We start from the raw sequence: 72,089 nt of genomic DNA, 5'->3' as shown, positions 1-72,089 counted from the left end.
AGCTGCACTGGCTGCCTGTTGCATACTAAATCCGTTTCAAGGTCCTGGTATTAACCTTCAAAGCCCTATATGGCTTAGGACCTACCTATCTGTGGGACCGCCTTGCCCCACATGTTCCCCAGAGAGCATTGTGATCAATCTCTCAAAATCTTTTGGCTGTCCCTGGGCTAAAAGAGGCTAGACTTAATTCTACCAGAGTAAGAGCCTTCTCGGTTGTGGCCCCAATACTTTGGAACACCCTCCCAGAAGCCATCAGGGCCCTGCAGGACTTATCGCAGTTCCGCAGGGCTTGTAAGACTGAATTGTTTCGGGTGGCATATAACATCTAATGGGAAAGGGCTGCCAACCACATCTGGATCTATGGCGCTTTAGTGCTAACTGCCTAGGTAGGATCTGTACACGCTGAGAAAGGAAAATATTATATGATCTGCCTGAAGTAGCACCATTACAATTTATTTGTTTTATTGTTTTAATATTGCTTATTGTTTATTGCGTATTTTATGCTGTTAGCTGCCTTGAGTCTGCATAGAATGGGTGGGGTATAAATATAAATAAAAAATAAAATAAATCTAGAACAGATTTGGCCAAACTGTGGCTTGGGAGTCACATGTGGCTTTTTCACATATATTGTGTGGCCCTCAAAGCCCCCACAGCCCCATCAGCCAGCTAGGAGAAGGCATTTCTCTATATAAATCACTTCTTCAAGCCAAGCCAACTGAGGGCTTGGAGAATGCATTAAAGCTAAAGTTACTTTCTTTCCACCTGCCCATCTTCTCCATCCATTTGCCTTCCTTCCTCCCTCCCTCCCTCCCTCCCTCCTTCCTTCCTTCCTTCCTTCCTTCCTTCCTTCCTTCCTTCCTTCCTTCCTTCCTTCCTTCCTTCCTTCCTTCCTTCCTTCCTTCCTTCCTCCCTCCCTTCCTTCCTTCCTTCCTGTTGCAGATCTCAAAGATCTGACATTTATGTCTTGTGGCTCTCAAACATCTGATGTTTATTCTATGCTCTTACATTAAGCAAGTTTGATTACCCCTGTTCTAGAAATTGCCTGGGGAAGTATCATATTCTGCCTGGAAGGGGGATTGTGCCTTTATTAGGGGGCATCAGGGCAAAGCATCCTAAGTGACACAGTGCTGTAGAAAGAGTTCTAGTGTCTGTGCTGCAATTTGTTGATGCCTCTGAAAAGAGCACTGGATTTCCCACCCCTTCATTCACCAGTGCTTAGCAGCAGTAGCTGGTTCCCTTTAAGTAAATTGCTGAACAAGCCATCTCTGCTGAATTGCCCTCATTTGAGCTGGTTTGGATCTTACATGAAGCTTCCTGCATAGCCTTTCTGTTGTTAGAATTTTTCCAATTGGTTTTTTGCAAAAAGAAAAAAAAAAAGCTCTCTTCTTTGGTTTGGGAACAGTTTTTACTACTCAGGAAGCCAGCTTTACAGTGGAACTGGCGAAGTTTTACTTCTCTGACAAAGCAATTCATGACATATATATATATTGGACCTACAGCAAAGAAGAATTGGACAAAGACTCAGCAAAGCTAATTGTCTGCATTGAAGCTATTCCTCAATATGGTTTGTTTTTATAACCTCTTGGGTTTCAGTAGACTCCAATCACAGTTGTGACAGCCCAAGGAAATTGAACTTTTCTACACAGTTCTCACTAATATGGCCTGCCACTTAGTCCTATTGTTATTAGAATAATTTGCTCCCAAGTTCTGAAATGAACTCTGTGCCCAAGTAATTAAAGCTCTTAAAGTTTCTAGTCCTTTGTTTAAAGAATTCGTCCTTGTGCTCTCTATGCCCCATCAGCTACCTAATTAGCAGAGCCTTTGCGTGATTAAAAATTCTCACAGAGATTCTGCTGGATATTTGCCTCTCTTAATGAGTGTTTGTGGACAGCTGGGAGCGGGAGCTGGCTCCCTCCTCCCAGGACCTCCAATGAATTCTGCAGACCTCTGTCAGGGCCCAAGAGTGAAAGCTGTCATTTTAGTAATGTGGATGAAAATTGGTCAAAAGCATCGTGGTCCTTGAGGAATGAAAGGCCTTGAAATATAAATGAAGATGAATATTCATATTTGGTTCAATAAGTGCCAACTATTAATATACATGTCTGTCAGTAAGAAAAGTCAAACTTATTCATTGTGCCTGGCATAATTTGGCTTCTAATTCACAATTATTCTCCTGTTCTTCCCGTTGCTTTCCCAGCCTATTCTTTGGCTGTAGCACTTGCACAAACATTCAAAGATCATCACAGCAAAGAAAGTTATTACCGCCAAACAAATAAGTTACCTTTTCGATGCCTGAGTTAATTTACTCTCTGTTTGAACCCACCTGTGGCTTTTCCACTGGGGAATTCTAACTAGATTGCTCTCAGCAACACAGCATTGATTTCCCACACTTTACTCATCACAAAATGCCAGTTTTAAAAATGGTCTATTGTATGCGAATGCACGAATGGAGCATATGTATTTTTTTGGGAAGGGGTTTTCCTTTTTCAATTATCATGGCTCTTCACTTGTTTTGTTTTTCCATTTCATCTTTATTTGCACACAAAATTGAAACTGTGAAAAAATGTGTCCATACATCATTTAAATGAAATAGCAAATAGAAATGTTTAAAGAAAGTGTCCAAGCAAAATCACATTGCTTGCCTTGGAGCACCACATACTTTGGTTCCTGCAGGGCACCATTGGTTATAAGGGTGCAAGGCTGACATTCTTTTCTTGTTAGATAGTCTAATTTATCAAACGATAAAGGAAATATTTATTCAGTATGTTTTCTCAGATGATGCTAAAATCTCTTTTTACATATGTCATCCATCTGATGCAAAAGCATCACTTAGAATGTATGTTTAGTTTCTAAAATGGCTCTTTTCTTTTTCTATTCCATTAAACTATGTTGTTGATATTGAAGAGAAACAGAGCTGCAAAGGCTCAAAACTGTTTTTGGTATAACGTGTAAAAATATGTCTGGATTTCTTTCCCATCCAATTCCAGGGCATGTTATTGCTCCATAGTATCCTGAACACATGAAACTGCTTCATACTGACTTCCGGGGGAGGAAAATGTTGAGCTGAGCTGTCTCTCATAACGGGAGCAGGCTGGAACTTCTGTTCGGGGTAGTGGAAGGCAAATTAATGCCTACTGCCTACTTTTCTCAGTTAGAGAATAGTCCAAGACATGCACGGAAAACTTTGAAAAGAGATTTACTTTGGCTTAAAGGGAGCCCTGAAGGGGGTCTTCTTTGAGGCTTTGAGGGGTCTCAGAAAGTTGCATAGTCATCGTCTGCAGAAGTGCCCAGAGTCATTTATTTGACATAAGCTCATCAGGATCCTAACCTTCTTGGACATTGCTAAACATTTAAAGCTTTGAAAGACCAGTGGAAACTTGGATAATTGGAAGAAAAGGTACAGAAGTTTTTGGGTTTTTTTCATTCTGGAGCTATTTATAGCTTAAAGGGACAAAATTAAAAGGTAGGAAAAGAAAGTATAGAAAGCTTGGAAGAAGAGGGAAGGAAGAGGCGAAATTTGGATTTTATAAATACAAATGACAGTGTTAAAACTGCTAAAAAGTGAAAAGGAATTTATTGTTTTGTCTACCTGCGGTTTGGAAGTAAAAGCAACATCGTCACACTGGAACAGACCTGCAGCACATCTGAGCAAGACAGGAAGTACGTCAAGTATCGTGAGATCTACACGTGAATTGGTGGCAACAATAACAGGAAGCAGTAAGAAAAAAAACCTACTCAAGCAATATATACCATAGAGAAACATCGGCGGCCATTGCTGGGAGGCTAAACTAAAAATACTGTTTTTAAAAGAATTCGGGACATTAAAAATTGTCGGAATCAATTGAAAAGGGGATAAGAAGATAAGTACTATTGGTCATATCTTTGGTTGGCTCCTAGGAAATTTTTAAAAGGAAAGAGAAATTTGAAGAAGTAGTAAAAAGTCGCAGCTGCCATTTTGAAAATTTTAAAGATTTTTAAATTATATATCTGGACTTTGGGGGCTCAGAGGACAGCGAAATTAGGCTTGCCATAAAGGGCAAGTCCTAATCTCTTGAATCTGATTGTTAGATTGAAAATTGGTGAGGTCAAAAATTTCATCATTTTTTGAAGGTTTTAAAATTTTTAAAAATTTATATCTTGGCCTAGGAAGCTCAGAGGAAGTTGAAATAAAGCTTATCATAAAAAGCAAGCCCGAATCTTTTGAACCTGACAGCTAAATTTTAAATTTGTGAGATAAATTTTTTTTGTATTTTTATTTTTTTCCCCTCTCTCTAAATGTCTGAAGCCAAGCAGACCCGACAAAGGGCTCTTTCATTAGAGAAAATGCAGGAACAATTGGATGCCATGGAAGCCAGAATAATGAAAGGAGTTAGAAAGATAATAGATGAATGAAAAGAAGAAATTATTGCAGAGATTAAAAAAGACATGGAAGATCTCAAAAAGGAAACTGGGGAAACAGCTAAATTATATCATGAAGCAGTTTGTTTAGTATGGATGAAAGAATGGATAACACTGTTAAACAAAAAACTTTTAGTGTTGGAAGGCCACGGAAATAAATTTGGCTGGCACGCATATTTGTATTATGGAAAAAAGAAGATGGACGGTCTTTTCTCTCACCATTATATAAGGAGCAATTTATTAAATACATGGATAAAATATAAGAAACATGGAGATGAGAGAAAACCTTTATGGATTGTGCCAGATGAAGTGATAAAGATAACGGATAAGATAGGTGAAGAAAAGTGGCTGTCATATAATCAATTATTAAAAATACAAAGTGGGAAAATAGAACTGAAAACTGCTGAAGAACTGAATCATAAATATGATTGGTTTCAAATGCAACAAATAAAAAGTTTGGTGGAGAATAACATCAAAATTGAAGGAATAAGGAAAGAACAAACAGAAATGGGAAAAGTTCTGCTTGGAGATAATGAGAAATTAATTTCAAAAGTATACAAATTACTCTTACAATGGTCTACAGAGGATGAAGTAGTGAAATCTCAAATGATAAAATGGGCAATTAATGTAAATGAAGAAATAAAGATGGAATCTTGGAAATATTTGTGGAAGAACTCTATGAAACTCGCAACATGTCAAAGTATTAAAGAAAACTGTTTTAAGATGATGCTTAGATGATATTTGACTCCTAAGAAATTAGCAAAGCTGAATAATAAGATGCCAGACAGGTGTTGGAAATGTAAAAAGCATGAAGGTTCTTTCTACCATATGTGGTAAACTTGTGAAAGAGCTAAAATGTTTTGGCAGATGATTCAGCAAGAGATTTCTAATATCTTGGGATATGAGTTTAATAAAGTTGCAGAGACTTTTCTGTTGGGACTACATATGGAAAAATTTCCAAAAGAAGATAGAACTTTAATTTGGCACTTGCTCTCAGCTGCTAGGACATTGTATGCGCAGTTGTGGAAGCAAGAAAAAATACCAGAGAAATGGGACTGGATTATAAAAGTTATGTCATGGAGTGAAATGGACAAATTAACTAGAATATTAAGAGACTATGATTTAGAACTTTTTAAGATAGAGTGGAAGAAGTTCAGAAGATACGTAGAAAAAGAGTGGAAAATAAAGGGACATTGGACAATCTTTGATAATGATTAAGTTTTTACAATAGGAGTATAACTTTTGGTTTTTTTAAGGGTACCTTTAATATTTGGGGGTTTTTTTAAGTAAATAACACTGGCGGGGGTCAAGTAACGGGGGGAGGGGAGGGGGAAAAGTAAGATATGGGGTAGATAAATTTTTCCTTTTTATGTTGTAAGATATAGATATAACTTTGCTACCATATGTTACTAATAAAATTGTTTATAACCAGGGGGGGGAAAAAGAAACTGCTTCATACTGAATCAGTCTGTTGGTCCATCAATATCAGCATTGTCCAGGGTCTCAGGCAGAGGTCTTTCACATCACCTACTATTAGGTCCTTTTATCTGGAGATACTTCTGCATGCCAAGTAAATCCCCCCACCAATAAGACACAGTCCTTTCTCTTTTCAAATGATCAAATATGAGAGGTAAGGTATAGTCCTTTCTCCTTTCAAATGATCAAATATGAGAGGTAAGGTATAGGATAGGGTGCCCCAACCTTTTTGAGACTGTGGGCAACTTTGGAATTTTGAAACCTGCACAGCCACAAAATAGCTGCCACAAAACAGCTGTTGCAGGAGGCAGAATTAGCCATAAAATGATTACTGCAGTTTACCTTCAGTCATACAGTAGAGATCCTTGCACTGTGGTAGCAGCTGCTGCCAAAGCAATCTTCTAAAATATCTACACAACTAATCAAAGCTTCAATGGTCAATCAGAAACCTTGCTGGACAAAAGCCCTCTGGTCCCACCCACTTTCTGAATACACTTGATGGGCATCAAGAAAGGGGACAAAGGGCACCATGGGGACCCCTGCTATACGTAATGAGCTTGACAAAACCTTGCCAACAAAAAGCAAGTACTAGAATATTTCCTAAATGTAGCCCTTCAGAATGCAAGTTCACTATCCAAGCCTTCCATTTCAGAACTTCCTGAAAACTCCTGGACTAGTCATCTTCCTGACATGAGAACTTCCCACAGGAATTTCATTCTTGATGTCAGGAAGCAATCAAACACGTGATCTTCCACCCACATGTTAAAATTGTACAATTCTGAGCAGTACATTTATTTTAGAGATACTTAATTTCTGAGTTTTGTGGGATGCTTAGGGCTGACTGGGTGAGTAGGAAAAGGAAATACCATCTAATGAAATAGGCATCTAATTGTTCAATCTACTGTTTCATGCCAATTACAACTTGTTCCTTTGTATAGCACCAAGGATAGCTAATGTGATGTAGTGGTAAGTATGTAGGACTAAGACTGGACAGATCCAAGTTCAAAGCTCTATAACTCACTTGGGCTAGTCTCTCTTTATCATCGAATCTATCTCAGAGGGTTGTTGTGAATATAAGATGCTGAGGGCAGAACCATGTATACTGCCTTGGAGCAAGCATGGGATTTCCCATTAGTGCACATATCTATAATTTAAACAACATATTATAAAAATAACTAGTGCAAAAAAAAACCCCCAACAACCATTGTATCTTCAGTCCAAGGACTGAGAAGAAGTCAGAATGAACCACTTTCTGTTTCTATTTTTCCAAAACAGCATACATTTCAACCCATTGGAGATGAATACTGTGATATTTCCTTCCTTCCTTCTCCATTTTTGGCTCCATTGAGAGTCAGTTTAGTGTAGTGCTTAAGTGTGCAGGCTCTTATCTGGGAAAACCGGGTTGATTCCCCACTCCTCCACATACTTTGGGTCAGTCATAACTCATTTGGCTCAAATGACCTTGGGTCAAATGACCTTGGGTCAGTCATAACTCTCTCAGAGATGTTCTGCTCAAAGAGCAGTTTCTGGAAGAGCTCTCTCAGCCCCATCTACCTCACAGGGTGTCTATTGTGAGGAGGGGAAGGGAAAGGAGATTGTAAGCCACTCTGCGACTCCTTGGATAGTGAAGGATGGGGTATAAATCTTTCTTTCTTTCTTTCTTTCTTTCTTTCTTTCTTTCTTTCTTTCTTTCTTTCTTTCTTTCTTTCTTTCTTTCTTTCTTCTATTTAAATCCTCATGGTTCAGGTTTTGTGCATGCATTTGAGCATTAGTTGATATTTGAGCAAACAGAAAGGAATGCAGGCAAAGGGGGAGAATCCTTTGTTAAAACTGACCAGAGTTGTTCTGAAACTGACAAGCAGCTGCAAAGTGCCATTTTTCAATTTGCCAAGCTCTAGGAGATTCTCCACTGTGTTATCAGCCACTGTGAAAAATGGGAAAGAGTCACATATCTCATAATATGGGAAACAATGCTGAACATACAGAATGCATGATAGTACCCACTGACACTGGCATTGTAAGTGTGCGTGCATGCTTGTGCACACCTGTGCAAAGTCAGGGCAACTCCACCACACATTGCAGAGGACTGCAATTTTTCTGGAGGAGGAATCCTCTGGCAGAAACTCTGGAAAGCTTTTTTTTTAGTCTTGTGCCACTAAATTGGGAAAAATGGGGGGAGCGGTGCTGATGTTCTAGTGCAGCTGCATAGTAACGCTAATTTCCTGCCTTTCCTTGCAAATTTGCATAGCTTTCTCTTTAGTGATTCTTCATTTTTTTTAAATATCTTAATGTATTTTTATATTTCATGTATATACATGAACATGTAAGCCACCCTGAGCCTGCTCTGGCGGGGAGGACGGGATAGAAATATAAATAAATAAATAAATCTATTAATGCTTATGATTTATTTTCTGAGAAATATAGCTTTATTTCATAGAAGAAACAAGATCAGCTATTGTCAATGGCAGGTTGAAAAATGAAGTGGAAAAACTTGGGACAGGTGTGGGAGCATATTAGAGAGGCAATTAGGTTTGGCAATAATGATTTATCATTTCTAGTAAGGTCACATCTTAGAAATCTGTGCCTACGCTACATTTTGAGCTGTACTAAATCAGTGGTTTCAAACACAGAGAAACTTGGGCAGAACTTTTAGATTGTTCTGGCTCACAAGAATAGCATCATTGAAACTGGCATACTTTTTGTGATAATTATAATATTTACATCTATATAATATTATTAGAAGTACTTCACTTACATTATCTCAGTTGTCTTTCCAAAAGCTTTGTAAGAATCCCAGTATGATTATTTTCAAATTACGCAAAGGAGGGGAGAAGGGTAAGAGAAGGTGCCTAAATCCAACTAGTGCAGCTGTAGCAGATTAGAGCAATAACAGCACAACTAGTTTGAGAAACCAAAAGATTACATAGATTAGTGGCCTTCACTCCATTGGTCTGTAGACTCAGATTTGTCAAGTAGCTCCAACTGCAGGGTCACACTGAGTTCTAGACCTCTCATGTTTTTTCTGTCTTTTGGATGTACCAGCTATTAGTGAGCATGCATAGAGAACAAAGGCACCATGGATACAGCTTATCTTTGCATGCACGCTGACAGGAGCACCTGGATGGAAAGATGAGGTTACTCAGCAGTTGAGAAGATTCCTCTATGGCGCTGATTCTCAGCTTCTCACTACGAGACACCTCTAGGTGTTTGACTTGAATTTCTTGTCTCTGGACCATTTGAACTGCTGTCCAAGGTCCCGGCCTTGATATTGGTGAGGTCATAACTCTGGTTGTCCTTCTTCTAGTCATAGGATATACTTAAAATTCAGTGGGTCCTGGGTCTGGAGTGGTTGAAGACTATCACATAGACCATAATTAAGGGAGCAAATATTTTGCTACAAGGTATATTATACTATATGTTTTAAATATGTACTTTGAGCAATGAAGATAAATAATGTTAGTTGTTTACCCTCTTAAACATATGCTTGCAGAAGTGAGACTGGTAAAATCTGTCTACAACTTTCTTCAAATCAAAAGAGTGACTGTTTCTTTTTGGCAGTAGCCATCAGGGGTGGCTCAAGTTATTTTCTCACATCCAAGTGCCAGGGGAGATCATTTGCATTACTTCTCTGTCCCTCTTTAAAACCAACACATTAAACTACTCTATAAAGCTTCCTATCTCTTACAAGATCCCTTCTCTTCTCATAATAGTTCAGCCACAATTTTGGTTGCCTTGAGAAGCGGTAACATATTCTCAAAGAGTTTGGGAACTAGCTTGTACTCTTAACTGCAGGTAAGGTTGTTATCTCCTCTGGCTCCCATGTGGATTAGTAGATGAACAGACAGTGGGCAGACAGTAGGGTTTCCAGACCCAGTTTGGCAACAAGTGGGAGAACAGAGGGGTGGGGACATGGGGGGTTGACAAGAGAGTAATATTACTTCCAGGTAAACCCAGAAGTGATGTTATGCTTCTCTAAGAATTGGCCAAATCTCTATGGTACAATCATAGTATTTTCATCAATTCCTATTTTTATTCATTTTATTTATTTCATTCGATTTATATTTATTTCATTCTATTTATATCCCACCCTACCCCACCGGAGCAGGCTCAGGGTGGCTCACAACATAAAAATTCTAACAATAAAATTAAGAATTAAAATACATTAATAATTTACACAATAAAATAAACGCAATTCCTAGAGAGGACACATCCTGGAAGTGACATAGTTTGCCTTGGTAAATCAATGAAAACTCTAGGAATCAGTTTTTCCATAGAGTTTTAGTCAATTTCTAGAGAGGTATGACATCTCTATCAGATTTACCCAATAATACTGTCATTCAGTTGAGCAACTGCCATTTTTTGATTTTGTTTTTCTTCTGTCATCACTCAGAGAGGCAATGGGAAATTGCAGCTGAAGCCGCAGGATCCCCATTGGGAGGCTGGAATCTCTAGCAGGCAGGAAAATGAGAAATGGTTAGATGGCACCCGAAAGCTGGTGGTGAGCTGTACAGGAGGTTGCATCCTCCAAAAGCTGTGACCTATGGCAACCATCTCAGGTTATATGGCAGCCATGGCCAAGATCAGTTAAAGTTATTGGCCTATGTTCTTGGATCGATCTTAATCTTCCAGTCTGGACGTCCTGGGCCTCGTCTTTCCTTTGCGTGAAAGGTCAGTGCCAGCTCAAATCTGTTGGGAAGATTACTTGCAAACATATTTCTTTATTGTCTGTAGATGCCAGCTGTCCTGCTCCTGGACAGATGAGGAAACAGTGTATTGTTGCTATAAAGACAAAGAAAGGAGAGAGAAAGGTGTAGAAAATATATGGGGAGACCTGCCTGCTATCCCTTGCAACCATCCCTGGTGGCAGAGGTGAGATGTGACTTTCTAGTCCACAGTGCACAAGAATAGCCACCATGCTACACTAATATACCCTAGTCTGTCACATGGCTCCAAAGTAAAACCATTTCCCCCCATAATATTCAATTTAAAAACCACTTGCAATAAGAATATAGTCTTGTATGCTTGGGACTTCCTCAGTTAGGAAAAGAGATGGCAAAGCAGCCAAAGTTGTGGTGCAAGAGGGAGGGAGCTTTCCTAAGCTTCTCTTTTGATTTTAAGGCAGTTGTAAAAAGATTGGTTTGTAACACTTGATGTGCCAGAAGAAGATTCTCTATTTTAATCCACAGGGATAGCTTTGAAATGTCATTATTAGTAATCTTCACAGAATAAATCTCTTTTAAGGGAATAAGAACTGAACAGACAAGAATGCCATCACCACCCAAAGGAAGAGTTTAACAAGGGCAGGAAGAATATATTGGAGCTGTGTTTCTTTCATAACATGAGACATTGCATGGGAATCAATGAAAAGAAGCATTTTCTTTCTGCATCCTGGAGAAGCATAGAATCGCAGTAAAATTGACCTTAGATTGGTTCCTAAGGAGAGTTTCCATTAACTGAAAGATTTCTGTCCACAGATTGTGACTCTTACCTTCCTGCTGAAGCAGAATGCCTTTCAAAATACAGTTTCTGAGAGGCAGGAGCAACAATTCAGGGGGCATTTTGGGTGCAGCAGGAATGGAGGTATGGAAGTTAGGGTTCTGGAACCCAGAAATTCTGACCACAAAACACTAAGTCAATACACACCTCTTCATATTCCAGTAAATAATTCTGTTTAAAAAAATTCCTCAGAGTTTGAAAATGAGTTATTTTTTCAGTGTGGCATGTTGATTGTCTGATTTGTGGGTGTCGTTTTGTTCTTTTAAAACTTTGTGGGAAAGCATGTGATAAAACATGCTTTTTCTTATCCCCATTTAAGTGATAGCCAAGGGGGCATTTTGAAATTGCAAGAAATTCTATCATTCTTTTTCCATAAATTAACATTGTGTAAATGTATTTGCACAAGTTGAAATGGAGGTGCTGTAATAAATCTCAGGAAGTGATCATGTTTGTTTAGGATTGCCAAGTCCAAATCAAGAAATATCTGGGAACTTTAGGGGTGGAGTCAGAAGACTTTGGGGGTGGAGCCAGGAGACATTGGGGTGGAGCCAAGGTTGTGACAAGCACGACTGAACTCCAAAGGGAGTTCTAGCCATCACATTAAAGTGACTGCACACCTTTTAAATGCCTTCCCTCCATTGGAAATAATGAAGGCTAGGCACACCTTCTCTTGGGGCTCATAGAATTGGGCCCCCTGGTCCAATCCTTTTGAAAATTGGAGGGTATTTTGAGTAGAGGTATTGGATGCTCTGCTGCAAGTTTGGTGCATCTACCTCAAAAAACAGTTCCCCCAAAGCCCCAGATACCCATGGATCTCTTCATTATACCCTATGTGAATTGGTCTCCATAGGGAATAATGGAATGCCCAGCAGACATTTCCCTACTTCATCCCTGCTTTCTGATGATCCTGAAGCAGGGGAAGGGCCTCCAAACTGGGGGATCCCCTGCCCCCACCTGGAGATTGGCAACCCTATGTTTGCTTCTTTGTCAGTAGTAACCTGTGAATGTTCAACCCTGAATAATTTTGTCTTTGTGGTGCCATGGGACTCTGTTCTTTCTCATGATATCTTGAACCTCATGACATGTTAACTGATGGTGAGAATCCCCACTAGTAGTTTCACCAATTCTGAGAGACACTTCTCAAGACCCATCTTAAAATGAAAACACATTTGTACAAGATTGGCAAACTTTATAAGATCTTAATGATACAACCAGTAATTGTCAGTGATACATGCAGAGAAAGGCCTTTAACTGAAGTGGGAAAATTATAATATTGAATACAGCCGGGCTAACAGAACATTCCAAGAAAAAGATGGATTTTTCAATAGCTATCAACTGTTCAGGAAAACCAATTAATTTTAATATCAAGGTATCATTTTCATAGTTTCCTGATTAGTCAGTTACTATCTGTCAGAGGACTAACTTCATAGCCTTCACAAGTTCCTGGTCTAGTTTAATGTTTTTAATTCCCTTGGTTATTGAGTTTCAGGTATTAACAAAAGAACAAGCCTTCTCAGTGCCAAGAATTTTGAGGACATTCCAAGTTATTTTATACCTGGAACTTTTAATGAGATGCATAAATTAGACTAGGGGTCTGCAAATAGTAGCCTGTGGAAACATTATGCACTTTTATCTGGCCTGATACCTCCCTACCAAAATTTAATTAAAATATGCTAGATTTTTATCTGCTGTGGCAGAACAGCCCCACAGATCTGCAGGGCCTGTTCTATATTGCCCTCTGAGCTGTCTGGGCATGAGCAGCCATCCAGGCCTCTGCCTGGCATGTGCCACTCATCCAGCTTTCCCAATGCTGGAGGGGCTTTTCTTTCCCTTCTTTGGTTCATCCAGGCCTTTGAATAGATTACCCACTGAGAGGGCCAGGACTCCCCACTTCACTTCTCTTAGCTTCCATTCTAAGTCCTCGCTTCATGCCTGTGTCTCCTGCTACCAGCATCTCATCGCCACAGGGATAGCTCATTGCACTTGAGCACCAGTGTGGGGCTAACAACTTGTCAACTGACTGCCTACCCTTCTCCTAGTGGCCATTTAAAATGGATGTTTACATGCTACAGAGAACAACCACCAGCACTAAAAATTATAATACATTTATTAGGAAGAAAAATTTCCACACAGAGACTCGCAAAACAACAGACTGAGCAAGGAATCAAAAAGAAAAGTGTAAACATGCAATTCCTCTACTCCTCAATCTGTACATGCACTAACTGATGTTACTCTAAGACAGGCTCCTTAACTTAGAGCAAGGGTGGGGAACCTTTTTTATATCAAGGGTCATATGGATATTTATAACATCATCCGCGGGCCATAAAATTATCAACTTAAAAAACAGTGCTCCACCGAGGTAGAATGATTCAGGCTAGCAAAATTAATGCAAATAATTGTTTTTCTATTTGAAGTCATGTGGGGAGAGCCTAATCTGGCACACACACATTTGCCCTAGGCAAATGCATAGATCCAGGGCATTTTTGTAGAAAAAGCCCAGCAGGAACTCAGTAACATATTAGACCACATCCCCTAATATGAGCATATTAGGTCACACACTCATTAGCATATTAGGCCACACTATCTGGGATAATCAAGTGCAAACTGGACTGTGACAGTAACTTTTCCAGGCCCTGCAGCAATTCTGGCCAGCCAGCCAGGCCCCAGGGAGGCTGCTGCACAGTACATTTGGGCCCTGTGATCCCTGCCTGGCCCTGGGGAGGCTGCTGCACAGTGCGGCTGGGCCCCACAATCCTCGCTGGCCAGCCAGGCCCCAGGGAAGCTGCCACATGACTTGGTTCGGCCCAGCAATCCCCGAGGGCCACACCAAGTATACGGCCCTCAGGACAGAGGTTCCCCACCCCTGACTTAGAGGTTACTACAATGTCCTCCTTTAGCTGTAAATTCACAGATTGGAATATTCACTCAGGGACCAGTTCTCAGGTCCATTCAGCAGAGACAAGCTGGCTCAGAACATCAGATATTTATTTGCAAGGAGACAACTCTAACAACAGAAAACATCAGCAGCGTACAAAACTGGAAACTGAAAACAAGAGCTCCACCCATAAAACTAAGTTATTTGGGGGAAATTGGGGGAGAAGCAGACAGGGGTATTGAACTCATTTGTTATGAGGGCTGGATCTGACATAAATGAGACCTTGTCAGGCCAGGTCACGTGTGTACCTATTTAAGATTAGGTAGCAGAGATATAAAACTTTTTCCCTCCCTCCCCAGGGAACCAGGAGGGGGAGGAGTCTCAACCAAGAAAATCAAGGTTTTGCTCTGTAGCTCCTGTGCAACTGAACAAGCCTTGCAAAGCAAGCTGAGATGCAGAAGGAAGCAAGAGAGGGAGAAGGAAGCAGACAAAAGACAGTTGCCTGGGGGCCTGATAAAAGCCCTCCAGTTGAGGGCTTTAAAGCTATACCATTACATATATAAATATATACAATAATTATACCACATCCCCCTTCTTTACTTTGGTGTGGTCGGTACAATCCAAATACTATAGAAATGTGGTTGCTGGCACTTCACCCACCATTGGGGTTCACCTTTACCACTAACCCATCACATAGCCCTTAATCTAGAAGACAACCTGGCCACCCACCCAATCTTTGTTTGCACACCTTCAGACGGCGGTGGTGGGTGGGGTCATAAGGTGCTAGGAGCATATCTAGAGTGGTATGATCTTCTTCTCTGGAACATCAGCCAAGATCTGTTCTGGGATAGTATGGTCAGGCATAGCTGCAGATTCTGGAGAGACAGAGGAACAATCTTTTCTCAGCTTCCCCCTGTTCCTCCTATGTACATTTCCAATTGTTGTTTCAACAATATAGGAATGAGGTTCAGTCCTCTTTCCTGTAACTGATGCTAGTATCCATCCTGTATGTATCTGCATCTGCACCCTCTCCCCCTCCTGCTCTGGTGGAAGGGACACAGCCTATTTGTAAAGTAGGCCTTTTGTCGTTGCTGAAGGCCCTTCAACTTCTGTGGAAAATCAGTGGGAGGTATTGAGGTTCTGCTGTCGTTGCCCATCCCCACTTCCTCAAAGGAAGCATGAAGGGTGGGATGAGCCTATTTAGGTTCAGCACAGGAGATTTAACCAAGCAGGGTGTGGCTGGCTGGCCAGGTAAGGCAGAAGCCACCATTCCCTGATCAGTCTCTGCCAGCATGAGCTCCCCACCTGCCCACCCTCTTGTTAAAACCATGTGAGATTAGCTAGTTGCCTGTGCTGGGGCTGAGCAGGAATTTTTGGGGTCTCACTCAGATTGGTCGGAGAGTAGCTAGAGAGGGGGCCTTTTTTCACCTGCACCACATGGTCAGAGGGGGTAAGGCATAAATAGGCCTGGTGTCACTGGTTAGGCCCTAACTGGGAAGGCAGGAAAAGCACGAGTTAAAAGGATTTTGAACTGGCAAGCACCCCGAGATAACAGCAATGGGGGAGTCCTCAGCTGGACTACCTAGAGGCTTGGCAGTCTGGGTGGCTTGGTTGGGGGGCTCTTTAGAGTTGGGGGAGCATATGACCAGCCTTAAGGCTTCACAGTCATGGGCCGGGGCATGCACTCCCATCCCTTCTATGCACTGACATGCGGACCGTGATGGGTAGGGTCTGGAAACTTCCAGACCTGGCCCTGAGCTGGGGTGGGCTTGCCCTGTGAGGAAGCTTGCTTTGCAAGCTCAATGCAACCCATGCTTTATGAGGTATGCAATGGTACAGATCAGCTTTTGTTTAAATAAAGTCCCAGCAGGGCTGGTGATGGGAGTTGGCAAACTAGGTGCCAGGAGTTGGCGAACAAGTTTATAAAAAAGAAAAAAAGGAGGGGGCAAGGGAGCAAATTTCGGCCTGGGGCGCTGGAAATCTCAGTGCTGGGTCTGAGTCCCAGTTTAACCCATTGTTAGGCCAAATGCCCTCAAACCGAGGTTGGGGAATTAGTTTAATGAACACTTGGGCTTAATAGGAATCTTTTTATCTATGTATACCAGGCTCAACCATTCAGAGAGTGATGCTCAATAACTGGACTCTAATTTAATAAAATCAATTGTAATTTATTTGAAATAGTAGTTCTTTCATACAAGATAAAAATACAAAACAATCACACATTCACACAGGTCTATAGAAATATAGATAGATCGATAGGGGTACATATAAGGATAAACATACAGGGTGATACTACCTCTCGCAGACTCCAAGGAAGACTCCGATGGCGACGAATGAGGGGAATGGGGGAGGACCCGAAACTGATCAGGAATCGGGGATGTATCTATACAGCGGGATATAGGGGTTGCTGAATAGAGGACACACCTGTGGGTAGCTAGTCCACAGGTTATATAGAGTCACCTCAGTCCTGAGGGGATAGGAGGTGACTGGGAGGGGTAATGGGAGGTTCCGCTGATGACCAAGAAGGTTGGACATCGGCTGGACCAATGGTGAGTCCACGGCGACACCTGATTGGATGTATGCTTCGACCAATGGGCTTCACCTTTATCCTGGGCATCCTGGAAACTTCCAAGTTGCGACAGGGCCTGGGGCGGCTCCAGTGATATCAGTATGGAAATGGTTGGGTGATTGGGATGAGATGGGATTATCTGGGAATGTGACAATAGGGAATCAGATATGGACCTAGATATTCCCGGTGTAGACAAAGGGCTTGGATGTGGCAGGAGAGATCCTTCCTCTTTCTCATCATCTCCTGGGTAAAAACTGCTGTGCAGGATATTACTGAGCAATTAGGATCAACAGTTGAGCTATTAATCCATTCATGAAACAGATGTGTTGCTTGCGGGCTAGGAATGACTCAAGGTGTGTACGTGAGGTTTCCACTAAGAAGGAATGAAGCCCAACCAGGCAGGAAGATGGCTACAAGTGGTGTTAGCGAAACACAGTGGCTTCCATGCTTAGCGCTTCAACACCGGTCGCCTGGACAGCTCCTTGGCAGCGTAACCTCCTCCTCGCCATGGCGGACTCCACGCGGTAGCGGGAAAACATCCGTGTGCGTCTGCAGACACTCTGTGCCTGTCTCAAGCACTTATATACTTAGGCGGTTGGTACACATGAGTCCTCTATAGTTCCTGGATAGCTTTTACTCGCACTCACTGGCCAGGCGGGTGCAAGCTCACTTCTCCAGGCGCCCTGGCAACCATGTTTGTGACTATGATATTGGGGAAGGAGGGGTCATTTCCTCACACCATAATGTGTGTAGTGTTTCATTTGAGGGGTGGGTGGGCAACTGCAGGTGGCAGTCTGGGTGTTAAAGCTGCTGATGTAGCTGGTAGAATGCTGTGCAAAAGCATTCCCGTAAGGAACTGTGCAGTGGGGAGGAGGAGTACTCTAGACTTGAAACAGATGTGTTCCTCAAGTTGAGTAAGGCCAAATAAAGATCTGAATCATCTAGCAAAGCGTTTCTAAACATGTTGGATTAGGGGTAGCCAGCACTGGAGTGAGTGATGGCTGGGACATGGTCACAAAGAAGCTCTTTAGGAATACCATGGTGAGTGAACTTTTAGCTGTCGAAAAACGATGTACCGTGGCAATGTGGACTGAGCAGCAGGAAGCCTTAAACAGTCTCAAACAAGCCATCATGCAGTCAGACTTGAATCATTTGGTATATATTGAGCCAGGTATTGTATAGTACCTGAATGCTCTGAATGCCTTCATTTTCCCACAGGTGGGGGCATTGACCTTGTCTACGAGGAATGATATCTCATCCTTGTTGAAGATTATACCCTTTTGTCATGGTCTCTGAACAACATGCTTTAAAATGGTGTCATGTTCCTCTGTCTGCTACTGTGATGGTCATGTCATCTGCAGTAATACGGACACCTGTGATGTCACCAAAGCATTAGTAATTTTTCAACAGGGTTTGTGGAGGTGCAGTCAGACTTGACTCATTTGGTATATATTGAGCCAGGTATTGTATAGTACCTAAGAGTCTCTGAATGCCTTCATTTTCCCACAGGTGGGGGCATTTCATTAATAGCTTCTACTTTGTCATCATTTGGTCTGATGCCATCTTTGGAAAACATGTGGCCCATCTACTTGGCCTTTTCTACCATGAAGACACAAGACACAAGACTCAGAGAGCCTGTAATTCATGGTCCATCCTTGTGTGGTCTTGCAACTGTTTGTGCCTCTAGTTGTTCTCCAGGATCAAAGTACTGGAGTACTGGAGCAGTCATGATGGCTTTGTAATTTTTGTAATGACACCTTGTGCTTCCAGCTGATGAATCGTGTCCTTCAATTGGTTCAAAATGGAGTAGGGGATCTTTCAACACCCAGGAACAACAGGAGGGATTGATGGGTTCAGAAAGATATGATAAATGCCAGGAAATTGACCCAAGCCTTCAAAAATATCTAAATAGGTGGTCATCTTTTGGTCCAGGCAGGGATTTTTTTCAGGGCTGTCAGCAATGAAAAGAATGGAAGTTTCCATGTGTGTGACTCAGCTTTAGTTAGGAAGGCCGCAAGCCTGCAGAAGCAACATCTTCAAGAGTTAACACTCAAGTTTGGATGAAAAAAAAACAAAAGAGTTAGTCTCACAGTGCATATGTTGAGACCAGGGGTGCGGCCACACCTTACATAAAAGCGGGTCTGTAGCGCTCAGATTTGAACAGCTGAATATTGATTTGATGCAGGGCTGTTCAGATGAGCATCCAAGAATGCGACTCATTCTGTTGTTGAGCGATCACACATTCAAAACTATCACGCTCTTTTCTTGGAGCATGCGTGATCAGATGTTGATTTCTGGGGGGGGGGGTCCATTGAACATGCGCCCTACTGTTTGGAAGTGGGAAATCAAACAATCCTTCAGAGGTAGGGGAGAAGCGGGAAAATTTCCGGAATTAACATTGCGGATTCAAACCAGGAAACTGCCAGGAATTAATTTCCTAGAAATTGGCAGTGACGATGATATCTGGAAATCCTCCACAATGAAAAAAAAGATTTTTTTTCCTGTTCTGAAGAGTGGGATAATGTCCTCCCCCCCCTCCCAATCCTGTGTTGATTGGAGAAGCAGAAGCGTCACCTCAGATTCCCGGATGATCTGGCAATGCGCATGTCTGCTGGGGCTTTTTTTAAAAAAAAAAGTGGGAGGGGTGGTAAACATTCCAAGGGGCAGTATCGCACCTGAGCTGTCCAAACAGGAAAAAGCCGATTTTGTGCCGCTGTTTTGAAAAAGGGCCAGACTTTCTGCGCTGTCAAATTAATGCGGCACTGATCCGCAGCAAGTCGGAATGACCCTGGATGACGCTCGATTGCCAGATGTGGATGTCTGAATGAACACATTTAATCCGTCAGTGAGACGGAGCTGTGTCGCCACTAATGGTACGTCTGGCTGCACCACAGGACGACCAGGCCTCATTTTGAGCAGGAGCTCACAGGAGCAGAGCTCCAGAACCTCTAAACTATATGGTGCTCTTTCTTTCTTTCTTTCTTTCTTTCTTTCTTTCTTTCTTTCTTTCTTTCTTTCTTTCTTTCTTTCTTTCTTTCTTTCTTTCTTTCTTTCTTTCTTTCTTTCTTTCTTTCTTTCTTTCTTTCCCCCAGGACCATAGCCAGGATTTTAAAAGGGGGGGGTTAAAAATATCAGGGGGCACCCTTTCCCATTCCCTGCGGGGCTTGCCACTTCTCAGAAGCTTTCTGAGGTAGGGGCAAAAACTGAAGGCTCTGAATGTGGCCAAGTCAAGGCAGCCAACCCTAAAACTTTGGAATCAAGAAGGGACTGCACCTTGCATGCAAGCAGGGGGGTTCCTTCCACCTCCCTCTTTCCCCATCCAGGCACTTTGCTTCCAGCATCTCCATCTGTTCCCCCTCCCCAGCCCATTCCACGTGGCTTCCTCTGCCTCCTGCTCCTCTGCCTCCCTCCTCTCCACCTCTTGCTTTTGCTGCTGCACTGTACTGTGCCCTGCTCAGCTCTCCCAGCTGCTGATGACACTTTGCCAGCTTAGCCATGGCAAAGAGAAAGAAAAGCAGACTGCACCCTGGAGGGACCCTGGGAGTTGGGGGGCCCTGCCTGTAAGTCAGGGGCAGTGCCCTCACAGGCCCTCTGTGGCTACAGGCCTGCTTACCCCCCCCCCCCATACTTGCTTCTTGGCTCCATTGTTCAAACCCCCTGTGAGAATTTTGCTGAACTCTAAGATTTGACAAACTTTCTAATATTTTTCTCCACAAAAAAAAATGGGAAAATAACCAAAACATATAAAGTAGACAGATGGAAATCTTCATCAAGTATTATGGGAGTAAGGTTTTATTATGACAATTATAATTCAAGAAGCCTTTTAAAGTAGATGCTGAGGTGAAATAATTTAGTACAGCTTCCGGTGATGCCAGGGATGTGTGGCATATGTGCATTAGTTACACAAATGAGTTGTGCTAATGAGCTCCAGCACCTCTTTTTCTACAAAATGACCCCTGAGGACAACTAATATACCATCCTTATCTCTGACAGAGATATAACTGTCACAATGCCCTACTGAATCTCTACTGTATTTCTAAGTAACAATAGAAGTGAGGGCTTCTTAGACCCCAAACCAGATTTAACCGGTCAAGACAAGCATATGTAGGTTGAATTTTTTTGCTACACCACAGTTTGGTTTAGCTCTGTTCCACAATCTATTTCAATAAATTCTTTTTCCTCCTCACCCAGACTTCAGCTGCATGTCATTTATTGGGCAAAAGCATTCTAATTGCAGACTTGTGCAATAGATTGTGGAGCAGAGCTAAGCCAAGACCTGCATACGAAACTGCTCCACCCCCTTTCAGGGTGGTCAAAACTTTATATACCCATGATGACATGTTGGCACATATACATAGTAATTGGCTGCAACATCCAGCATAATTTCATCATGAGAGTCAGCTACACATTTTATCAAGTTGGTTCACTCAAAATGGATTCTGTTTCCGAAAGTTTTGTGAGGAAAAGCCCCTTATAGAACATCGTAGTCACCAACTTGGTTGCCAGAGCACCTGGAGAAGTAGCTCACACACGTCTGGCCAGAAAGTGTGAGTAAACCTATCCAGGGGCGAAAGGGACTTATACAGTACTAGCAGCCATAACGCTATGAAAGCACTCGAGACTGGTACAAGAGTGCCCACCAGGAGAACAGATGGCTTCCTGTCGTTCTGTATGATGTCCATCTCGGCCATGGAGCAGAGGAGGTTGCGCCGCCAGGAGCTATCCAGGCGAACGGTTTTGAAGCATTGACCATGGAATCCACTGTGGAGGGCTAACACCACACGCAGCTATCTTCCTACCATGTCAGACTCCATTCCAGCAAAGTGAACGGCTCACGTACTCACCAGATGTCACCTGTAACTGCAGCAATCGACCCAACCCAGGCGTGGACAACTGTCCAACCGCCACTGTCTTTGTCCAGCGAAACCTTGGACAAAAGACTGGTGACAATAGAAGATTGAAGAAGAGGAAGACCATCTTCACCCGGAGCCAAGTGTCTTTTACCGACTGGGTGTTACCTTAGATAATAATTTGGCCATCTATTGTCATCACCTCAGCCTAGTTCAAACCACTTCCATGAACCTCCACCCCAGTGATTTCCCCCATTCTTCTCTGTACTGTCACCCTGAAGCATCCCTACCCTGGCCACTTCAACCTGAAAGTTCACTCAGGTAGCCAGGACCCAAGCCTGGTCATTGGTCAGTTATGGGCATCCAATTAGGTGCCACCAATTAACTTGCTATTGGCTATCGCAGTAGTCCAGCCCTTATGGTCACTGTGAAGCCTCCCCTTTTTGTGAAGTCATGCATCAGCTGATCACCTTCCTCCTCCCTTGTACCTCCCATTCCCTAAGGGCTCAAGGTAGTCCTTATAACCTGTGGACTACTTACCCACAGGTGTGCTTCTAGCAGTATCCCAATTCCACTGTCTAGATCCATCCTCGATTCTAAGGCCAAGTTTCGGGTCCCCTCTCCCACGTCCTCGCTTGTCGCCATTGGAGCCTTCCTTGAAGACTACGATCGGTAAATATCACCCTGTTCGTCTACCCATGTTTCTCTATATCTCTATCTAATTTTCTTAGGACTGTATGTATGATGTTATGAGTATTTTGATCTTGTGTGTGTGATCTATATTTTTCTGGAATAAATTTTAATTGTTTTTACTTAATTAGTGTCCCTGGCATATTCGAGCAATAGTTTCTGGACGTGGAGCCTATATATATAGACTCTTGTTCCTTTTAAAGTCAAGTGCCCACCTGTCAATTTCCCAACCTCATTTTTGAGGGCATTTTGGCTTACAGTTTGGTCGGGTTGTTGTGGTCTGCCTGTTCATTTTTTTGCTCTAGAGATTCAGCCTGAGTTGCTGGGAAAAAGAGCACAGTGACCTTCCACACAAGCAAAAACACCAGCTGTGCCTCGTCTTCTCTGCAATCTTATCTAATTGATACATTCTATTCAATTAGCCACCTAGACAGGGCTACAGTAGTTCGCTGCAGACAACACTGGTACTCTCTCTTATGCCCAGAAACTATGAGGTCATATGGTCAACCATTGGCTAAAATGTTTGACCATAGAACCTTGCTTGGAGCCCTGATTGGTGCAAAGGCTTAGCAATACTTGGGACTTGGGACTCCTAGCAATCAAGGTAACATCTAAAACTCTGTCCTTTAGCCTGAAAGGTGCCTACATGCTTCATGGTCTGTTGGCATGTCTTGACTCATTTGTCTATCCGGGAACTTGGTACCAGCTTGCTGAACTCTGGAGAAGAGTTGTCTTGAATCCTGCAACTGGAAGGGTAATATTTTGTATTTGTTAACCATTGACACTGAAGTATTTTTAGCTTGCAATATCTTCTAGTGCAGGGGTGTTAAACTCACTTGTTACGAGGGCCGGATCTGACATAAATGAGACCACGTTGGGTCGGGCCATGTCGGGTTGGGCTGGGCCATGTGTGTACCTATTTATGATTAAGTAGCAGAGATATAAATGTTATAAAGGACACAAACACAAATATATTTTCTTAAAAACTTAAAACATGTTAAAATGTTAGCACTCGGTCTTAAAGATGCTGCGCAAAGGAAGCTCTGGCTCTTTCCTTCCTTCCCTGGGGGACTGGGGAGGATCCTCAGCCAATAGAAAGAAGAGAGTCTTGGCTTAATAGCTCTGCCAGTTTGCTGTAGTACTTAAGTGTGCGGACTCTTATCTGGGAGAACCAAGTTTGATTCCCACTCCTCCACTTATACCTGCTGGAATGACCTTGGATTAGCCATAGCTATCACAGGAGTTGTCCTTGAAAGGGCAGCTGCTGTGAGAGCCCTCTCAGCCCCACCCACCTCACAGGGTTCTGTTGTGGGGGGAGAAGATATAGGAGATTGTAAGCCGCTCTGAGTCTCTGAATCAGAGAGAAGGGTGGGGTATAAATCTGCAGTCTTCTTCTTCTATGCAATTGAGAGAGCCTGGCAAAGCTCTCCCCAAGAGAGGAGCCTCAGCCAATGGAGAAAATATAGGATTTGTTCTGTAGCTCCTGTGCAGTTGCGCAAGCCTTGCAAAGCAAGCTGTTATGCAGAAGGAAGCAAGATATAGGGATAAGGAAGCAGCTGACAGCCAGTTGCTCAGGGGTCTGATAGGAGCCCTCCGGGGGCCTGATTCGGCCCTCAAACTGCATATTTGACACTCCTGTCTGGAGTTGGTCCTTGGGCTCCTGACTGGAGGGAATAACAGAGGGATGGTGGCAGCCACCAAAGTTAAGGTTAGCACACAAGTTTACCCCAGCTATTTGTAATTTGTTTCCCTGCTACCTTGAACCCAAAGGTTATTAGCCCAGGCTGAGTTGATGAACTTACATGTGCATCTGCCTTCTGGTTAAATCTGGTTGGGGATCTAAGAACCCTCTAGAAATGCAGTAGAGATTCATTAGGGCATAGTGAAAGTTATATCTCTGTCAGAGATAAGGATGATATGTTAGTTGTCTTGGTCTCAGCACCTGTGCTGTGCAACTAACTTTTCTGTCTTTTTCAGTCAAACATGAGTGTTGACTCTTGAAGATGTTGCTTCTACAGGCTTGTGCTCTTCCTAACTAAAGCTGTGTCACACACATGGCAACGTCATTCTTTTCTTTGTTGTCCAACCAACTCCTACTGGTTCTCTGCTAAGTGAGGGCCGATTTATACATTTTATCCAATTGTCTTAGTTCCTAGAGGAAAAATTAGCTAGGAAAAGAAGCAGCAGTGCTGCCCTAACTTGCTTCCTCAGAGGGATATGTGCTGGGCTTAGTTTCCATGTGCCACTGCAGCCTTTGGTAACTTGTTTGGTCACCTGCTGCCTTTTTGAAGCAGCAATGACAAGAGAGGAAGCAGCATCAGGACCTTCATTGCACATATCCTCTCATTGTGCAAATATATATCAGTCCTAGATCATTGTTTCAAGGAGCATTTTTCAACAATAAGGCTCAGAGGATCTCTCTGAAAACTAATGCTATATTTTCTCAAAAGGCTTAATGAAAAAAGTTAATTATAAACTGCCAACTTGGGAGGTAACCAATCTCAGATGTTAATGGTGCAGAGTAAGTGAAAATGTGTAGAAGAGGGCCGAGATATATGCAAGGGAGTGAAAAGGCTATTAAAGGGAAACTGCATACGTGTATATATAATTTAAAATATTCCATTGACTAGTGTGCTGGGAGAAAAGGTGTTTACTGAGGTATAATTCATACTTTGCCACATTATTTCCTATGCAAGAAAAAATCTGAGTAATGTGGATATCTACCAAACATCCATATATTTCCTGTCTAATTGATAACAGTTCTTTGGCCTTGCCAAACTGGAGCTTGAATGGCAGCAGGAAAAAAACAAGCATCTCAGTGCTCCACCACACTTCTGCAAGAGGTTGCCCTTGGCTTATTGCCTAGTAACCTGGCTACATGGCAAAGCCATGAGATGACCACTTTACCATGTGCTCAGCCCACTAAACCCACTTCTCAGCAGGTCAGAATGGCAATGAGAACCAGCTGTTATATATCTCTTTAAAAACTGATAAAAAAACAAAGGTAAAAAGGGTAAGCATAGAAAGGAAGCTGAGTCTTGTGGCTTTTTTAAAAAAGAACAAGGTCACATCTCAGCAACTGGAAAGTAGTAGAGCTCCCTTCATCAAGTTTTTAACTAGAAAAATAGTATGCCTATTTCTTTGTAATACACCTCTGGGCTTTTTTATTATGACTTCATTTCCCCTTGTAATATTGGAACGTCTCTATAATTGTAAAAGTGTAATAGAATCTAATAGAATTTCATTTGGAACTCTGAATGGTCTATGCCATCTCTGCTCATTCTGAGTAAAATAATGATTTTTAATGTCCACACATGGCTTCCCATGACCTTATTCAATCTTTGGGTTGATCAGGAAATATATTGATTCAATTACATACTGATGACAAATGAACTAAAAGAAAGAGGGGAAAAAAGGTCAGCATATATTTGAACATGTAAATCTTAGCAATGTCTTTTGGGTTTGCCCAAAAAAAAAGTCATTTCAAAATGCCATTTGTGGCTAATAGCATGGAGTTTCAGTTTCTATCTGTGAGGAGCAAAGAAATCATTAAAGTGCATAAAGCGTATTCTGCCCTGCTTTTATCATTATAAAATCCTCTTTCCTTCAGAGGGTTATAGGAAATGACCTCCACTGACAAAAAGACCCTTTCTCTTCATCACTTTAGTGAGGTTTTAGTTCATAAATATACCAGGAGTTCCTCTAATTCCCCCCTCCTTCTTTGTTCCTCTCCTGTGTGTGTGTGTGTGTGTGTTTTTTCTTCATAAATCAATTACCATAGTGGACATTTTATCCTAACTGCTGCTCGTCCGCAGTGTTTTCTTTATTACTGTCCTTTCTTTTATCTTCTCTCTTGGTTATACAAAAATGCCAAATGGTCCAGTTTTGCCTCAGTGGAGTCATTTCCAATTTAATACGCTGCACATGTCCATTTGTAGGGTTGTAGTATTTGATGGCACTGTAGACTGAAACTTCACCTCTGCTCTGTGAAGCTCAGTTATGAACCTTGGATACAAAATGTTTAATTGCTAGGAAGAAGCAAAGCGTGAACAGAAATAAAGCATTCAACTCATAATTAAAACAGTATCTGCATCATCTAGCTAATTTGAATGTAATGCAGATTCCATATGCTAACCAGTCTATTTTGGTTTGGTTCTGTTGTTTTCTTGATTTTGGTTTACATGTATAACATTACTTGTATGACATACTAAGATTACTCATGATGTCCGGTTACTTATTCACCAGAAAATCATTTGTCTGTATTGCGGTTGCCTTTGCTAAGGGTAAGAAAAAGAAGAGAACTCTGAAGAAATCTTTACCAACTTCGTTTTGAATCGCATTATATGCACTAAGAGATTTGAAAACAAGTAATGACACCTCTGATAGTGATTGGCTGACCTGCCCCAGTTTCACAGAGGTGAAGGATTGGCACAAAGGCTTCTGGGCGCCCCATCTGAATCATTCAGCATATGGTTTTGAGATTTTAGAAGAACACGGAGAAGGAAACTGAGGCCTAAAGTACAAGGAGGAAAAGGTTAAGAACACCTATTTTAGAAAAGGGAGAGTGGGGAACATACTAGGGAGAAGGATCCACAGCACTGGAGGTGGAAGGCCAGAGGGAGGAATCTAAGCAAACAGAGTGGCCAAATAAAAGTCATACAGCTCAGAAATTCAGAGATGAGGAAAACTGAAATTCACATACTCAGGCCTTTTTTCTGGACAGGAATTCAATTCTGGTTGCCTTGGTGTCAGGAGTGTGGCCTAATAAGCAAATGAGTTCCTACTATTGTGCAAAACAATAGTGATGTCAGGGGGTGTGGCCTAATATGCAGATCAGTTCCAGCTGGACTTTTTATACAAAAAAAGCCTGCACATACTGATCTGAAATGATTCAGCAAGGTCAATTTTTATTCAGAAGAAAAAGAAGATATTTATTTATTTTTATTTTTATTTATTTATATTTTGATTTATATCTCGCCCTTCCCACCGAAGTGGCTCAGGGCGGCTTACAACATATAAAACTTACATATTGGATTTATACCCCTGCCCTTTACCACCTGAAGGAGTCTCAGAGCAATTTACAATCTCCTTTTCCTTCCCCTCCCCACAACAGACACCCTGTGAGGTAGGTGGATCTGAGAGAGCTCTCCCATAACTGATCTTGAGCAGAACAGCTTTGAGAGAACTTGTGGCTGACCCAAGGTCACATCAGCAGGTTACTGGCAAGGGGTCAACCCTGCCTTCTGCTCCAGTAAAATCAATTTGAAAACATTTATTTATGATATTTCTACATTTATCTATTTATGAGATTACTCTTCAGTGTATGGTTGCCAAGTCATGCCTGGTAATTGGTGCAAGGTTCATGGGTGGAGACATGGGCCACAACATCACAGATCCCGCTACATCACTTCTGGCAAAAATCTGGAGGTGATGGAGGGTAGCTCTAAGAATTGCCAAAACCATAAAGTTTCCAGCAATTTCTAGAGTTACTCGATGTCACTTCTGGGTTTGGCTACAAAAGGATGCTGCATGAAAGTTTATAACTGAAAAACAGTTTGAATTTTTCTTTATTCATTTACATAACTGCTATGTCACCTGGCCTGCTTGAGGCAGCACACAAAATAAGTACAATGCAGTAAAATAATAAATGTAACAATATGACATTTTCAACCTAGGAGTATAAAAATATCATAAAACATCATTCATCAGGGAAGAGGGAAGGAAGGAGGAAATAGAGCTGGCTCATATCCTGAAGAAAATGTTGTTTACCCTTAGGTGCTACTGGACTCAAACTTATCTTACACACAGAGATACCCATAGTAGCAAGGTGAGGGGGAGGCAGACCCAAGTAATGAGGGGGTGAGGTTTGCATGGGAAAAGAGGAAGTAGCTGATCACAGTCACCAGGAAAAAGTCTGTCAGTGGAGCTGCCAATTGCACTGCCAACCCCAACAGTTATTGGCAGTAAATGGGTAAGGCAGGGCTTTTGTTGGTAGAAAAAGCCCAGCAGTGACTCATTTGCATATTAGGCCACACCTTCTGACTCCAAGCCAGCTAGAACTGCGTCCCTGTGCATTCTTTCTAAAAAAAAAAAAAGCCCTGGGGGAAGGGGATTGTGGGGTGGGGTGGACACTCCACCCCCGGGCCAGATTAAAGACCTTGGAGGGTTGGATCCATCCTGTGGGTTGTATGTTTGACACATCTGTGTCAGTCAATTCTAATCTCAGCACTTCATGACTGTGCCACTGGACTGTTCTGGGGTTTCTCTGTAGACACTAGAATGCTGTTTTGGGACTGTCAGGAAGTCTTATTAGTAGCAGTTGGGAGAATTCATTACTTGGAAGAAGATGGTTGTTGAATTAATTTTTAAGTGCAATGGGAACTGGTAGGTATGAGGGTGGGATTTATAAAAAATGGCCATTTTTGGCAGCAATGCTTGCTGCCTGTCTAACCTCCATAGCATCCCAAGAGTTGATGATACAAAGACTCCTGTTTCCTTCACATCTACACTAATACTGTACAATACCAGATCAGATCAGTGAAGCACAAAACAGCACACCTCTGTGAAATGTTTCAAAAGAAGAAATTGACTGAGCTTGCATAACTGAAACATAGCTGGAAGAAAATCATGTGGTGTGTCTGTTCCAATTAACACCATCTGGTTATGCCATCCTCTCTCAACATTGCATAACTGGCTGAAGTGGAGGTGTGGCTGTTATGAGTTCTTCAACTTCTGCAGACCTTCAATGCTATCTATTACTGGCATAAAGTGTATGCTCCTTACATTTTCAGTTAAAGTATCAAGAATATGTTCTGATTTGGATGTTCTGACTGTTCTGTGGGTGATATATTGATGTTTGTGAATATTCATTACATGCTACACTTAACTTTTTAAATAAGAACTGTAGATAATACCACCTTATTTTAATGGACTCCAGCTCAGTCATTTTAACAGTATAAACCTTGATTGCTGAGCACTTGATATTTGCATAGAAAACAGTATATGGAAATAATATAAGGAAAGTGTATTCGGTATTTTTTTTTATAAAGAAGACTACAGATGGAAAAAAAGAATATAGATGAAACAGTTGAGGAACAGAGAATTGAAGAAATAGTAGAAACAATTATTGGGAGTACTGGTGCACCAAATGCTGAAGAAAGAACTCAGAAGACCATTCAAGAGTCAGAGAAAAGAACCCAAGACCTTTCAGAATATTCAGAGAACCATTCAAAAATCCAAGGAAAGAACCCAGAATAACATTCAAGAAGTGTGTCAAGTGATATAGGCTGGACTATCAAAAATTAAAACTACAAGAACAAACACAATAAATTATAAAGATCAAAGAGGATCAAAAAGATAACAACATAAATTTAGAAGGGCAAGATTATCAGACTGAGAATGCAGAACAAATTATTGAAATCCTGGAAACTCAATGCAGATCTAATAACTTGAGTTTTAGAAGAATCCCTGCCTCACCAACCTCGCCAGCCAAGAGAAGGAAAACTCTAACATCAAACCTGGGCAGATAGAGCTCGTTAATGTAACACCTACCACCTGGAGGACTCGCTGCCGGCGTCCCGGCTTACTGGGCCATGGCAGATGACCCCAAGGTGAAAGGGTGGAGCCAGTACTGCGCACACTGTGCTTCACCTAAAAATTCCTCTGCGCAGGCCTGAAGGCCATATCCACATCCACAACCCACAACACACCAAGTCCTGCAGCAATGGGCAAGGGGCGAAACGGCAGGTGGAAGATGCCACTGGAAGCCGCAGTCCCGATCCTGCATGTAGGCGGTTCAGGGTATTGGTCGCCTGATGCTGACCCGGAGACGAAAGCATTTTTCGGCAGCACCCTGAACGACCAAGCAGCCTTATCTAGGGACAGCACTGCTTGCTCCACACGGAGAGGGGCCTAGAAAAGGTGGCCTAAACAAAGCTCGTCTCCCCCACCCCAGTTGGCTAGCCGCGGTCAACGGGCATCCTTACTTGCGGTCGAAAAATAACAACAAAGAAAAGGCATGCACCTGCCTCACAAAGTGTGCAAAGACTAAAGCTTGCATGTTGGAACATCAGAACCATGCTTGACACAGTAGTCGCCCTGAACAACGCTCTGCTCTAGTTGCCCACGAACTTCTCAGGTTGAATATTGACATAGCAGCTCTCAGTGAGGTCCGTTTCCCTGAGGAAGGTAGTCTTCAAGAACATGGTGCTGGCTATACCCTCTACTGGTCGGGTAAGTCAAAGGCTGAGAGCCACCTTTCTGGCGTTGGCTTCATGGTCAGGAACTCCATTGCCTCCAAACTCGAAAACCTGCTAACAGGTCACTCAGATCGCATCATGTCCATGCGCCTCCCACTTCAAAACAAGCAGCATGCAACACTCTTCAGTGTGTATGCCCCAACCCTTCAAGCAGATCCTGCAGAAAAGAACAAGTTCTATGCCCCCACCCACCAGGCCGGACACATGTTAGACTTTATCTTTGCGGCCGGGGTCATGGTGGACGATATAACCACTGAAGTGGTGCCATGGTCGGACCACCTTGCCTTTAAGGCTCCTGTAGACACACCACTCCAAACCTGTTTAGGCGATGAGCCTATTATGGCTCGCCCGCGGAGCCAGATGGACCCGGAATGGTTCCAGACAGCACTGCGGGATCCCTGGCCCTCTGGTGATCCCCTTGATGGCCTGGTCGAGACCTGGAATAGCCGGCTCTCTGGGGCCATTGATGAGATCGCACCATGACGCCCTCTGCGACCTCGGACTAGGCTGGCTCCGTGGTACACCTCAGAATTACGCCAGCTGAAACAAGGTCTTAGACGGCTAGAGAGGCAATGGCGGCGCACACGCGATGAAGCGTCTAGAACATCTTATAGGGAGTTTATGAGGTCCTATGAGATGGCAGTCAAGGCCACAAAGAAAAGATACTTTGCGGCTAAGATTGCATCTGCAAATTCGCGCCCGGCACAATTATTTAGGGTAATTCGGAACCTTACTACATTGCCACAAGGCAAACCAAATGTTAAGGAATTGGAGATTGGCTGTGAGGCTTTTGTGAAATTTTTTGCTGACAAGGTCCAGTCGCTCCGCCACGATTGCCCTGCCTTATTAGATACAGTGAGTGAACTCGAGGCCCCGTGCGTGTCTTCTGGTTTGACCCTGGACCACTTCGACCCACTCAGCTTGGAGGAAGTCGACAGAATCCTTGTCACTGCACGCCCGACTACTTGTGATCTGGACCCATGCCCCTCCTGGCTAATTAAGGCCTGCCGGGAGGAGCTAAGATGTCCTATACGGGACATCATAAATAGATCTCTTTCAGAGGGCTTTTTTCCAACGCCCCTGAAGGAGGCAATGGTCCACCCTCTCTTGAAAAAAGTTACATCTGACCCAGCCGAATTGGCTCATTATCGGCCGGTGTCAAATTTGCCCTTTTGGGGCAAAATCATCGAGAGGGCTATGGCGTTGCAGTCACAGGGCTTCTTGGATGACACTTCCACCTTAGATCCATTCCAGTCTGGCTTCCACCCAGGCCATGGGATGGAGACAGTGCTGGTCGCTCTCATGGATGACCTCCGGCGGCATCTGGACCGAGGTGGCTCAGCGGTATTGCTGTTGTTAGACCTATCGGCGGCGTTTGATATGGTCGACCATCAGCTGCTGACCCACCGCCTCGCCGACGTAGGAATTCGGGGGCTAGCCTTACAGTGGCTCTCCTCCTTCCTTGTAGGTTGGGGACAAAGGGTGGCAATTGGGGGAGAGGTGTCCCAGAGGCGCCTACTTAATTGTGGGGTGCCACAGGGGGCAGTTCTCTCCCCAATGCTGTTTAACATCTTTATGCGCTCCCTTGCCCAGATTGCCCGAAAGTACGGACTGGGTTGTCACCAGTATGCTGATGACACCCAGCTCTATCTATTGATGGGCAGACGGATTGGAGACGTCCCTAAAAACCTGGACCGAGCGTTGCAAGCCGTGGCATGGTGGATCAAGTCGAGTGGGCTGAAGTTGAATCCACTGAAGACAGAGGTCCTTTGCATGGGCCGTGGCGGGCCAGGAGAGATCTCCCTACCAGCTTTTGACGGTGCGTCACTGATACCAGTGCGCAGGGTCAAAAGCCTGGGAGTGCTTCTGGAGCCTTCCTTGACAATGGAGGCACAGATAGCTGCCACTGCTAAAGCCGCCTTTTTCCGTCTTAGGAGGGCGAAGATGCTGGCCCCTTTCCTGGAACGCGGCGACCTGGCAACAGTGATCCATGCAACGGTCACCTCGAGGTTGGACTACTGTAATGCCCTCTACATGGGGCTGCCCCTGTACCGAACTCGGAAACTGCAGCTGGTGCAGAATGCGGCAGCCAGGCTGTTAGTGGGACTACCTCGGTGGGAGCACGTGCAGCCTAGGTTGCAGGAACTGCATTGGCTGCCAATTGTGTTCCGAGTTCGTTACAAGGTGCTGGTTACTACCTTTAAAGCCCTATATGGCCGAGGACCTGTCTACCTTAGGGACCGCCTCTCTCCATATATTCCCCAGAGAGCACTAAGATCTAGCTCCCAAAATCTTTTAAAAATCCCTGGCCAAGGGAGGTCAAACTGAAAATAACTCGGGAGCAGGCCTTCTCAGTAACGGCCCCTCATTGGTGGAACCAATTACCAGCGGAGGTTCAAGCCCTGCGGGACTATAATCAGTTTCGCAGGGCCTGTAAAACTAGCCTTTTTCAAATGGCCTATAAGATTGAATCCTGAAATGACACCTAGCCATCTGATATACATCCAATATGTCCGCATTGTAGCACCTGAACTGTAATGGTTTTAATTAATTATTTATTCAATGTATTTTAATGTATTTTACCGTACAATGTATTAAATGTAATCATGGTACTTCCATGTCTGTGAGCCGCCCTGAGCCTGCTTCGGCAGGGAGGGCGGGATACAAATAAAAAATTATTATTATTATTATTATTATTATTATTATTATTATTATTATTATTATGCTGATCTACGCAACCTCGTACGGAAGACCCCTACAGAGGACAAGGTGATCATCCTTGGCGACTTCAATGCCAGAGTAGGTAAAGACTCGGAAGCCTGGAAAGGAGTACTTGGCAAACACGGCATTGGCAACTGCAATGATAACGGGCGCCTCCTGCTAGAATTCTGCACGGAGCACCAGCTCACCATCACCAACACTATCTTTCAGCAGAAGAACAGCCTGAAGACAACCTGGATGCACCCACAGTCCAAACACTGGCACCTTATCGACTACATTCTGGTGCGCCAGAGAGACCTTTGAGATGTCTTACACACCCGAGTAATGTCCAGTGCAGAATGTCATACGGATCATCGTCTTGTACGCTGCAATCTCCGCCTTCACTTTAAACCCACACCCAGGAGAGGAGGTATCCCTCGGAGGAAGCTTCAGGTTGGCAGCCTTCAGTCAGCCAAAGTTAAAGCTGCCTTCCAGGCAAAACTCCAGTCAAGAACTGAGGACCCCAGTTGCCCCACAGACCCTTCTCCAGAAGCACTCTGGGAACACCTAAAAACTACCATCCTGTTGATCTCTGAAGAAGTCCTCGGGTTCTACACAAGGAAGAACAAGGACTGGTTTGACGAGAACAATCAAGAGATCCAAGAATTACTAGCGAAAAAGAGATCTGCCTACCAAGCACATCTTGCTTAGCCCTCCTGTCCCGGGAAAAAAGCAATCTTTCGCGCTGCATGTAGCAACCTTCAGCGCAAGCTTCGAGACATTCAGAACGAGTGGTGGACCAAGCTTGCAGAGAGAACCCAGCTGTGTGCAGACACTGGTGATTTAAGAGGGTTCTACGAAGCCCTGAAGGCAGTATATGGCCCATCATATCAGGCTCAGAGTCCCTTGCGTAGTGCAGACGGCCAAGTGCTCCTCACAGATAAGGCATCCACTGAACCAGTGGTCGGAGTATTTTCAGGTTCTCTTCAGTGCCAACCGCGTAGTTCAAGATTCAGCAATCCACCTCACCCCACTTCAACCAGTGAAAACAGAGTTGGATGAGATCCCCACCCTAGAAGAGACTGTTATAGCCATCAAGCAACTGAAAAGTGGCAAGGCAGCGGGAGTTGATAGAATCCCACCAGAGATCTGGAAGCATGGGGGCACAGTACTACATAGCACACTTCACAAAGTACTTGTCACCTGCTGGGAACAAGGCAAACTACCACAGGACTTTCGCGATGCAATCATCATCACTCTACACAAGAACAAAGGGGAAAAGTCAGACTGCTCCAACTACCGGGGGATAACCCTGCTCTCCGTCGCAGGCAAAATCCTTGCCAGAATACTCCTGAACAGACTGGTGCCCAACATTGCAGAAGAACTCCTCCCAGAGAGCCAGTGCGGCTTCAGAGCTAACAGGAGCACCACCGACATGGTATTTGTTCTCAGGCAGCTCCAAGAGAAATGCAGGGAACAGAACAAGGGTCTATATGTGACTTTTGTCGACCTTACCAAAGCTTTCAATACCATTAGCAGGAAAGGCCTGTGGCAAATCTTGGAACGTTTAGGATGTCCCCCAAGGTTCCTCAGCATGATCATCCAGCTACATGAAGACCAGCGAGGCCAAGTCAGACACTGCAACGACCTCTCGGAGCCCTTCCCAATAGGCACAGGTGTAAAGCAAGGCTGTGTTCTCGCGCCAACTCTCTTTATGATCTTCTTTAGCATGATGCTTCAAAGAGCCGCAGTAGATCTAGATGATGACGATGCTGTCTACATCCGCTATCGCACTGATGGCAGCCTGTTCAACCTGAGACGACTAAAGGCTCACTCCAAGACAATGGAAAAACTTATCCGAGAGCTACTGTTTGCTGATGATGCTGCACTCGTCTCCCACTTGGTATCAGCTCTGCAGCATATGACGTCCTGCTTTGCAGAGGCTGCCAAGCTATTCGGCCTAGAAGTTAGTCTGAAGAAGACAGAAGTTCTCCACCAGCCTGCACCCCAGGAAGATTATCACCCTCCCTGCATCACTGTGGGTGAATCAGTTCTGAAGACAGTCCAGCAGTTCAGCTACCTGGGGTGCATCATCTCCTCAGATGCCAAGATCGACAAGGAGATTGATAACAGGCTGGCAAAGGCAAACCGTGCATTTGGCTGACTGCACAAAAGAGTGTGGAGCAACAAGCATCTGAAAAAAGGCACAAAGATCAATGTTTAAAAAGCAGTTGTGAGGACAACCCTCATCTAAGGCTCCGAATCGTGGGTTTTATACCGTCATCACCTGCGACTCCTTGAGCGCTTTCATCAGCGCTGCCTTCGCACCATCCTCAACATCCACTGGAGTGACTTTGTGACCAACACTGAAGTCCTCAAGAGGGCGGAGGTTACAAGCATCGAAGCACTGCTGTTGAAGACGCAGCTGCGCTGGGCAGGGCATATTTCTAGGATGGAAAACCACTGCCTTCCCAAGATTGCTCTGTATGGCGAACTTTCCACCGGCCATCAAAATAGAGGGGCACCAAAGAAGAGGTACAAGGACTCCTTGAAGAAATCCCTTGGCACCTGTCGCATCAACCATCACCAGTGGTCTGACCTAGCCTCAGATCGCAAAGCATGGAGGCATACCATCCACCAGGCTGTCTCTTCCTTTGAGAACGCATGCATAGCTGGTCTTGAGGACAAAAGGAGATTGAGGAAGAATCGCACTGCTACAGCACCAACCCCAAATCAGACTTTTCCCTGCAGCCACTGTGGCCGGATCTGCCTGTCCCGCATTGGTCTTGTCAGCCACCAGCGAGCCTGCAGCAGATGTGGACTACTGCACCCTTCTTAAATCTTCGTTCGCGAAGTCAAGCCGAGAGAGAAGAATCCCAGAGGCCTTTGGGGGCCAATTTGGAAGAAAGCTTTCATGATTTACTTCAGAATTATCTCCAGACCAGTGTTCCCTCTAAACTGAGTTAGCATGAGCTAGCTCACAGATTTTTAGCCTCCAGCTCACACATTTTTGTCTTAACTCAGGAAGGATAACCCCGGAGCACACTAATTTATGCAGTAGCTCACAACTTTAATGCCAGTAGCTCACAAAGTAGAATTTTTGCTCACAAGACTCTGCAGCTTAGAGGGAACATTGCTCCAGACTAAACATTCCCAAGTCCCTTAGCCTTTCCTCTTAGGGCTTGGTCTCAATGCCTTTAATTACTTTCATTACTCTTTTCTGCACCTGCTCCATTCTATCTACATCCTTTGTGAAGTGAGGCCTCCAGAACAGTACACAGTACTCCAGGTGTAGGCTGACATACAGTGGGACTGACATCTTGTGATTTGGATGTTATACTTCTGTTGATATACTCTTAAGATTGCCTTTGCCTTTTTTTGCTGCTTCATCACACTAACATATTTAGTTAACAGTCCAACAGTACTCCAAGATCTTGTTAACACACATTGCTACCCAGAAGTGTATCCCCATCCAGTGTACATGCTTTTCATTTTTATTATCCTGATGTAGAACTCTGCACTTATTCTTGTTGAATTGCATCTTATTCACATTTCCCCTCTTTTCTAGTGTGTTCAGATCTAATTGAATTCTCTGTCTTCTGGTATGTTTGCTGCTCTTCCCATTTTGGTGTCATCTGCAAATTTGAGTTCTTCCAAACCCTCATCCAGATAGTTTATAAAATATTGAAAAGTACCAGGCCCAGAACCAAGCCCTGTGGAACCCCAATAGATACCTTCCTTCAATCAGATGAAATGCTATTGACAACAACCAGTTTCCTATCCACCTAACTGTCCTAGAGTCCAATCCACAGTCCTCCAGTTTACTCATCAAAATATCATTTGAAACCCTATCAAAAGCTTTACTAAAAGCCAGGTAAACAATATCAACTTTGTACCCATGATCTAGTTAGCTCATCATGCAATCTTAGAAGACAACGAGGTTGGTCCAGCAAGACCTGTTGAGGACAAATCTATGCTGACTTCCCCATATCACCAAGTAGTCCATCAGGTGCTCACAGATTGACTCCTGTAAAATCTGTTCCAGTATCTTTCTGGAAAAGAGGTCAGACTTACTGGACTGTAGTTTCAGGAAACTACATCTTACCTCTCTTTTTTGAAGACTGGGATAACATTCACCCTTCTCCAGTCTTGTGGCACATCTCCTGTCCTCCAATAGCTTATGAAGTCAATGGACAAAGGCTGTGCAAGCTCACTAGAAAAATATTTGAGTGCTCTTGGGTGCACACCATCTGGCCTGGGGTGATTTGTGCTCATCCCATGCAGCCAGCTGCTTCTCAACAACCTCTCTGTCCATGTCAACCAGCAGCCCAGATGTTGTGCCTTGCCTACTACCATCTCAAGATAAATCTGTTCTTCAGGGCGAGAGATGAGGCAAAATAGGCATTGAGCCTTTCTGCTTTCTCTCTGTCCTCTGTCAGAGCTTCTCCATTTTGATCCAACAGGGACTTATCACCTCTTTTACCTTGTGTTTACTCCTCACATAGGTAAAGAAACTTTTCATGTTGTAGCGAGCCTCTCTGGTCAATCTCAGTGTTGCGGAAAAAACTAAAATTGGTCCCCTTATGTCAACAACCCATGTCAATTTTCTGTTTGAAGCACCTAAAAATTGCTGGAAGCCAAAGTCTGTAGAGTTAGCTGCTAGAAGAAAGTAGGACAGTGAGAGAGTTTATCCAAGGACAATTTTAGATGAGAAGATGAGAAAAAAAAAAAAACTATTCTGAGGAGAAAGATGTTTTGGTTAAGTAGATGGGAACAAACCAGATAAGGAGGAAGTTCTCACCAGACTGTAGCTGAGCTAGCCCAAGATCTAAAGATCTAAAGATAGATGGACATTAGCCAGTACCATCTGCAGTTGCAGCTGGTGAGAAAAGTGTTAGACTGGCCTGAGAGGGATATATTATCAGAGATGTGATAGTTTCTCAGGCAAAAACCTTTATAAGCCTTAGAAATTTCTCACAATCTTGCTGCTTGCAACAGAGAGCCAAAAGGCTGTCTCTGGGCAGGTCAAGCCAAGAAAGCAAAGTTAAAGATTTTTAACTTAAGATGTGGGCTGATAGAACTTAGAAGAGAAAGACTGAGAGTTTCAGAATTTTATCAGACTTAGATTCTTAGACAGGTATATTTAAGAGGTTATTAACTGAGAAATGGAGGAAGTCTAACTACTGAACTGGAAAGTGTTTAACTGGATTCTAATTGTATAAGAATGTATCTGAGTTTTAACTGTGAGCATAATGCAATAGTGTTATCTGTTTTGCTTTCCTATATATAGCTTAAGAGCGCTGTCCTGAGAAAAAACTGGAGTACAATAAAGCTTATCTGTAGTTTTGAAAAGCTACTGGATCTCATGTATTAGGTTCCTGAGAGTTTCAGGTTGTTTTGGGGAACTGTGATAAGAGTAAGTGTTTATGAAATATATTTAAAGAATATTCCCCGACACTCAGCTCACTCTTCCCTCTGTTTCTTGAATATTTCCTCTCCCTCCCCACCCCTTAGCTCATCATAGAGTTCTCTGTTCATCCACATTGGCTTCTTGGATCCGCTATCATGTTTCTGTCTTGTTGAATAGTGATAGCTTGAGCTTGCAAGAGCTGTCATTTTAGGGGAGCCCACCCTTCACTTGTTCCTTTCACTTCCAGCATTCTTGCCCATGGAATAACTTTCATGCCTCTGAGTTCACTAAAATCTGTTGTACTAAAAATAACCTACACATCTGGCTATGAACTTCCCTGATCCCCCACAGCAAAAGAAATTCTAGGACAACATCTGCCAACTATTTCCTTTTGGTTAATATTAAGTCAAGCATAGCCAAACCCCTCGTAGCTTCCTCTACCATTGACAAAAGGAAGTTATTGGCCAGGTAGGTCAGGAACTTGTATGACTCTGGATGCTTTGATCCCAGCATGTGTCAGGGAAGTTGAAGTCTCCCATAGGTACAAGGTCATGTTATTTGGATGCACTGTCAAGCTGCTCAAGGAGGGCAGCATCTACCTCCTCACTCTGGTCAGGTGGTCTTTAGTAGAGCCCAACCACAATACTGCTTGTCCTTCCTTCCCTTATCCTCACCTAGTTACTTTACACAGGGCTGTCCCCTGTGTCCTCCAGTATTTTCTTATAACAAACTCTTCTCACATACAACACCACTTTCCCTTGTCTTTGACCCTTTACGTTTTTCTTGAACAAGTCATATCCATCCACTACTATATTCAGTCATGGGAATAATCCCATTGAGCCTCTGTAATATCTACTAAATCATACTCCTCTGTCTGCATTAGAGCTCAAGCTCTTTCTTCTTATTGCCCAAGCTTTGGGCATTGGTACATAAGTTCCTGAAGACTCACACATTTGGCTGCATTTGACTGTGCCTTCCCAGGTGGGCCTCTGTTATTTGGTCTCCATTAAAATCCCTATTTGGGTTGTCTTCTTCCCCATGTTGTGTCATTTTAAAGCCCTCCTGATGAATCTTCCCAGGTTCCTGCCAAACACATTATGCCCTGTCCTTGACAGGTGAAGTTCATCACATGCTAGGAGGTTGTCTTCCAGAAAACCTAGCCCATGGTCCCAGAATCAAATCACTCCTGTCAGCACCACAAACACAATCAGTGGTTCAGCTCAATTATCTTCAGTTTCTGACTCATTCTGCAGCACTTGGGAAAAGGATCTTTCCTGGAGGGATGGACAATAGGAGAAAAGGTGATCCTTCATTACTGTGGCCCCAAATCATGTAGTGCCACAAAGGTAAGAAACTAGAAATTTGTATTATGCCATAAAACAGATGGGTAGCCCGTGCAGATATTTCCAAACAAGGATCATGCGATTCCTGTTTCCAACCCCTCCCGCAACAATAGCCACATCTTTGGCCAATTCCCAACCCATTCTTTTAGAGATACTGCAGTTCCCAATCAGGTGGGATTCACATCAGTCCTCAAGCAGCTTTGTCACTGATAACAACACTCTTTTGTCTGGATTGAGCTATCCTGTTACCTTCTCCAGGTATGTGTTTAGCTAGGGTTGCAAACACTAGGTTGGAAAATTCCTGGATATTTGGGAGTTGAGCATGGGGAGAGCTAGGACCTCAGTGTGATATAATACCATACAGTTCACAGTCCAGAACAGCCATTGTCTTCAGAGGAACTGATCTCTGTAGTCTGGATATAACTTGCAATTTCAAGAGATCTTCAGGTCCTACCAGGCAGTCCTATGCCCCTGACTTACACATACACACCTAACTCAGATGCTAAGGAGAAAGTGAACTGTGGATGTCCCCACATATATTGGGGGGGGGGGGGGATTGGCACCGCATTCAGAAACCCCAGGTGATCTTTATAGGCAGGGCTGTGAAAATGTCCAACAGTATAAGAGACAAAATGGGACCTGGCAACATAAATAGAACCAAGCATTCTATCAAAGCACAGTAGCCCCCCTCTGAATTTAGCCAGCTGCTCCAGAGGGAAAACATGGTAGATGGTATCAACAGCCACTGAGAGGTCCAATGAAATCAATAAGAGGACATTTCTTTATCAATTATCCCTGCAAAGATCATCTGTCAGAGTGAACAAGGCCATTTCCAGCCCAAGCTCAGACTGAATCAGGATTGAAATGGGTTACATATTAGTGGACTTTCTAATGTAGCATCTGTTACCCTTCACAAGCTTTATCATTCACCAGTCATAGGAGAAAGGTGGGCATTGTGAAGCACAAACACATGGAAATTATCAAGGTCCGCTGAATGCATAGTTATATGTAAGATCTCAGACTAATGCATTACTTTGTGTGCCACCTCCTGCATAAGACATGTATATTGTTATTGCTGGATCATCCCATGCCATAGTGTTCCTACTCTCAAGTATATAACTTAGCATGTACCTATACTTGTGCTTTCTACCCTGTTGAAAGATGTAGGCACAAGCAAATGCTGCAATTTTAAGCATGCTTACTAAAAATTAAGTATAATTACCTTAAGTGGAATTTGCTTATATTATCCTATATGTGTTCTAGAAGACAAATTCATCTATACCAGAAAGCTGAAATTTTAAAAAATGAAAACACAGCAGAAAGAAAATTCTGTTTCCCCCATCAGTTTATACCATAATCACATTTTTTGGAAATAATTCCACTACTTTTAATGAAAATTACTCATAAATTACATGCATTACCATCACACTCTTAAGGGCAGAAGGGTTTGGAACCTGATATCTAACTCTAAGCATTACCAGAATCCTTCCATTAACTGCAATAATATTCTGTTCAAGTCCCAAATATATCTGTTTCATGTACAATGGTAGCTCTATCTAAATTAACCAGGTTCTCTTGAACCTATACACAGTGTTTAAACTACATTCTATATTAACACATCAGTTTATATTGTTATTCTCTGTTGTATATCCACATCCAGAATATGCTCACTCATCAATATTCCTGTATTAAACTTATCACTAAAATGATTTCAGTAAAATTAGTGACATCATATGTTCTGAGACAATTTCTGACAATGGGATAACTAAACAGTAAAATATATTTGAAGTGCACTGAAAATTGTATACAGGACTTTTTACACATTGGCAAAACTCCACACTAAGCTAAAGATTGCACCTCTCAAGTATCAGAGAGTTTTATGTTGTATATAAATCAGAACAAGGAAAATTAAAAACATGCGGAAAATTTGAGACAATGATAAACTACTAGCTCATATTTTTATGTTTAGAGTTTGTCCTTACCTCATTGTAGGATGGGCTGTGGCTGGAACAAATAGCTACTGGGGGCTTCCTGGTAGCAAACCGCTAAAGCACATGCATGGCATCTTAACTGGCCATCTGAATGGCCAGAGCATGCCATGCACCGAGCCCACAAGCACAGGAGCAGTGTGAATGCTCCTCTAAGCATGTGCACAGCCCACACCTATCATGGGTGCAGTGTGATTGCTCTGGCATGTCTCTTCCTGGAGTGATTTTTGCAAAGCTGAGAGACCACCAGGGTAGATTCTGAGTGTGATCAATCCCTTAGATTCTGATGTGTAGCCATATTGGTCTGAAGCAGCAAACAAAGTTTGAGTCCAATGGCACCTTTAAGACCAACTAAGTTTTATTCAAGTTACAAGCTTCCATGTTGCTGCACACTTTTATCTTAGTAATTTTTGTCTACACCCAAAAGTCCTGTAATTGCTAGCCATTCCTTATAGGAAAAGTGTTCCAAAAACATTTCAGGACCATGAAAACCAAGGCAGATTATGAAGATCTCCAACAGAATCTCTTGAAATTGGGTCAGTGGATAACAACACAGCTAATGAAGTTCAAGAAAGTGAAGTATAAGGTGATGCAGATCAGAACAAAAAATTCTATTTTAAAATATATGGTGTTGGGATTTGACTTGGCAGCAACTGAGAAAGAAAGAGATAGATTTAAGTGGAAGTTTGATGAAAATTTGACTCAATGTGCAGCAACAGTATAAAAAGGTAAACTCCATTCTTGGAGATATTAGGAAAGGAACTAAAAATAAAGTGCCCAAATATTGTAATGCTCTTGAATAGATCTATGGTGTGACCACATTTGGAACTGTCTTCTACATTTGTCCATTTTACAGTATATTTTCACAACTGTTCCACACAACCTGTGGGCGAGTGTGCCCCCCCCCCCAATTGAAGGCATGCCTGGAGTCCTGCAGTAAAAGGAAGCTGGAAATAATTAATAAATTATGATAGACTGTACAGAGGGAAAAGACTCTCAAAATCCTAAAGGTCTCTGAGAAATACAGAAAGTGTAGGTCATTTTATATTAAAATGACATCACTCATAATTATACAAAATAGATTTGATTATTTATGCAGATCAGCTATCCAAATATGATTGGTTAATTCAATATGAGTCCATATGCTTGGATACCCCCTGTCAAGCGCCGATATTTCTCAATAAGCAGTCTTTTGTTTTAAATCAAAGCTGTTTTATTGTTAGAAACTCAGGAGCTGTACCAAGGACACAAGCCATGGGAGTAATGATGTACACACAGTTACTATATAGGATATCATCAAAGGTTACCCTACAGATGCATACTTGAGTCACAAGTTCAAAGGTTGCTAAACAACTATCTATTTTATTACTAAGGAATTTAGGCTATTGGACACATCAACCATTCTCACACTATTCTGGGAGAAGATAAGAGTTGTCTTGTTTGAATCTGTGGGAGAGGCACTTGAAAGTAATGCCAGCCAGGCTGTAGCATAAACATCTTTGGGCCAGATGGATTTATTACTTGCCCAATGGTTAAAAATAAGGGGGGAGCAGAAGAGAGCTGGTGACCTGCTCCTTCTCTAGAAGAAAAACATGTTACAGAAATAAGCACGCTTGACACCCCCTTCTGAATGCTTCTGCTGACCAGTCTCTTGTGATTTTGGCTAAAATTCCCTTGGCTTGCGCGTTCCAGAGGGTACATTCCTTTGTCCAGTGCTTTCTTTGCCTTTTTCTCACATCTCAGAATAGTCTGTTGCCAGGAAGCCTTAAACTTACTGCAGACACATCAGCTTGCAGTTATAACAATGGCTCTTTTGAGATGTTAGCTACTTTTTCTAAGAGCATTGACGGCTTATTTTAACTTCTTGTGTTTGGAAGCTACTGGAATTAAATAAACTCTAATAGAGGTTCTAAAGAGCCCTGTGGTGCAGAGTGGTAAAGCTGCAGTACTGCTCACAACCTGAGTTCGATCCCAGCAGAAGCTGGATTCAGGTAGCCAGCTCAAGGTTGACTCAGCCTTCCATCCATCCAAGGTTGGTAAAATGAGTACCCACCTTGCTGGGGGGGAAGTGTAGATGACTGGGGAAGGCAATGGCAAGCCACCCCATAAAAAGTCTGCCATGAAAACGTCATGATGAGATGTCACCCCAGAGTCAGAAATGGCTGGTACTTGCACAGGGGACTATCTCACCTTTTTTTAATAGAGATTCTATATGTCTGATCAAAGTGTCTCCCATATTCTACTGTGTCTGTAAGTGCAAAATATGATTTCTTGGTGTTTCTGGGTTACTAGGGTAAGCTAAATATGCAGATAAGTAGCCATGTCCATCACAACCATTGCACTTTAAAAATTATATAACCAAAAAATAGCAAAGCTTTTATAGCTGCAATCATAAAAATGCTACTGTTACTCAATGTCTCTATTACACATTTACTTATGTTAAGCTATACATTATGCCTGGCATGTACTGGATCACAGGTGCACAATTGGGCATATTGTGTAGTTACACCCCCAGTTTCCTGGTGTGACCAACTGTATTCCCCATACTGTTGTAGCAACTCAAACCCAAAAAGTGACAAATTGACAAAGCTGACATGAAGTGTGGAATCCAGGCCCATAGCCGGGGGTGGGGGGAGCCTCACAGGGCCCCACCCCCTGACTCACCTCCAAGGTCCCCCAATCTCCCAGACATTCCTTGCTCCCAACTTCTCAAGCAAAACTTTTGCTACCACCACTTCTGCACTTCACACTACTGCACCTCGTACTGCCCCCTGCCCTCTTACTTTGACTTCATCATAGAGTTACCCACAAAAAAGAAGTGATGAAATCTATGAATAGTAACATACTTGCAATCACTTGTTTCTATTATACTAAGGGAAATCAATACATTCCTGCAGCCATTAGAGTTTTTAACCACAAAATCAGTGCTAAACTGCTTTATAGTATTCCAATCTGGATCACAGCCCTTAATAAAGCAGTAGAACGAATACAATCCAGCTTTTAAAGGAAAATATTAGGGCTGCCAGCATGTGTGCCCTATGCAGCTATATGCTTGGAGACCAATCAAAGACTCCTAGAGACAAAAGCCTGGATTATAACAATTAAATTCTGGTTACGTTTACATTTTAGGAGTAGCCCGAATAGTCTCATTGCATGCATGCTATCTGAACCCCAATTATCTGCATGGCTACTCAATATAGGAAAAAAAATCTCCATAATTGGGTTCAGTTTTGATTTAGTCTCCCTCCCAGAGAGGACTGCATTTGCTCTGATTAAACAACGACTTGTAGATATTGAAATGCAAGAACTCAGAAGCCTCGCCTCTGGCAGATGTTCCCCTTTGAGGTGTGGGATCTCCTCTAGTGGAACCTTGGCAACATATCTTTCTTGCTTGACTTCCCCTAACCTTCGTAGAGCCTTCACATTAACTTGCTTTAATGTCCTTCCTTCTGCTGTGCTGTATGGGAGGTTTAAGAAAATTCCATAGGTTTTGTGGTTGTGGTTCAAGGGATATAGAAAGTACTGAACATGTTCTCCTGCATTGTACATTTTACTGTGATATTCATGCCATGTACTTAGATCCTCTTTTTTGAAATCATGAGGGACAATCTGATGGTAGTAAGATTTTCTTCCTTTTGTCCTCTCATAACCCTGAGATTATTGAGACTGTGGCTAAATATCTGTGCTAAGAGGAGAGGAATGTTTCAGATGTTGGGGTCATATATGTTTTCTCCCCTTGCTGATTGTGTACTTTGACTCCTGAGCCGAGGCCTCTCACTAGACCGCTGCAACCACCACTGCTGTCAAGCCTCACATCTCCCTCTTACTCTGCCTGCTGCCCTGGCCTGATCCCTCTCACTTGGCTGCCACTGCCACCATCATTGATTCATCAAGACTTGTGCTGCTGTCTGCCCTCTCTCTCTTTTTTTCTGTTGCCACCCTGTCCTGGCAAGTCTTGTGCTGCCACCCGCCCTCCTCCACCCTGAGCCCTCTCACTGGCCTCTCACTGGCCTGCAGTGGCCACCAGCCACCCTCTCTCTTTTTTCTGTTGCCACCCTTTCCCGGTAAGTCTCAAGCTGCCAACCACTCACTCCCACCCTGAGCCAGCCCCTCTCACAAGGCCCACAGCCCCCACCAAGCCTCACACTGCCACCCGCCACCCTCTTTGTTTTTTTTTGTTATTGCAGCTTGCAAGCCTTAGGCCACCCTGTCCCTGCAAGGAGTTGACGCAGGGTCTGGCCCAGCACACCTTGGTGGTGTTCAAAGGCAAGGTTCTAGCTCACAGGCTGTCTGAGCCAGCAGTAGTAGGAAGAGTAGGGTAAGAAGCAACATCACTGCCATCAGAACAACGTGCTTCCTCCTCCACCACTGCTAGCTCCTCCTTCTCAGAGACCAGAGTCTTGCTGGCTGCCTGTACCCTGAGCCCATTTCCCTGCCTCAACAGCCTGGTGCCCTCCCCCTCCTCCTTTTTGGTGGCTCAGGTGTATGTGCACCACATGGGTCCCCTCTTTGCCTTTGGTCAGCTGTTCTTTCTTGCCTCAGCTTGTTCCTTTCCTCTCCTCTGCCATCATTTATTTCTTCCTTTCTCTCACTCACTTCCTTCTTTCTTCAGCTTCCTCTCCTTTGGTATTGCTTTTTACTTCCCTCACCTTCCCACCCCCTCTCTCCTTTCCCCCCCCCGTCTCATTTTCTCTCCCCCCCCCTTAAACTTTCCTCTTTACTTTTTCTTTCCTCCTCCTCTAAAAATCCTACTATTTTCCCAGCAATTTTTAACTCTAGGAGTAAAGATTCCACCTGGGCAGCCCAAGAATTCACTTCTTCACAGACCAGCCTGTCTTTCATTCTTGCTGTATTCCCCCCCTCCTTTCAATGTTTTTTTCTGCACAAACTGAGCAACTCCAAAAGTTAATTAAATTTGGACTAAGAGGCTACTGTCTTCAGCTGGAATTTTTAACCTAATTGAATGATTAAGAAATCACCTTTCTGTTTTGTTTATATAAATCTGCTCAGCTGTCGTCCACAGACTAATTGTGGAAACACTATAAATTAACAAGGAAGATTATTAAAACCTGACCTTATCTCCAAGGTGTCTACTCATCTCTAAGGCCTGATTCTCCAAATTAAAGTCCTCTGCTCTTAACCACTACACCATTGTGGCTACACCAGTGCCAGCCTCTAAACTTGTTTCATTATTATTTAGATGGTATATACTTTAGCAAGGGTGGCCAGACTTGCTTAATGTAAGAGCCACATAGAATAAACATCATGTGTTTGAGAGCTGCATGAATGTCAGATGTTTGAGGGCAGGCAGGCAGGGAGGCAATATATGGGGAAGGAGAAGTAGAAATAAAGCAACTTTAAATGCATTCTCTAAGCTGCCTGCTGGCTTGGTTTGGAGAAGTGATTTAAAGAGATAAATGCCTTCTCCCAGCCAGCTGATGGGGCAGTAGGGGCTTCGAGAGCCACACAATATGTGTGAAAGAGCCACATGTAACTCCCAACCCAGAGTTTGGCCACCCCTGGTATACAGCATATTTTAGAAGTGCTTTTTACTAGAGGAAACCCCAAGTCATTCAGGAAGTATTAATGTCATGCTGTGGAAAGATAAAATCATATTGTTTTAAAATATGATTCTTCAGATTATTCATTTTTGTTTGTAAAATTCATTCCATAACACTTTGAGGTAGTGTAAGGTTCTTTATTTATAGATGATAGCAGCCTCTCAATGTCTAGCCCTATTTAATTTACATAAGTAATTGGCAGGTCATTATTAGAGTCTTAAGAACTACTTATGTGAATATGCGGGGGGGGGGGGGGGGACACAACAAACTTACTATAACCGAGGAGATTAAGGTTCACTTCCAAGTAATACTAAAAACTCAAACTATTTCTACATGGTCAACTGCAGCTGAATGAAAAATTAGAAAAGGATTTGAACATATGAACCTGCCTTATACTGAATCAGACCCTCGGTCCATCAAAGTCAGTATTGTCTACTCAGACTGGCAGCGGCTCTCCAGGGTCTCAAGCTGAGGTTTTTCACACCTATTTGCCTGGACCCTTTTTTTGGAGATGCCGGGGATTGAACCTGGGACCTTCTGCTTCCCAAGCAGATGCTCTACCCCTGAGCCACCATCCCATCCCCTAAAGTTCCATGGCTGATTTCCCCATTGGATTTCTCTTTCAACTTTCATGTAAGGGTGAGTTGTAGGGGGGAGGGTTCTTTCAAATTCCAAAGTACAACAAGAATTAAATAAAAATTAAAGTACATATGAATCCATTGTTTATTCATGACCATAGATAGCCTTCCTCATTAGGTGGGAATATAACACAGCCAGGTGTGGCCAGACCCTCTCTAGACTATTTTCTTATGGGAGGAGAAGTAACAACATAAGTGGAGAGGGTACAATAGCCAAGCTGAAGAAGTTGCCCATACCAGCTTTAAATTACCCCTTCCCTCCTTTAAACCATATTCTTATGGTAGCTCAAAGGGACTACACATATCCTATTAAAAATAAGCTCTCATTCTTTAAATGCAAACAGCCAGTTGCAAAGTTAAAGCCTAGTTTTTAAAATACATGTTGATGGGACAAAACACTTGGAACTCTGTTTTGCCCCATCGGCATGCATTTTAAAAACTAGGCTTTAACTTTGCAACTGGCATTATATGCCTGGCCCCTCCCTGGATATAGTCATGCACTAACTAAACAAAAATCTTAACAATTCCCAATTGCACCAATTTACTAAATAGAGAAAAAGTTGTTTTTTATACCTCACTTTTCTCTACCCTAAGGAGTCTCAAAGTGCTTACAATCACCTTCCCTTCCTCTTCCCACAACAGGTACTTTGTGAGGTAGGTGGGACTAAGAGACTTCTAAAAGAACTGTGACTGATCCAAGGTCACCCAGCAGGCTTCATGTTGAAGAGTGGGGAATCAAACCAGGTTAGAATCCACTGCTCATAACCACTACACCATGATGGGTGATCTTGAAATCTGATGACTCCAGTCAAAGTATATGTTATACTTATTAAATTGGACATAAATTTGAGAGATGAGATCAACAGATGAGAACCCTGATATTGTGCACAATCTAATCCTGCCATTTCTGTGACCAAAACTTCACCTATATAATGAACAGTTTATAAATTAGCTTTTTGCTAATTTGTGTAATTGGCATAATTATGCCTCTTCATGCCTTTGTATCTTTCTCAACACAGCAAGGTGTCAAGCTACAAACAAGCAGTCAGCTTTAGTGTCATGCTCCACATGCACAGGCCACAAGCGTAGTACCTTAGAGATCAACAAGATTTTTCCAGAGAGCTTTGACTCTTGGAAGTTTATACTCCAAAAATCTGAGTCTTCATTATATCAGAACCGGACAATGTATAGTTATATGCTTGCAAACTTTTTTGCTGATAAAATATTAAGAATACAGTCTGATTTAGATGTTGTCTGTAACACAGATCCACTGAAAGAATTTACACAGGGTTGCCACTTGCCAGCACCCAGGTCTAAGTGTAGCTCAATTGATATATGTCATCTATAGTATGAGGCCGTCAGAATACAGGTTATTGAACACATCAAAAATTAAAAATAAAACTGAAGATGCACTTTCTGTTATGCATTTTACTCAGTTTAACCACTTGCAAGATCACTTGCTTTTTTTGTAATTTACAAATATGTTAGTCACCCTTATTATAAAGAAGATGTGACAGGAAACATACTAGATTTATAGACTAAAAAGTTTCATGCCACGTGGACTTAATCAAAGCCTTCATTTTTCTTGTTTCATTTGAAATTTATTTTTATTCAGCATAATGACAGAATACTCTTGAGGAAGCTGGAAGTCAAATAATGGATACTTGGTATAACATATCTATTTAAAATGGTATAACATATCCATTTAAAATGGTCTTTGAAAATAGTCTTGTTCTTCTATTAGGAAGCTGTCTTCTTGTTAGTAAAATGTTTGCTTAAAACAGTTGCTGAACTGATGTGACTAAAGAAATACATGGCAATGTCCCTTTTAAAAAGTTACAACTTGGATTTACAGCTGTAAGTGAATCAAAAGTTAGGATTTTTAAGCGCATCTAGCGGTCTCATTTTCCAAGAGGACTTTCACTCAATGAATGAGGGTGTATCAGCTGGTGGGAAGTGATATAAAAGTATGCCCTCCAAGCTGAATGAAGTTTGATCACTGGTGAGTCATACTATACTGATTTCCATGGGAATGTTGTATTTGAGTCAATTTCTTAGCACATGATATGAATACAGATGATTTTTGACAGCTTTGTAGATTTGACTGATTATTCATTGAAGATATTCTAAATGAAATAAGAAGTCACTGGGATATCATTTGGATTGTCTACTGTCTTTTGGAGATCTTAGGACTGAAAAATATAGAATAAGGAGAGTTTATGTGTTACATCATATTGAGCTGAAATTTTGAAAAATAATAAAAATTCTAAATTGAAAAAATCTAAATTGAATCATATTGAGGACTGTGTTAGGTGCTATTTAGCACCATTTGTGTCTACTTATATACAAATCATTTAAAATATTCAAATCCTTATGAATATATGGAATTTGTACTGTCGATTTGGCACATCTGTAGATGTTATAGTGGGAGTCTGTATTATTCATTAATATTGTATACATATATGTGATTTGGATGTATTCTGAGTATTCAAATATAATTAGGGGAGCTTTATGCAAAGGATTTTTGTTTATGTCTTCAAATTGTGCAGTGCTATAAGACTTTTTTGTATATTTATGTAGCTCCCAGGTCGGACCAGGGGATCCCCTGATTTCTAGGGCTCCTACCCACCACTGGCAAGCTGGCTGGCAGGGGGATGCCCTGTTCCTAACAGCCACAAGCCCACAAAATGTCCCCAACCAAAACATCAGAGCATCACACACAGGATGTGGTGTGACATCATCACATCAGGGATATTGCATGTGGCAATGTTGCTCCACTCCACATACTACTGGAGAGCTCCCTCCCACTCCCTGCCAGTGCCAGATAAGGACCTAACAACCCTACTTTGAGAGCCACACAATATGTGTGAAAGAGCCATGTGACTTCTGAGCCGCAGTTTGGCCACCCCTGGGCTAGTTTATAGGAAAGAAATTCTCTAGATTTCTGAGTTATTGAAACAGCCAAGTAACAATTTAACAAAAAAAAATGCAGATTGCTGCATCCTTAAGCAATAGTTATTTTTAAAAATCTCAGGAGGAGAAGCTCACCAGTTCTGGGTAAATTCTCACATCACAACATTTAAAAGAAACCTGTCTGAAATTAAATATCTCTATTATAGAGTAACTCCCTGTTCAGAACATGAGCTACGTTTCTGATATTTATCATAGCCAGCCATCAGACTAATACATTTTATTTACTACTCAAGGTCTACCCTTTACACCTGTTGCAAAGATGATAGTAGTAATCCTAAAAATCTAATGGTATCTAAGTGGAACTGCTCTTTAATGAGCTCCCAAAGGATCACACCCAAGGCTTTTAGATGACTTCCTTACTCATTTAATGTTGTAATCTCTGTCAAACGATCAATTTTTTCCTTAAAAATGAAATAACAGTCACAATAACTCTCCCTCCCCTCTGCACATCAAACTCATAACAGTGTTGTTTCATGTTTATAGCAATTTCTATCCCCTCTCCCACAATCTAAGAGAAGATAACTTTAAACTATATCTTATAAAATGTGTTTCTTGAACTGTATATTGCCCTTCCCAGGGTAGGCAGAAGACACAGCACTGGGATAAAATGTTCCAAGAAGGGAGAATCTTGCAGGTGGCAAAGACAGAGAAACTTTCCCTCCTGCAGCTGAGATTTGTGTTGCAGATATACTATGCTAACCTTGGAAACTACAGAGAGGGAAGAAATATATGGGAGTTTCTAGTTATTCACCAACTCCTCCCTCTTGGTCTCTGGCTGGTTGGTTTTACATGCAAATCAAAGATATCCTATTCTAGACCTCTTCTAATGTCATTGCGATATTATGGGGCCAATTCACAAATCCTTGTATATAGAGTGTCATAGGGTTGCAGACCTCCATGTGGGGCCTTGCCAATGCCCAGAATTACAACTGATCTCCAGATGATGGAGGTTTGTTGACGTGGGAGAAATGTCTACTTTGGAGGGTGGACTCTATGGCATTATACCCTGCTGAGGTCCCTCGTCTCATCTCTCATCTCTACTCTCCCCAGGTTCCACCTCCCTGAAAAAAAAATCAGCTGCAATTTTCCATCCAGGAGTTGGCAATCCTAATCTACATGCAGGTCTTTGTTCACTTGCTTGGTAAAGAGATGGTGGTTTGGAGACCTGGAAGACTTGAGTAAACTTAGAAGCAGGCTGAATTCAAAACATTTGAGAACTATGCATCTTTTTCTGCTTGTGAAAAAAATGCAGTAGAGCAAGCTTTCAGTTCACACATGGAAAAGGAGAAGTTATTTCCTCTGATTGTCCTTGCCAACAAAGCTTCATGGCACCTCATCCACTAGGCTATCTCAGTTCTCATCATAAGGGCTGCCAGTGTCCAGGTGGTGGGTGGAGTTCTCCCAGAATCTCCAGCCTATAAATATCAGTTTTCCTGAAGGAAATGGCAGCTTCAGAGGGTAAATTCTATGACAATACATCCCTTCTGAGCTCCTTTACCTTCCCAAACTCTACTGCCCTCAGTCACAGTCTCCAAATCTCCTGGAATTGGCAACACTACCCAACCATCTTTTCATTTCTCTTAGGTGTAAGAAAGCATAGAAACTGAAGCCCCTGTGAAGGCCTTCCATTCAAAGTTTGTGGGATCCAAACCAAAAGGAAGTTATGAATCTGGTTTGTTTCAAATATCACATTTATATGACAAGATTCATATTCTTGCTCATGTTTACTTTTTCCATAGTGCTGCCAAAGCCAATACCAGGTTTTATATGCCCTGGGTGAGATAGTATAACCAGCCCCTTTCCTCACTTGGAATCCCTGTTGGGAACAAAGACAGGGTACAAATGAAGTAAATAAATATCTCAAAAGAACCATGAAAGGTAGGCTGGAAAAGGCTATAGCAACTTGGTCAAGGTTAGACAATTAGCCTAGATTAAAGTTGAGTGATAAATGTTAGGTAAGCAAATTTATCTGTTAGGTCTTGTTAAACTCATCAACTAAGTCAGCATTGGAGCAAAACAAGATAGCAGGCTGATGGTTGCTATAATAATTGCCAGCCTGCGGTCTGCTAATAAGGTCATTTTCTCCAGTAGTTTATCCTTTCCTTGCATCAGCTCAGCCAGTTCTTGCAAAGTGGTATTTAGTGTGGTAGCAAGACAAAACAACCTTTCCCTTTCTTTTCTTTAACTTATCTCCATCTTTTCCACACTTTTCTCATTCATTTATCTTTCCTTCTGCCTAATTCCACCACCCCCCCCCCCAATTTATTTTCAAGTCTCGGTCTCTACTTCTTATAGAATCATAGAGAGTTGGAAAGAATCTCCAGGGCCATCTATTACAACCCCCTGCACAATGCAGGAAACTCACAAATACCTCCACCTAAATTCACATGATCCTCATTGCTGTCAGATGGCCATTTAGCCTCTGTTTTAAAACATCCAAGGAAGGAGAGCCTACCACCTCCTGAGGAAGCCTGTTCCACTGAGGAACTGCTCTAACAGTCAGGAAGTTCTTCCTAAAGTTGAACCGGAAACTCTTTTGATTTAATTTCAACCCATTGGTTCTGGTCCTACCTTCTGGGGCCACAGAAAACGATTCCACACCATCCTCTATATGACAGCCCTTCAAGTACTTGAAGATGGTGACTACATATAGCTTTTCCCTTCCCTAAGACTGTAAATTCCAAAATCACATGATCACTACTGCCCAGGGTGCCCACTATTTCCATTTCTTCAATCAGTTCTTCCTTGTTGGTGAGAATCAAATCCAAGATAGCAGATCCCCTTGTTTCCTCCTTCACTTTCTGGAAAAGGAAGTTACAGCAAGACAAATCAGGAATCTAGTTGACCTTCCATTTTTAGCAGAGTTGGACTTCCAACAGATGTCCGGGTAATTGAAATCTCCCATGATCACTGTGTCCCTTCTCTTGGAGAACTTTGCAATCTGTTGCAGGTATATCTCATCCAAGTCCTCTGCCTCACTCCATGGCCTATAGCAGACTCCTATCATAATATCACTGTTATTTCTTACTCCTTTTATTTTTACCCAGAGACTCTCAACTGAGCTGCCATGCTCCAATTTACATATTTCCTCACAAGTACATACCTCCTTCACATATATTGCTATGCCTCCACCCTTTCTCAGTTGTCTGTCCTTTTTAAATAAGTTGTACCCCTGAATCCTAATATTCCAGTTGTGAGTGTCATCCCACCAAGTTTCAGTAAGACCTATTATGTAATAGTCTCCTTCCTGTATTAGGATTTCCAGATCCTCCTGTTTGTTTCCCATACTCTGTGCATTAGTGCAGAGACATTGGAATCCATGTTTTATGCATCCCAAGGGTTTAGTTTCCATATATATTTGCAAGTTAACATTACCTAGTGCATGCGCCACTCTCTGCAATGCTTTAGTGTTTTTATCCCCAGTTTTTGGCATCATACGAGGCTTTGAATTATTGTCTCGCTCCCCCATTCAATTAGTTTAAAGCCCTCCTTATTAGGTTAGCAACGCTGTTACCAAACACCCTTTTTCCTACCATTGTCAGGTGCAAACCATCTCCCAATAGAAGACCACCATCTCAAAAGTGTAAGGCATGGTCCAGAAATCTGAATCTTTCCTGATGACACCATCAGTATAGCCAGTCGTTTATTTGAAATATTCTTCTGTCTCGTCCTAATCCACAGCCTCCAACAGGAAGAACTGACGAGAATACAACCTGTGCTCCCAGCTCCTTCACCTTCTGACCCAGAGCCACATAGTCTTTTCTAATATGTTCAGGGCTGTGATGGGCAGTATCATTCGTTCCCACGTAGATCAGCAAGACAGGATAATAATCTGTGGGCTTGATAAGTCTTCCAATCCTTTCTGTCACATCCTGGATGCAAGCACCTGGCAGACAGCAGACCTCTGAGGATGACAAGTCTGGTCAGCACACTTTGGGCTCCACCCCTCTGAGCAAGGAGTCTCCAATTACCACCACCCTCCTCTTCCTATATTGGAGAGCAGAAGCTCCAGGCTTTTTATCCATAGGATTCTGAGAAACTTTCTTCAGGCTTCGCTGGGGAAGTAGTGCTTGTTCCAATGGTTCAGAATCAATTACTGTGGGGAGATTCTGCAACCTATTGCTGAGCAGTAGAGTCTCAGAACATCTCCTGATTTCCCTGCTCATTTGGGTTACATTTTTCCATGAACACTCCTCCTGTGTTGGGTTCTCTTCCAATTGCTGAGATACCACTTCCTCTTCTTCCACTTGTCCTTTCAAGAGCACCTCATGGATTCTGTCAAGAAAATTCTCACCTTCGTTTATAGACTGCAGTGTGGACAATCGTGCCTCCAGTCCCTGTATCTTCTCCTCCAGCAGGGTTACTAACTTACACTTGCTGCAAGTGTAATTGCTGTTACTCTCAGGTAGAAATACAAACATTCCAGTCTTTACATGTCACTGTCTCAATTCCTCACCAGTCATGCTGCTGCAATCCATTTTGAAATTCTCTTTATTTTGACTTCCCTGTAAATTTCACTACTAACTGCCACTTGAGACTACTCATGAGGAACTATTCACCTTCCTACAGAACCCCCAGGCTAGATCCCTAGGCTAAGAGCCACAGGCTAAGAGCTCTTCGACTCATGCCCCTGGCAAGAAGGAACCTTGCAATTTAAAGGCTCAAGCCCCCACCCACCTCTGGCTCAACAGCCAGAGCAACAGTAGAGGGTGGGGCCAGCAACTACCCCCAGGCAAACAGGCTGTCCTTTCTCAGCAACAGCTACACAAAGGCACACAAAAGCAATCAGAAACCACTCTCCCACAGGCAGCAAGCACTCGCACAGTTCCCTCCCACAGCAACCCTAGGTAATGCTCCGCAGCAGTTTTAGAAAAGCAAATTAACTCACCTTACCAGCAGTTCTGTCCCAGCTCCAAGCACCTTCCTCTAATGCAGTTGAGCCACTTCTGTTGGCCTGAAGCAATAGAACAAAGTAGGAGTCCAGTAGCACCTTTAAGACCAATTAACTGTTTTAAACTGGTTTGATTGTTCTACTATGCTAGAAGCCACCCTGAGCCCATTATGGGAAAGGGCAGCCTACAAATCAACGGAAATAAAATAAAATAAAGTTTTATTCAGTATGTAAGCTTTCATATGCATGCAAACTAGTATATTAGCAAACCTTTGTTAATATTATGAAGAGAAGAGGGAGAGTTAATATTTCCCCATGATCTAACAAAGTAGTAAAAGGATACTTCTCTACTCAACCCTTTGCATGCATGGTAACAAAGAATTAATCCATTTTAGTGATAATACGTGTGGCACAGAAATTAGAACTCCTGAGTTGTTGTTACTATTGCATTGGAAGATATAATCACCCCTGGACTTCTGGGGTTGGAAAATGCCGAGCTGAAATGCTTCTCAGAAGGGGAGCAGGCTGGAACTTCTGTTCAGGGTAGTGGAATGCAATCTAATGCCTATTGCCTACTTTTCTCAGTCAGAGATCAGTCCAAGATATGCACAGGAAACTTTGAGGAGATTTACCTTGGCTAAAAGGGAGTCCCGGGGCTCGCCGGAGATGAGTTGCATTTTCATCATCTGCAGAAGTTTCCAGAGTCATTTATTTGACATAAGCTCGACAGGATCCTAATCTTTTTTGATACTGCTAAACATCTAAAGCTATACAAGACCGGTGTTGATCTGGATAACTATGGAAAAGGTACAGATGGCTATCTTTCATTCTGGGACTAATTAAAGTTAAACAAAATAAAATCAGAAGGTGGAAAATTGAAATCTAAAAAGCGTGGAAGAAAAAGGGGAGAAGGGGTGAAATTTGGACTTTGTAAATTTAAAGGACAGTGCTAAAAAGTGGAAAGGAATTTATTGTTTTGTCTACTTGAAGTTTTGGAGAAAAAGCCCCATCATCATAAACTTGCAGCTCCCACAGCCAGCACAGGAAATACGTCAAGCATCGGGAGATCTCTCTACCAGCGAAAACGGGATTTGGTGGCAAGCAAAGCAGGAAGTATCGGATGGAAAAGGGAAATCATTGAAGTAGCTAGCCTACTCTAGGACTATAATATCATAGAAAAACATTGGTGGCTATTGCTAGGAGGCTAAAAATTAAATAAAATTTTTAAAGTGTTTGGGACATTAAAAATTGGTGGAGCCGACAGAGGTGACGATTATAAGGTAAATACTATTGGACATTACTGTTGATAACTATTTTAGAAGCCTCTAGAGGAAAAAGGAAAAAAATGTTAAAGTGAAACAGAAAGTTGTGACCGCCATTTTGGAAAAAATAAAATTTTAAAAAATTAATATCTGAGCCCAGGAGGCTCTGAGCGAAATTAGGCTTATTGAAAAGAGCAAGCCTCACTCTTAAATCTGATAGATGAAATTTAATTTGGTGAGGTCAAAATTTTCGGTGTTTTTACATGTCAGACCATAAGCAAACCCATGCAAGGACTGCTCCACTGGAGAAAATGTAGGACCAATTAGATGCAATAGAAGCCAGGATAATGAAAGGGATGAGGGAGATGATAACTGCTTCCAAAAAAGAAATTAGAAAAGATATTGAAGAGCTAAAATAAGATACAGAGGAACTCAGAAATGAGACTGGGGTGACATCAAAAAAGTGCAAGAGGTGGAAGAAAGAAAAGATGGAAGAGTATTTACAAAAGATTAAAATAGCACCCTTAACAGAAAATATGGGAAAAGTCTTGAATGATCCAATTGAAAAATAGGAATTGAAGCAGCAATTAATGCAATGAAAAATGGGAAAGCACCTGGGGCAGATGGATATACAGCTAAATTTTTTTAAAACCTTCAAAGAGGAGTTAATTCCGAAACTTCAGAAATTGATGACCATGATAAGAATAAAAAGGAAAATACCAAATACATGGAAGAAAGCTGTTATTTTGTTGATTCCAAAGGAAGACAGAGATGTCATGAATGTAAAAAATTATAGACCAATCTAAATATTAAATAATGACTATAAAATATATACAAGAATCTTGGCAGAACAGCTTAAACAACATTTGATAAATTTTATAAAGGAAGATCAAGCGGGGTTTCTCCCCAAAAGGCAAATAAGAGACAATATTAGAACTGTTGTAAATATTGTAGAATATTATGAAAGGTAGCCAGAAAAGGAAGTAGCATTATTCTTTGCGGATGCAGAGAAAGCATTTGATAATTTAAATTGGGATTTTATGTTTGCAGTAATGGAGAAAATGGAGTTTGGGGGAAACTTTATAAGGATGATAAAAGCAATATATACTGAACAATGTGCAAGGTTATGTATAAATGCAGATCTTACAGAAGACATGATAATTAGCAAAGGTACAAGACAAGGCTGTCCGCTTTCCCCACTGTTGTTTATAATGACTTTTGAAATCTTACTGATGCAAATCCAAGAAGATAAAGAAATAGAAGGATTAAAAGTAAAAGGATTTACTTACAAATATAGAGCATTTGCAGATGATATAATGTTTATAAATGAAAATCCCATACAAGTCACACCTTTGTTGTTAGCTAAAATACAAGAATATGGGGAATTGGCGGGACTGTGTATTAATAAAGAAAAATCAAAACTTCTATGTAAAGATATGCAAGTAAGCAAACAAAAGGAACTGCAAAAGATAACGGGATGTGAAGTTACCTCTAAGGTAAAATATTTGGATGTGGAGATAACAATGAAGAATATTGACTTGTTTAAAAACAATTATGAGAAGCTATGGCGTAAAATGGATGAAGATACGATAAAATGGAATAAACTTAATTTGTCATTGCTTGGCAGAATAGCTGCAATTAAGATGAATATTTTGCCAAGAATAATGTATTTGTTTCAAACTATTCCGATTGTGAAAGACAGTAAACAATTTAATAAATGGCAAAGGAAAATTTCAGAGTTTGCGTGGGCTGGGAAGAAACCAAGGATCAAAATAAAAATTTTAAGAGATGCAAAAGAGAGAGGAGGATTCCAATTACCAGAATTAAAATTATATCATGAAGCAGTTTGTCTAGTGCGGATAAAAGAATGGGTGATGCTGTTAAACAAAAAACTTTTAGTGTTGGAAGGTCATGGAAATAAATTTGGATGGCACGCTTATATGTACTATGGGGGGGAAAGATGGATGTTTTTTTTCTCTCACCATTATATAAGAAATGATTTGCTAAATACTTGGATGAAATATAAGAAGTATGGGGATGAGAGAAAACGGTTATGGGTAGTGCCAGCAGAAGTAATAAAAATAACAGCTGAGACGGCTGAAGAAAAGTGGTTGTCATACAATCAACTATTAAAAATACAAAGTGGCAAAATAGAATTGAAAACTGCTGAAGAGTTGAATAATAAATATGATTGGTTCCAAATGCAACAAGTAAAGAGCTTGGTGGAAAATGATATTAAAACTGAAGGAATAAGAAGAGAGCAAACAGAAATGGAAAAAGTTCTGCTTGGAGACAATGAAAAATTAATTTCAAATTTATATAAATTACTTTTAAAATGGTCTACGGAAGAAGAAGTAGTGAAACCTCAAATGATTAAGTGGGCAATTAATGTAAATAAAGAAATACAGATGGAAACTTGGGAATATTTGTGGCAGACGTGTCATAGTATTAAAGAGAACTGTTTTAAAATGATGTACAGATGGTATATGACTCCTAAAAAGTTGGCAAAGATGAACAATAAGATGCCAGATAGATGTTGGAAATGTAAAAACCATGAAGGTTCTTTCTACCATATGTGGTGGACTTGTGAAAGAGCAAAAAAGTATTGGCAGATGATTCAACAAGAAATTTCTAGGATCTTGGGATACGAATTTAAGAAAGTTGCAAAGACTTTTCTGTTGGGATTACAAATGGAAAAATTTCCAAAAGAAGATAGAACTATAATTTGGTACTTGCTTTCAGCAGCTAGGACACTGTATGTGCAGTTGTGGAAGCAAGAAAAAATACCAGAAAAATGGGATTGGATTGTAAAAGTTATGACATGGAGTGAAATGGACAAATTAACAAGAATTTTAAGAGACTATGACTTAAAAGTTTTTAAGATGGAGTGGAAAAAGTTTAGAAGATATGGAGAAAAAGAGTGGAAAATAAAAGGACACTGGACAATTTTTGATAATGATTAAGTCTTAGAAGGAAGAAGAATATTAATCTTTGTTCTTATTACTTAAGGGTACCTTTAAATGTTAGTATTTTAAGTAAATAACACCGGCAGGGGTCAAGTAACGGGGAGAGGGGTGGTTAGAAAGTAATATATGGGATAGATAAAAGAAGTTATTAACGATGCAAGAAATAGATATTGTTACCATATGTTATTAAATAAAATTGTTATAAACCAGGAAGATATAATCACCCCTTGTAAAGGCTACTTTGCTATATGACAAATAACACAATCTTTTTTATGTCATTAAAAATTAGATTTATAACAAATGTCATATCTAGTCTTTCTCCCCAATGGGGGCCCAAAGCTGCAGTGTTCTCCTGATTTCCATTTTTTCCTCACAACAACTTGTGAGGTAGGTCTGGCTGAGAATGTGTTACCTTCCATGAGTATTAGAGACACATGACACATTGCTTAAAAGCTCTCTTATTACATGTTGGCCGCTGTGAAGATAAGAACCAAAGCAGTTTGCATTATTCTCCTCTCACAACCCTGTATGGTGGGTTAGGCTGGAAGTCTGTGACTGGTTCAAAATCTCTCAGTCAGGTTCCACAGCAAGGACCTGGGTCTGGCAGACCTCACTCGGAAGCCCTAACTCCTATGCCCTCCTCAAATTCCCCCACAGAATCTCCAGGAATTTCTCACCAACCTGGAACTGGCAGCCATAGTCAGGAGTGGCCCCAATGAGTTCTGCCTCAGAAGCCTATAGTGAGACCTTTCAGACCAACAGTCTATCTCTGACAGATTGTTTAATAGGGAGGAGTTGGCAGCCATTACATCAGCTTACACCATTCTCTTCTCCTCTTCCCCCTTTGATCTGAACAACAACCCCATGAGGCAGGTTAGGCTGGTTTGAAATCACCCAGTCAGCTGCTACAGCCCTCAACTGGAGATTAGCAACAGTGGTCCCCCAGGAGGAAAGGACTCCCTCAGAGGCCTGTAGTGATATCTTAGGAATTTCCGACCAACCTGGAAAGATATAACTAAAGGCCTTTGGGTGAGTGCCCCCCAGCCTTGCTGTCATCCCACCCACCCAAGTGAAGGCATTCACTCCCCCCACCTCCAGACTTCCTACAACTGGCCCTGAGGAGAAGCAGTACTGATCAATAAGCTCCCTGTCAGCAGAGAACTGTCTCTGTCAAAAGTCAGTGGCCTTCTGCTGGGGTTCTTGCCTGATGGGGCCGGCGATGGGCGGGGGAGAGCAGCATCAGCCGATGGCACAGCAGAGCCAATCCTGTGCAGGCTACATCCAACAAATGAAAATCCTCAGAATTGCCTCCACGGTTGGGCTTTTAGTCATAATTGATGATGAATTATGCCTGCCATAAATGGACATACAGATAGATGGGGGCAATTATAGATTAATGGTAACAGCAAACAAAGTTATTTGTTTTGTTGTTATATTTGGTTTGGAACAGGGTCATGGCTGGGGCCCAGATGGAATTTTTGTCTGGGGGGCCATGGTGGCTCTCTGCTGCCTTGTCTCTGAGGCTTACTATTCCCCAGCATTGTCTTTGTTGTCATAGCACCAGGAGATGACATAATCAGATCTTTGGCGCCCAAGACGAGGTGGAAAGACTTGTACCCTGTTGCTGCATCTCATCCTGGAAGTTCTGCCTGAGCTGATCATGCCTGATGAGGGAGGTGTGTGAGTCTCACTCAACTTCTGCAGCATTGGGGAAAGACCCAGCTTTGTTAGAGATACCTTGGTTGAGAACAGGTCAGGCGCTGACCCTGGACACACAGGTTTTATTGCCCAGCTCATGTTTTGCAATAGCCTTCCATCTTGCCCTTCCAGGCAAAAAGTTATCTCTATGCAAGAAGCTCGCCTCCGCTCTGCTGGCAATTTAAGGATTTTATGGCTTTCTCTTAGAAAACCACATTGTTCCCAGAGCTCTGGGTGCCCCTGGGTGAGCTTCGAAACATCTTACAAATCCTGGGCATAACAATCCCAAGCAATTATTGTAGAGACAAAGACCTGACCCAGGAGTTAAGGTATCACCTGTTCTACATGAAGTTACACCTTGTGGTCTGGGGGTGCTCTTGGACCTAGGCCTACTGCTAGGTAAGTATGTTATGCTAGAAGTAGCTTTTTATGTGCTTTGACAGGTTAGCCAGCTGTGGCCTTTTCTGGACAGAAAAGATCTGGTCACTCTGGTGCATAGGGTTGCCAGGTCCTTCACTATAGTAGGAGATCTCTCATGGGCCACCCATGTAAAGCAGTGGAGGGAAATTTGGGGGGCAGTACAGTGACACTGTATACATAGTACAGTAAATGTCAGTACAACAGTGGAGAGAAATGGGGGGGGGGGGTGATGTGTGGTGTTTCAACACAATAATATCACTTCCAGCACAACTCCGGAAGTGGGGTCATTGCATCAGCATGATGCTTTTGGACTCTCCCCCAAACTCTATAGTAAACTCTATGGGAGAATCCTAAACTGTGACACCAATGTGATGATGTCACTTCTGAAGTTGCACTGGAAATGACATTGCAAAATCAGAACATTCAAAGTAGTTAAGATTTTCTTTGAATAATCTTATATACTAATAGTGAAGTTGGCCAATCTTTGGATACATGAATTTTGTGACTGAAGCTGTGAACAGGCACAACAGATCTTTCAACAAACCTGAAAATGGGCCCAGATTTGCACAAAAAAAGAGAGTAAAATCTAATAAAAATACATTGGGGGTTTAAAAAGCAAAAAAAATGATAAAAAGGTGTGCCTATAGCTTTAAGGAACAGATTCCCTAAGTGGCTGTTGCTAGGCAACCAAAATATTCTAGGCTGGGTTTATGTGAGGAAAAAGTCAGGGGAAGGGGAAAGGGCCTTTTCCAGACCTATTTTGGCCTGCAAGGGAGGAATCATCAGGGCCGGGTCTGCCTAGGGTTCCCACTCTAAACTAGGAAATCCCTAGAGATTTAGTGGTGGAGTCTGAGAAGTGCAGGGTTTAGTGAGGGATGTGGCCTCAGCATGGTATAATGTCACAAAGTCTACCTCCAAAACAGCAATTTTCTCCAGAGGAACAGACCTCTGGAATTAAGTTGGGAGATCTACAGGTCTTACCTGGAGGTTTGCAACCCCAACCCTGAAAGCAACCTCTGGTGACTTGATACCACCCAACATGTTTCATTCAACTAGATCTGGCTGCCTGCTGCTGTTCAACCTATGAAAGACAGGGCAGTGCAACAGTGAGAGAAGGATCTTGGGAGACCCAGGTTTAAATTCCCACATGGCTTTGGAAGCTCAGTGGGTGATTTTGGACCAGTCAAACTCTTTTAGCCTAATCTACCCCCACAGGGTTGTTGTGCAGGTAAAAAGGAGGAGAAGAAAGTAATGTAAGCTACTTTGGTCTCCACTGTAGAAAAAGGTGGGGTATAAATGAAGTAAATAAATAATAAATACAGTTGCAGATGAGCAGTAGATAAAAGGTAGGTTGGTGAATGGAGAAGGTGAGAATAAGGCAGGAAAAGGAGAGAGGAAATGGAGATTGCCAGGAGAAGGGAAAGAGGAAATAGTGTGGGGAGGGGGGAGAAGGGAAAGTAAGGTAACACCCCACAAGTCCTTGAGAGTTCCTACCATGGCAAGTGGGTCTGACCCAGTGGCCAGCACCATACAACTGGGCCATGGTTTTCCAAGGTAGAGGCTGTAGGGAGAGGCTTAAGACAGAATGTCAAATAAAAGTTGGTTGGCTGTTTGCGGGCCTGAAAGTACAGCAGGGCCCACAGGCTCCTGGCCTCACCACTCACTACCCCTAACTTCTGCTGCAGCTGAGAGAGACAAGGAGAAGGACAGGGGTACTGGACATTCCTGCCTTCCTCCAGTGGCCATGGTGGATGCTTGAGCTGTGGGGGAAAGGGTGGATTGTCTCTCTCTTATCTCCTCCTCCCCACCAATGCTTCCTTCAGGCCCAAGCTTGTGCATGGTCTGCTGTTCCTTCCCCTGCCCACCATCCAGGCTCTCTCCTTGGGCATCCTGGCTGCCAGCCCTGTTCCCAGTTACAGCTGTCCAGGGCCATCTACCTGCCTTCCAGCACTAAGAGCGTGGCTGGGACCACCAAACCGGCCAGCCCCTGGGCTCCCCTAAACAAAAAACCCATGACTATGTGCCCCACCAAACTTGAAATCCTGGCTATGGCCCTGGCTGTTTGGTGGGAAGGAGATATGATTTCCAGCTCCAGGTTAGAAAAATTTTAGTGGTGGGGTGTGGAGCCTGGGAGTTGAGGATGGAAAGATTCTCAGAAGGTCATAATGCCATAGACTCCACCCTCCAAAGCAGCCATCTCCTCCATGGAAACTAGGATTGCCAACCTTCAGGTGGGGACTGGAGATCACTTGGAATTACAACTGCTCTCCTGATTACAGAGAACAGTTTTTCCAGAGAAAATGGCTGCTTTGGAAGAGGAGATCTGTGACATTTTGCTGCACAGAGGTCACTCCCCTCACCAAATACTGGTCTTATCAGGTTCCACCCCCGAATCTCCAGGAATTTCCCAGCCTGGAGCTGGCAACCCTAGAGCAAATTAAACTCCATAACTGAAAGGTCTGTTGTAATTCCAGGAGATCTCCAGTCCTCATCGGGAAATTGGCAACCCCAGAAGAATAGAAGGAAGCAGGAAAAGACACTATGGAGAGGCTGGTGAGATGCTTCCCACAAGGGTTTTCACCTGTCTTGTCTTATTAGATTCATAGTAATGATGCTAAAAGTACTATTGAAATACTGTGGTTGTGACCTAAATTTATTCCCTGTAGAAGAGAATCCCTCAGATGGATTACTTGCATGAGAGGAACCAGAGCTTTTTTTGTAGCAGGAGCTCTTTTGCATATTAGGCCACACACCCCTGATGTATCCAATCCTCCAAGATCTTACAGGGCTGTTAGTACAGGGCCTACTGTAAGCTCCAGGAGACTGGCTTCATCAGGGGTGCATGGCCTAATATGCGAAGGAGTTCCTGCTACAAAAAAAAGCTCTGGGTGTTTTCTTTTAAAAAATGAAAAAGATCGGCAGTCAGTCTATTTAAAAGCACAAATATTCAGTAAAAATGAATAAATTGTCAAACAGTCAGGTGAATTTTTTTTTTAGATGTTTGGATTTTTAAACAAAAATAGTTTGTGAAGAAAGTGGTGGTTACCCCTAGGTCATAGCTGGTATCGGTAAAGAAAACCTTTCATAAAGAATTGCCAACAAATGGGATTTAACATTCAAGAGGCTTGGATAGCCTATTAATTCAAATTCTGGCTTCCTTCCAAAATAACTGTGCTTCTCTTCTAATTCATGGCTAATTTCTATCAGAAGTATCAAGAGACCATTTCTTTTTCAGACAGGAAACATCCACATTGCTTAAGTGGATTCATGTGAGGGGCTTTAGCAAGCAGACATTGATTGGCTCGTCTCAGGGGCCTTGCAAAGGCCTGATGGGTAGCAGTTTGACATAGGCAGTAAATGAAATAAGACCTCCTGTAAACAGGCCTGAGCTTTTGGGCATTTGTGGAATCTGGGAGTTAAGGACCTTTCCAATCCCTTTTAATTAATGAAGTGATTTGACTTGGCCAAGTTTCTGCTTAACAAGATGAATTAAAAAGTAATAAAACAGTTCTGCCAAATATGTAACAGGGAAGTAGAATCAAATTATAAGTCTGGCATGTACCATTCTCTCCTTTTGCACTTTAAACCAATGATCTCATTTCTAATGCGACACTGTGCTTGGTCTTTAAACAGTAGGACCTCACAATATCTAACTACTTAGCCTGCATAAATAGAAGACAATAAACAATAAATCCAAGTAGTTGATCCTTCACATGTTGTACTGCTGAGGAAAGGGCTCAGGTGGCATGAATGAAGACAGAATCCAGTGGTCCTGTACTGATCAAAAAACTTCTCCCTCTATATCTGGAGGAGTCATAAAAACAAAAACTAAACTAAAAGAAATATCATACTAGGGTTCCCGGACCCCACCAGGGCAGAGAATTCCCTGCTTTGGGGGCCCTCCCCCTGGTGCCCTCCAGCCAGCTAGAGGGGAGAAATGATTTAAACAGACAAATGTCCAAGCTGGCTTACAGGGCAGTGGGAGCTTTGAGAACCACACAATATATATGAAAGAACCACATGTGGCTCCCGAGCCAGAGTTTGGCCACCGCTGCTGTATAAAAAACACATAAAATACTAATAGAAACATAGAGAAGGAAGTTATTAAGGTCATGCCAAATGAAACAAAAGCCTTCATTAACTGGCTGAAGACAGTGACAGATGTTCAAAATATGAATTTCTCCAGCTCAAAATGTTTGATTTCATTACAAATCAATAGGGTTGCCAGGCCAGGCAGGAACTCTGGCAATTGCTGGTGAGGCTGGGGGCAGGACATGGGGGGGTGACTGCAGGAACATCCCCTTGTCACTTCCAGGTACAACCCAAACATGAGAAAGGATTGTTGTAGGAATCACCAGAAACTGTATGGTGAACTATATGGCAGAGGACCTAAAGCTACCTTTTGGTACAATCCATAAGTTGTGACAGTGTTGGCTATGTCGCTGTTTCTTTATCTCTCACTGCCACTTGGAGCAGCAGCAGGCAATGGATCTTGTAAATCTATTAATAATTCACCATTTCCCCAAAACTTTCTTCTCCAGTTCAGTATATAAACCAACATGTCAGCAAAGAAACTTGGAACTTATTGCTTTCCAGATCATCTGAATATTCTGTAAGGCTATGAGACATCCTGCAAACTAGTACCCACATGTGCCAGGGTTCCTTATACACAGGATGCTGAAATGAGCATTCTCAGCAGTGTTTCAAGTGCAAGGAGCTTTGGGAGCAACCAATGTCCCTGCTATATCTATTCATGCACCCTGAGCAACCATGTGTCGTGTCACAGATGCAACTGTTTCAACTTTCCAGGCACCAGCAGAGAATGGAGGACTTGCAGAGAGGCCTCTCATTTATTTCCACTGCTGCTGCCAAATATATAAGAAAAGGTGGGAGGGAGCTCATTAGATTTCAGAAGGTAAGCAGGGTTGGTACTTAATAATAATAATAATAATAAATTTATTTTTGTATCCCTCCCTCCCCCGCCAAAGGCAGGCTCAGGGCGGCTACTTGGATAGGAAACCAACAGGTAAGACTGCAGAAGAAGGCAATGGCAAACCACTTCTCACTTGCATTGAAAGCTTTTTACTGGCATCGCCATAAATCTGTTGTGGCTTGACAGCATTTATGTAATGAGAGAAAATAGTGGGCAGGTGAAAGAACTAATGTCCTAGGAAGAATTTTAGAAGATCATGGTGGAGTGATGTTCATGATCCTAAACACAGTAAAATTTCTATTAAAGAACCTTTCTGAATCAGGCTTGGAAAAATCTGGAAGATAAAAACAGCAGTAGGCCAAAATAATCTAGCCTCTAGGATGGTGGCAGCTTTCAGAGTATATAAGAAACAATCAGAGAGTTCACAGCATCTGTCAGGAAACTTTTATATTGCTGAAGCAAGCTGACTCAATTACCCTGAAGATACGTTGGTTCTGATCAGTCCACCACAAGTGCAGTAGCTGCATGTGGAGGTTTCGCTCAGGTTCACCAAAAAATGATTTTCACCTTTCTCCATATGCAGTGCTATGACTAAGTGAGGGTAAAATGTGCCCTCAGGCCTTATCACTGGGATAAAGGGATTTTTACTGCTAGGATTGATCTGACATTGCTAGTCCTCATCAACCTCTTTCTAGTTCTTATCACACTCAGTCCCACTTGGAAAGAAGGGTTTATACTACTGGCATTTTCCTCCTTTCTTCTGTCTCTTCCTTTCAGGCTTTTCCCTGTGCCTCACATATCTGTTGCTCCCATGCATCTAACAGTCTTCAGGCTTCCAGTTCTTTTTGCCTTGAGTCTCAGCTCTTGCTGTATAAACTCTTGTTCTTTCTGCATCTGTTTTCCACTGGCAGCATTGCTATATCAGGCAGGAATATAGCTCATCGGTTGTTGCATTTTCATGCACTGGTTATATTCCTCAACTGACTATGTTCTGCTTGTATTTAGATCTCTTAACACATCCATCTCAGCCTATTCTGTTCCTACTCTATTAACCCTCAAATAAAATAAAACAATCCCCTTTGCTCAGAGCTTGTTCTTATTCCACCTCAACCACCAAGTGTGGGGAAATGTGCCCTGGGGCACTGGGAATGAGGGTTTATACTGCTGAGATTGGCCTTCGATTGCTAGACGTCAGCAAGGAGTTCACCTCTTTCCTTGCTAGGAAAGACTCTGCCCACCTTTTATAAAGCAATTGGAAGGCATCAGGAGAGTTATTGTTGATCACCATAGTGCACAGCATGTCTGACTTTGGAAAGACTGTCTCTCTTGGCTCTTCTCATACCTCCAAGTCCCCAGAACTTGGAGAAGGTTCCCCAGGGCTTTCACCAAGGCAGGAAAATAAACTTAAAACCACTTCATCACTTTCATGCAGAGGGGCTCTATTGTGCTCTCTCTCTACTTTGGCTTAATTACTCTTCTAATTGCTTTATTGCCTCTACTCCACCCGGGCCTAGCCCTTGGGCACATAGCACCCTAGGGAGACTCAGGCCCACCACGCCCCCCGTGGCATTGTGCCCTTGCGCTGCCTCCTCCCCACCAGGTCTATTTAAATGCTCGGAACTGGCTCCCCCCAACTGATCAGATGATCAGTGGTAGAATTGCACAGCATGCAGTCAATGCCCGGGCAGGCCAGCAGAAGCGGACCACAAACACGAAGCCTGAAAGGGCAGCCGCAGCACTGCTGCTGCCTCCGTCCCACTTCCTGGATAGGAAGGAAGTGGGGAGGAGGCAGCAGCAGCCCCACAACTGCCCTTTCAGGCTTTATGGTCCATTTCTGCTGGCCTGTTTGCACATTGACTGCACGCCATATGGTTTTACCACCAATCAGCTGATCGACGGGGGGGGGGCATGCCTTTAGATAGCCTGGAGCCCAGTGCTCCACTGCCCATTCCAGGCATTTAAATAGAGTTGGGGGGGAGCAAGGGAGGAGGAGGCTGGGGAGCAGGCAAACTAGGTATTTGGCTAGGGGGGAGGGGGAGGCCAAATTCAGCGCCCCCATCCTGCCGGCGCCCTAGGCAACTACCTAGTTTGCCTAGTGGGTGAGCCAGCCCTGACCCAACTTGGCAATTTGAAGGAACAGAGAGAGGGGCGGATAGAACTCACTCTTTGTTTTGAACAGACTAAGAGATGCCAAGTCCCATTCAAGAAATATCTGGGGACTTTGGAGGTGGAACCAGGAGTCATTGGGGGTGGAGCCAGGAGCAAGGTTGTGACAAGAATAATTGAACTCCAAAGGGAGTTCTGGCCATCACATTTAAAGGAACTGTGCACCTTTTAAATGCCTTCCCTCCATTGGAAATAATGAAGGATAGGGGCACCTTCTTTGGGGGCTCATAGAAATGGACCCCCTGGTCCAATCTTTTTGAGAATTGGAGGGTCTTTTTAGAGGTATTGGATGCTATGCTGCAAGTTTGGTGCCTCTACCACAAAACACAACTCCCCCAGAGCCCCAGATACCCATGGATCAATTTTCCATTATACTCTACGGGAATCCGTCTCCATAGTGCATAATGGATTGCTCAGCAGACATTTATCTCCTCCCCCCCTGCTTTCTGATGACCTTGAAGTGGGGGGAGGGCCTCCAAACCGGAGGATCCCCTTCCCCCACCTGAGGATTAAAGAAGAGAAAGCAAAAATGCTCACGGCCACACCAGCTGTAAATATACTTTGTAATGAATGATACCAAAAATCTCAAATTGATAAAGAACAATGTGTAAAAATATTTCAAATAATTGCAATGGGTAACAATTCAAACCCTATGAATTGTTTTTATACATAATTCCACTGCAGACTGTAAATGTTGCCAAATGGCTCACACAACAGGAAATCCGGTGGATATTTCACTTGAACATGCTAGAGCCCAATGGTCTCCATAATGAATGGGACCTATCATGTTTTCTATGACATTCCTATTGGCTTCAGTATGTAACAACAAGGTTAAAATCAGTATGAACCCTGTATACTATTGAGGATTGTATTAAAAATGTCTAGTTTGGTTTGTTAAAAATTCTGAGAGATATGTATGGAATTTGTATTCTAAGGAGCATGTCACTTTGGAAATTATTGTATGTGCCTTTAATGAAACTAGTTCTTCTTTTTTAATTGTTTGTACCTGGAGTACCTAATTTATAAGATCTGTAACTTGATGTAACAAAGTTGGTAACCTGTCTGGAATTGTGAAAAGCTGAAACTTTGGATCTTTGTTGGAAGTGCCTTGTCATGATTGGAGGTATGTAGGGTACCTTACCAGGATTTTGCAATGATTAACACATATGCAGTTTTTTAATATGATGTTTTATTGTACAGCTTAGAGAAAGCTGGGAAGCAAATTTTCCGGATATGTCGTTTAACTCTTATTAAGTAAAAATGGAAATATACTGCACATCAAAGAATCAGTTTTGGCCAGCTGACGTTCACCATTCCTTTGGCGCTCTGGAGGCAGTCCTTCATTGTGTTTTCTTTGTGGGAGACTAGAACTTGCACCTTCTACAGAAAAGACTTCAAAATGGACTTTAAAATTTTTTTCAGGTGTTTTGTTCTTCTCTTGTTGATGTTTTGTTTGCCATAAATATATCTTGATATGGTTAAGCTATAATAGTGGTTGTGAGTTGCTATAGCTTTTAGAAGCACGTTTGAGAGGAACCTATACATGGAAGCGGTGCTTCGGATCTCTGTCACCTCTATCCATGTCTCACTTTGGTTGCCTACCCATTTAGGGACTGGCAGCCCTAAACAGACTACTTGTTTGAGCTTATCCTCTGAGGCTTCACAAAGTGTAAGCTTTCACAAAGCAAAGTGGGAAATACTTACATAGCTACTTGGGTGAAGAGGTGAGGAATCAGACGACCATACACATATTGCTTGTGTTCCCCTCCCATGTTCCCATCCAGCCCTCCCTTCCACCTTAATGCAAATTTCTCAAGCTTTAGTGGCCCGTAGAACATCCCATATTCCTCTCCACTGGGGTGGAATTCTAGCAGGAGCTCCTTTGCATATTAGGCCACACACCCCTGATGTAGCCAATCCTCCAAGAGCTTACAAAAATAGCCTTGTAAGCTCTTGGAGGATTGGCTACATCAGGGGTGTGTGCCTTAATATGCAAAGGAGCTCCTGTTAGAATTCCACCCCTGCTGTCCACCCTTCCCTCTGTATTTCATACAATTGTATAGAGATGAAAGGAAGGACTGGATGGGAATACGGGAGGCAAACATAGACCTCATATTTACCCACTATTCCTTAAGCTTGGATAGCAAACAGAGTTAAAGCACATCCAGTGGAATCATAAAAATAATAAATTATAGTAAACAAAATAAAATAAAACCAATAAAATATCATAATCTAATACAAATCCCATAAAACTGTAGACAAGGGAAGAGAGAAAGAAAATTGGCTTGACTGGAAAGCCATGGACAAAAGGCAGAGAAGGGTTGCCAAATAGTTGGTCAAAAGAAATATTGGTATTTCCCAATTTATTTCCTGAATAGAAAGTGCAAATTCCAGACTGTCTGGTTCAAAATGACACATCTGGCAACCTATATTATGTGGAACTGCTGAAGTCCCTTTTATGGAACAAGATTCCCCCAAAGGGCTGAAAACTCACTTTTCTCCTATAAATATGTATTTTCTCTCCCTAG

Source organism: Heteronotia binoei, chromosome 21 (assembly GCF_032191835.1).
Source record: "Heteronotia binoei isolate CCM8104 ecotype False Entrance Well chromosome 21, APGP_CSIRO_Hbin_v1, whole genome shotgun sequence".
Lineage (NCBI taxonomy): Eukaryota > Metazoa > Chordata > Lepidosauria > Squamata > Gekkonidae > Heteronotia > Heteronotia binoei.
Note: the sequence above shows the minus strand (reverse complement) of the source record.